The sequence below is a fragment of the Panicum hallii genome, chromosome 5 (genome assembly GCF_002211085.1).
Source record: "Panicum hallii strain FIL2 chromosome 5, PHallii_v3.1, whole genome shotgun sequence".
Taxonomy (NCBI): Eukaryota; Viridiplantae; Streptophyta; class Magnoliopsida; order Poales; family Poaceae; genus Panicum; species Panicum hallii.
The window spans coordinates 12400278-12467307 of record NC_038046.1 but is presented as its reverse complement, the minus strand read 5'-3'; the positions used below and the strand labels follow the sequence as shown (position 1 = coordinate 12467307).

General features: G+C 44.3%; 9 protein-coding genes, 1 long non-coding RNA gene, 1 other non-coding gene and 2 pseudogenes across 24 annotated transcripts in view; 7 read left to right on the top strand and 6 right to left on the bottom strand.

Annotated features, from left to right (window-relative positions):
* LOC112895594 (splicing factor SF3a60 homolog) overlaps window positions 1–6813 on the top strand; it is a 7568-nt gene extending 755 nt beyond the window's left edge. The window contains exons 2-12 of the mRNA XM_025963562.1: window positions 210–320; window positions 826–930; window positions 1587–1729; window positions 2189–2285; window positions 2539–2700; window positions 2793–2864; window positions 2957–3121; window positions 4175–4252; window positions 5280–5408; window positions 6042–6188; window positions 6406–6813. Coding sequence (XP_025819347.1) covers window positions 210–320; window positions 826–930; window positions 1587–1729; window positions 2189–2285; window positions 2539–2700; window positions 2793–2864; window positions 2957–3121; window positions 4175–4252; window positions 5280–5408; window positions 6042–6188; window positions 6406–6552 — 1356 coding nt within the window. The 3' untranslated portion in view covers window positions 6553–6813. The remainder of the gene's footprint in view (window positions 1–209; window positions 321–825; window positions 931–1586; window positions 1730–2188; window positions 2286–2538; window positions 2701–2792; window positions 2865–2956; window positions 3122–4174; window positions 4253–5279; window positions 5409–6041; window positions 6189–6405) is intronic.
* Window positions 6814–6980: 167 nt separating this feature from the next.
* Window positions 6981–14087, bottom strand: LOC112895589 (glycosylphosphatidylinositol anchor attachment 1 protein-like). 5 transcript variants are annotated; one of them, XM_025963551.1, is made up of 8 exons: window positions 14071–14087; window positions 13218–13266; window positions 12130–12275; window positions 11951–12042; window positions 10822–10918; window positions 9593–10445; window positions 9368–9501; window positions 6981–8136 (listed from the first exon to the last, which is right to left on the bottom strand). In XM_025963551.1, the coding sequence occupies exons 3-8, from the start codon at window positions 12219–12221 to the stop codon at window positions 7251–7253; spliced, it is 2154 nt and encodes a 717-aa protein (XP_025819336.1). In that variant the 5' UTR covers window positions 12222–12275; window positions 13218–13266; window positions 14071–14087; the 3' UTR covers window positions 6981–7250. The 5 variants fall into 5 exon arrangements, with proteins under 5 accessions (XP_025819336.1, XP_025819335.1, XP_025819333.1 ...); XM_025963550.1 differs by lacking the exon at window positions 14071–14087 and adding an exon at window positions 13798–14039; XM_025963548.1 differs by lacking the exon at window positions 14071–14087 and having other exon boundaries at window positions 13089–14039.
* Window positions 14088–15672: 1585 nt separating this feature from the next.
* On the bottom strand, window positions 15673–16634 carry LOC112895598. Of its 2 annotated transcripts, none has more exons than XM_025963566.1 (2): window positions 16278–16634; window positions 15673–16209 (listed from the first exon to the last, which is right to left on the bottom strand). In XM_025963566.1, the coding sequence occupies exons 1-2, from the start codon at window positions 16552–16554 to the stop codon at window positions 15764–15766; spliced, it is 723 nt and encodes a 240-aa protein (XP_025819351.1). In that variant the 5' UTR covers window positions 16555–16634; the 3' UTR covers window positions 15673–15763. The 2 variants fall into 2 exon arrangements, with proteins under 2 accessions (XP_025819351.1, XP_025819352.1); XM_025963567.1 differs by having other exon boundaries at window positions 16299–16634.
* A 2701-nt stretch (window positions 16635–19335) lies between these two features.
* LOC112892433 lies at window positions 19336–25785 on the top strand (annotated as a pseudogene).
* Window positions 25786–25981: 196 nt separating this feature from the next.
* On the bottom strand, window positions 25982–33090 carry LOC112895590 (glycosylphosphatidylinositol anchor attachment 1 protein-like). Of its 5 annotated transcripts, none has more exons than XM_025963556.1 (8): window positions 33073–33090; window positions 32190–32238; window positions 31102–31247; window positions 30923–31014; window positions 29794–29890; window positions 28565–29417; window positions 28340–28473; window positions 25982–27108 (listed from the first exon to the last, which is right to left on the bottom strand). In XM_025963556.1, the coding sequence occupies exons 3-8, from the start codon at window positions 31191–31193 to the stop codon at window positions 26223–26225; spliced, it is 2154 nt and encodes a 717-aa protein (XP_025819341.1). In that variant the 5' UTR covers window positions 31194–31247; window positions 32190–32238; window positions 33073–33090; the 3' UTR covers window positions 25982–26222. The 5 variants fall into 5 exon arrangements, with proteins under 5 accessions (XP_025819341.1, XP_025819340.1, XP_025819338.1 ...); XM_025963555.1 differs by lacking the exon at window positions 33073–33090 and adding an exon at window positions 32800–33039; XM_025963553.1 differs by lacking the exon at window positions 33073–33090 and having other exon boundaries at window positions 32061–33039.
* Window positions 33091–33745: 655 nt separating this feature from the next.
* On the top strand, window positions 33746–41922 carry LOC112892432 (annotated as a pseudogene).
* Window positions 36389–41051, top strand: LOC112892431 (zinc finger MYM-type protein 1-like). The gene is made up of 4 exons (XM_025959600.1): window positions 36389–36418; window positions 37487–37564; window positions 38445–38461; window positions 39305–41051. Exons 1-4 carry the CDS (start codon window positions 36389–36391, stop codon window positions 41049–41051), a joined length of 1872 nt encoding a protein of 623 aa, XP_025815385.1.
* A 904-nt stretch (window positions 41923–42826) lies between the features above and the next one.
* On the bottom strand, window positions 42827–44215 carry LOC112895599. Of its 2 annotated transcripts, none has more exons than XR_003229208.1 (3): window positions 43927–44215; window positions 42968–43113; window positions 42827–42880 (listed from the first exon to the last, which is right to left on the bottom strand). It is a non-coding gene; the product is annotated as an uncharacterized LOC112895599 (long non-coding RNA). The 2 variants fall into 2 exon arrangements; XR_003229209.1 differs by having other exon boundaries at window positions 44056–44215.
* A 999-nt stretch (window positions 44216–45214) lies between these two features.
* On the top strand, window positions 45215–51606 carry LOC112895592 (glycosylphosphatidylinositol anchor attachment 1 protein-like). 3 transcript variants are annotated; one of them, XM_025963559.1, is made up of 7 exons: window positions 45215–45369; window positions 46312–46457; window positions 46545–46636; window positions 47669–47765; window positions 48142–48994; window positions 49086–49219; window positions 50451–51606. In XM_025963559.1, the coding sequence occupies exons 2-7, from the start codon at window positions 46366–46368 to the stop codon at window positions 51334–51336; spliced, it is 2154 nt and encodes a 717-aa protein (XP_025819344.1). In that variant the 5' UTR covers window positions 45215–45369; window positions 46312–46365; the 3' UTR covers window positions 51337–51606. The 3 variants fall into 3 exon arrangements, with proteins under 3 accessions (XP_025819344.1, XP_025819343.1, XP_025819345.1); XM_025963558.1 differs by having other exon boundaries at window positions 45228–45498; XM_025963560.1 differs by lacking the exons at window positions 45215–45369; window positions 46312–46457 and adding an exon at window positions 47280–47390 and having other exon boundaries at window positions 46572–46636.
* A 167-nt stretch (window positions 51607–51773) lies between these two features.
* LOC112895593 (nuclear intron maturase 1, mitochondrial-like) lies at window positions 51774–56912 on the bottom strand. Its single transcript, XM_025963561.1, has 5 exons — window positions 54480–56912; window positions 54325–54402; window positions 53169–53297; window positions 52389–52535; window positions 51774–52171 (listed from the first exon to the last, which is right to left on the bottom strand). The coding sequence occupies exon 1, from the start codon at window positions 56811–56813 to the stop codon at window positions 54690–54692; it is 2124 nt and encodes a 707-aa protein (XP_025819346.1). The 5' UTR covers window positions 56814–56912; the 3' UTR covers window positions 51774–52171; window positions 52389–52535; window positions 53169–53297; window positions 54325–54402; window positions 54480–54689.
* Window positions 56913–57310: 398 nt separating this feature from the next.
* Window positions 57311–61015, top strand: LOC112895596 (D-glycerate 3-kinase, chloroplastic). Of its 2 annotated transcripts, none has more exons than XM_025963564.1 (12): window positions 57311–57571; window positions 58165–58520; window positions 58937–59016; window positions 59097–59148; window positions 59248–59289; window positions 59393–59471; window positions 59634–59665; window positions 59746–59814; window positions 59897–59971; window positions 60065–60181; window positions 60274–60324; window positions 60650–61015. In XM_025963564.1, exons 1-12 carry the CDS (start codon window positions 57406–57408, stop codon window positions 60791–60793), a joined length of 1263 nt encoding a protein of 420 aa, XP_025819349.1. In that variant the 5' UTR covers window positions 57311–57405; the 3' UTR covers window positions 60794–61015. The 2 variants fall into 2 exon arrangements, with proteins under 2 accessions (XP_025819349.1, XP_025819350.1); XM_025963565.1 differs by lacking the exon at window positions 57311–57571 and adding an exon at window positions 57590–58005.
* Window positions 61016–61098: 83 nt separating this feature from the next.
* TRNAE-CUC lies at window positions 61099–61171 on the top strand. The gene has a single exon. It is a non-coding gene; the product is annotated as a tRNA-Glu (tRNA).
* A 454-nt stretch (window positions 61172–61625) lies between these two features.
* Window positions 61626–64838, bottom strand: LOC112895595 (serine/threonine protein phosphatase 2A 57 kDa regulatory subunit B' kappa isoform-like). Its single transcript, XM_025963563.1, has 2 exons — window positions 63106–64838; window positions 61626–62186 (listed from the first exon to the last, which is right to left on the bottom strand). Exons 1-2 carry the CDS (start codon window positions 64270–64272, stop codon window positions 61851–61853), a joined length of 1503 nt encoding a protein of 500 aa, XP_025819348.1. The 5' UTR covers window positions 64273–64838; the 3' UTR covers window positions 61626–61850.
* Between the last annotated feature and the right edge of the window lie 2192 nt (window positions 64839–67030).

Here is a 67030-nt window from a genome sequence, read left to right as displayed (position 1 = left end):
CCACGACCAAAATTTGGCTGGGCGGATGCTGTCATCCATCCAAACGTGCCCTTAGTTAGGCTCTTGCTTTATTGGTGCAACTGTGCAAGTGTTGTTGTGTTGGAGGTTTTGTGTGGGTTATTTCTGTGCTGCTCCCCCCCTCCCTTTCCTTTCGTTTCGAGTGAAGAAGATGGTCTCATTTTCGCTAATGCTGCTTATGTCTTGTTTAGGTGGAAATCTATGAGGACAAGGACAATGCAAGGAAGGATGAGATCAACACACATCTTACTGCACCCACGCAAACTTTACTGTTTAGCAAGTACTATGAAAGGCTCAAAGAGGTAAATATCCTAGCATAGCTGCTTGCCTGTTTGTGACAAAAGTCAAATAAGCACATGATGGTGTATACGTATCAATAGAAGAAAATGGTACTGATTTTGAATGATGGTTCCTTTTAACTAATTGACTCACATGAATACCCGAATATACAATTGGAAAACAAAATGATTCGCAGCAAGTGGATTTCTTGCATGCATCTGATTAAAAAGAATAAAAATATCTGGGGACAGGCAGCCTTTTCTGCTGTCCCAAAGTAAGCCTCAGGAATGAAACTGACCGCATGCTGCTCAGTTTCCTTGTTACTGTGAGATTTGCACTGTGTTGGTGCTTTATTTGCTCTGTGGTAGACATGTCATGCACAAAAAAAACTATGTTATTGTTGAAGAAGCTGTGCTATTCCATCAGCAAATTATTCATTATCAGCAAATATCTAGTCTCCGCTAACTCTATATTTTTTATTATTTTTTGTGAATTTTCTCTTAAGCAGATTTTATTGCTTGCTTGCAGATCCGTGATTATCATAGGCGGAACCCTTCAGCCCGTTTCATCAGTACAACTGATGATTACGAAGAGCTTCTGAAGGAGGAACCAGTTATTGAATTCACCGGCGAGGTATTGTCACTTTCTTTTTAGCTTGTAGCTTTGCTTGAAATTTGTGTAACCTTTTATTATAAAGCATACAATGTTTCATCTGAATAACTTGTTACTTGATTCGTTTGCGCTGACGATTTATACTTTGTATCCCTCCAATGCTATTCTCTGCTATTCCAGCCTTTAAAATTGTGGCAATTTATCTGGATACTTATTTTTAGAATAATTTTAAAACAAAGTTGAACTGATGGTAATAGAGCTGCATTCAGTCTTTGTGTTAACCTATGCAAGTTAGGTCACTCATCGATATAGTTCTGATGAAAATCTTTGAGTCCGTTAGTGCCTTTCCTTTCCTTTCACTACAGTAGTAGTCTTGAAGTTGAGGGTATCTGCGTTGTGATATGTGTACTTTAATTTCTGCAGGCTTGTTTGATTCCTCTTGTAGGATCTCGGTGGTGTGGATGGTAAGATTTAGGAAATGGTTTAAACTGCGGTGGAGCATGATCAATAGCTTAACAATTATTCTGAGCACTGTTCCTGTTATGGCCTGCACTTCCTTGTAGTTCTATTCCTGCTAGATCTTGTTGCATGATCACCGCATTGTTGGTGTCAATGTTTACTGTTCTCAGAATAGTTATATTTACATTTGCTAATGGTCTGGCTCTTCAATTTGACAGGAAGCTTTTGGCCGTTATCTAGATTTGCATGAGCTTTATAATGAGTTCATAAATTCCAAGTTCGGATCACCAATGGAATACTCGGCTTATGTTGGCAGTTTCTCCCAGATTGAGAAGATCCCGCAGAGCCATAAAACTACAAGGTATGTCATATGGGTTTTCTCTATGATAAAAAACATATTATCTCCTGGCATGGGCTTCTCTAGTATGTGTATGGCATATGCACCTTCAGTTGATTTCTCTTTTCTTTTCTTTTGGTGGTAGTCTGTGGTGAGGGATACTGCCGGTGAATTACCTAGGGCCTTGTTTGGTTAATCCCCTAGTGAAGGGGACTGATGGGGTATTGGAGGGGATTGAGGGGGATTTTAACTTGTAGAGGATTTGGTCCCTCCCAACCCCATCCAATCCTCTTCAATCCCCTTCAAACCGAGCAAGCCTAGAATGGTGGGATCATACGGTGATATGCGTTCCATATATGTGATTAGTAAAATAGTTTCTCAGTATTTTGACTGTCTAAAATTCATCATGCTTTTGTTTTTCTTTTGTACAAGTGGGATGTGGATAATGAATACTGTTTATCTTTCATTTCTTTAACTTGACAGACAATACAGAGAATACTTGGAACACATTCTGGAATATCTGACGTCATTTTTGTATCGAATAGAACCATTGCAGGATATTGAGAAGATTTTTTCTAAGGTCAGTCATATGTTGCATTTTTACTATCTTATCTTCCCTTTGTGTTCCACACAGGCTTATGTGATGATATACTGTTTCACTTTGAGAAATTATCCTTTACTTTCATACCGCTTTTCACTATGATGTTGCCCTGTTAAATTCATTTTGGAATTGCTTATTGTGAGTTTTAGTCGTTTGTTGAATAGCGTAGCATCGTCACATTCACATAATTTACTATGTGCAAATAACACACAATATGTGTGCACTTGTCCAGTTGGAAAGTGAATTTGAGGAACGATGGATGAACGAAGAAGTACCTGGTTGGGGAAATAAAAGCACAGAAAAAGAGTCTGAGGCAGAAGATCCTGAAATAGACCTTGATTATTACAGCACAGTGGAAGAACTTGTTGAGCTTGGTCCAGAAAAGTTGAAACAGGTTATTCTTGCAACATTATACTTTTACTGAGCATTCTTTTGGTATCTGTTCTTGTAGATTATTTCATCATTGATCTATTTACATTTTGTTAGGCTTTAGCTGCTCGTGGTTTGAAGAGCGGTGGTACTGTCCAACAGCGTGCGGAGCGGCTTTTCTTGTTGAAGGTGATTTGAGAAATGCTTGTGCTACTGTATATTCAGCTGATCTTTTGACGATTTATCATTTCTTTTGACCTATTATTGATTATGTTTTGCAGCATACACCTTTGGAACAGCTGGACCGGAAGCATTTTGCCAAAGTTCCACGTACTAAAGATGTCTCAAACACAGCTTCCGATGGCAACAATGTCAAGGATGATTTGAAGAAGGAAATCGCACTGATGGAAGTAAAGATGAGGCGCCTTTGTGAGCTCCTAGATGAGGTCAGCTCTTCCCTGCTCTTTGCATGCAAACTTTTGTGTCGTTCTTGATGCAATGGTATATTTCGCACTAATACAAATGCAGTCAATTCTAAATCCTTCAACCCATTTTGTTATTTTATAAGCTGAACATGTGATGATAAAACAAACAGAAGTCTGGGATCTGTATGTGTGTGGTGTGCTGTCATTTCCCTGTTCCTCATGCATGTGCTGTGTAGGTTTCCGCTGCATTCATGTTGTCATCTATTCGTCTCATGCATGTGAACTCTCTACCACTATAACTTGTCCCGAGAGCTCCATTGATATTAGCATAACTGAAAACAATGTGCTGGAAGTGGGTACGATAATGGGCTGGGTTGAAAATACTTGGGCTGCTTGACTGCCTGAAAGTTCGGGTTTTTTTTGGAGTTCGGGTACCGGGGTTCTAAACCCGATTTACCCGTAATAATTTCGGGTTTTTCGGGCTTGGGTTTTTCGGGTTCGGAGTTTGGGTTTCGGGTAATATGCCCAGCCATAGCTGGAATGGTTTGTATTTTGTAAAAAGTTAACAGTGATTAGTACATCGCAATACACAACATGGAACAGAGTATCCTGCTCAACTGTGCTTTTTAGTTACAACAAGCTAATTTGTTTGTTCTATTCCAGTAAAACCTACTATTTGTGAGGTTTTTCATAAAATTAAGCAACCCGTTCGTAAATCCAAACAAACTTCAGATACCAACTCACAAACTTCAAACAACGCGGAGCACCTTGTGAAGTGAAAAGATGAGCTGTGATGACATGGTTTCTCTAAAAGCGCTCTGTGCTATTGTCGCGTACCTACCAAGAACAGTAGAAATTAACACCGTGTATGTGCAGCTCACCGACACCATCACATGGGAGTAAAATGTGGTACATATGAATATCTTTATTTGTAAACCAAAGCACATACTGTACAATGACTAGCTTACAATTTGGTTCAGCATGACCCACTTTCTTGGTACATGAAGCCTCCTTATTGCAAGGACTACGATTGTTCTTTCAAAGTTAACCTGCTTAACAATCTTCTTCATGTAGGTTTTTGTGCGGACAAAGGAAAATGCTGAGAAGAAACTCACTTTGACATATGAAGAGATGGAAGCAGAACGGGAAGAGGTACTTATACTTATCTCTTATCAGCATCTTCACTATTGTGTTTGCATTTTTCTGGAATTCATTGTATGGATATGTCCCTAATGGGTCATATTTGTCCATAGTCCAGAACTTGCTATTCCTTCTTTGTTTTCTGCTGCTGATTCAGTGATTGTTGATTTGGCATATTGCGGTTTGCGGCCCTGAAAACAGCAACAGGGAGCAGTTTTAATGATTTAGAAATATAAATATTAATATGTGTGAGTGCAATATGCATTATTAAGAAAATCACACAGCAAAACTATTGAGTTCCAAATATATCATATATTATTTGAAATGCACAAAAGTTTTTGAAGAAGCAAGTCACAAAAAGCTCCTTTCAAAGGATGAAAAAAGTTCACAAGGGGCATGTAAAACACCATTTCTTTTTTCTTTGGTCCGCTGTAAAGACCTTTGCAACTTTTCAAAGTCCGCTAAACTGCTAAACTTCAAAATTTTACCCACTATGCATGTATATTCAAGGTATTACTGCTAACACACTTGTAGCGGCCTACATCAAGGTCATCAAGGCTGTGCATTTCAGAGCGGTGATAGGAACAATTATGATAGCTTTCATCTGTCCTGTTTTTGAATTCAATCAAATATGCTATTGGCTGCTCTTTGATTGGTTATTGTTAGTTACTGAAGATATACAAAATTCATTGGCTGCTCTCTGTTTCATGGTGTTTCATGTTTTGTTTTGAAACATTCCATACAGTGTGTAGTGAATAATTTTTTAGATTATTACTATTACTCCATAATGATTTGCTGATTGATGTTATCTAATTTAATTCTAATTACTGATTAAACTGCATATAGTTACAAGTCCGTTATGTTATATCTATGTGAGTTCTGGTTGTAGCATGTTATAATAGTGATTGGATGTTTTTCTTGTTAGAATATAGTTTTTTATGAGCTCATGACTTGGTTGAACTTTTTATTGTCTTTCTCTTTGCTTTAACAGAAGGAAAATACTCAGTTTATTAACTACTGGCTTATATATTTTTTATAGGAGGAGGTACAGGCTGACACTGAGAGTGATGATGAAGAGCAACAAATCTACAACCCTCTCAAATTGCCGATGGGTTGGGATGGCAAGCCTATCCCCTATTGGTTATACAAGCTACATGGCCTTGGGCAGGTAAACTAGTCTTGTTAGTGAATATTTGGTAACCTTCTTTTTCGAGTTATTATTTTTTATAGTAGCCTTTTTCCTCTAGTAGCCACCAGTGCTCGCTTATGGAACTTTTGATCGAGTATTCACATGCCATATGAATAAAGATGTTCATCCTATATGAATGAATCAGTCATCACTTCACAACTACGAAGCCAAACATGCCATTTTTGTTGCAACAGTAATTTTCTGATCACCCTGTCAATGACTAACACTAACTTGTCAATTAGTATATTACTGTATGTTATAGGATGATTATTAAATATTTATTAAGTTTTCAGCATAATATTAATATTTGCCAGTAATCTTTGTACTGTTATTTATAAATATTTTCAACCTAATTATGTGTTTTTATACTTGCCCCAGTCTAGAGCTGCAAAATGTTCTGTTTCTAAACAAACAGGATACGAGTTTATAATGTGATACATCTAAATCATATTTTTGTGTAATCACATGCTAATGTTTGCTAGTTCATATTTCCACTTTCAAGAATGCCTTGCACTTGAACATCAAGGCATCCTTGTCTCTTTATGCAGAGCTATCTTCATTAAATTCGGTACTGTACCATTGGCATGCTTTTAACTGTTATGCTTTGATCAGGAATTTAAGTGTGAGATATGTGGAAACCACAGTTATTGGGGACGAAGGGCCTATGAGCGTCATTTCAAAGAATGGCGTCATCAGCATGGGATGCGATGCCTTGGTATCCCTAATACTAAGAATTTCAATGAAATCACATCGATCCAGGTACATCATCTCATCTTGTTGATACGATTTTCTTCCTTGGAATAATTGTTGATGCATAAACCGTAGTTTCTTCTCATGAATAATTGTTGGCTTTTGCTTTTATACTCTCCATTGTGCTGATTTATGTGCTGTTGGCATGCATAGTACAAACCTGAGTTGTTGAACGATGGCTGTTCTGTTTATATGTATTCTTAACATTTCTAACTTCGGCTGTCAGGAGGCAAAAGGGCTCTGGGAAAAAATACAAGCGCGTCAAGGGCTGAACAAGTGGCGGCCAGACCTGGAAGAAGAGTACGAAGATCAAGAGGGCAACATCTACAACAAGAAGACCTACACTGACCTGCAGCGGCAAGGCCTGATCTAGAATTCTAGTTCAAGGGGCCCCTGCTACTCAAATGTTCTGGCTTTGTTTGGAACAACTTTTACCAGGATAGTTGCTGTGTCTTCGGATGCATTAGGCTATTAGCCGTTTGGCATACACTTCATGGAGTAAGATGGTACGACGGGGCATGTGTGCTTTTCCTGGTTGACATGGTAGTTCGTACAACACCCCCTTGTCTTGAGCAGTTCTTATGATAATGTATCCAATATTGTGTCGTGGATTAAATTACGGTTACGTCTCTTACTCCTAGTTTGCCCGACCAGTTGTCAGATTAGACTTACCATAAGAAAAACTGTTAGCATATTTAACATGCGCGTGCAGTAAAAAACTTATGTTCGGTTCTACAAAGACGTGCACGTGTCAAATATGGCATTTGCATTTGAACTGAGATGCAGTACAGGTTCACGAGCTGATAAAAACCAGCAGCTCGCAAAAAATCTGGCATCAAACTGTCCCAGCCAGTGCTCTTACGAAAGGTACATCGTGATCTTTTTTTACATGTTACAAGCCTTCACGGAAAGTGTCCATTGCTCTTACAAAAGGTAGTATACATCGTGAATAAGTTCCGAATAATGCCAACCAAGTAAATGGTCGGGTGATCGAAAGTACTTAAAGTCAGAAATATCCTCTACACTGTTGTCTACAATTCCAAAATGAAAAAAGATTCTAGAGACCATACGCTACTCCTGCTTCATCTTCGATTCCGATTGGCTGCATGGGTGCAGCAATACATGGATGCACAGCAGCCAGCAGGGAAGATGGACAAGAAACAGGTACAGATATGTCGCGCTGCTCCATTCCCACAAGAACTCCATCCAAACCCAGAACTCTCCAATGTCTACCGTCCAGGACCCCTTGGACAGCCCTTTCATAATCAACAATGCAGCTGGAGGAAAACCCACCACGGCAAGAGTTATGTTTGAAGCCAACAATACAGCACGAGGAAGGAAATTCATCCCAGAGCGTGCCTTCAGAGGCCGAGAAAACAGACACATCGGGATCATTATCAGAGCCCCAAGCTGCGCTGTGGCAAAATTTATGATCGACATGAGCCCAAGTCCTATGGAGATGGAAGTGATCATCGTAGCTTTCAGAAGTTTCCATTCAACACCAGCTGAGTACGGCGAGCCGGACATGACATAAAGGGCAATCAGTATGACGATGGAAAGCATAGCCCAGATCACTGAGCTTTGTATCGGTGTGGCATCAGGGATCTGAGTAATGTAATATGGAAGTAGTGAAACAAGAACTGCCCAAAGTTGGATAACAAGCAAGACTTTTGCAGCTTGAAGCCATTTCCATGATCCACCCTTACTTTGCAGAAAATCAGCGCTGCCATTTGTTTTACTGTCACCTATAGACTTCTCTGCCAATTTTTTCATGGTTTTACTGCCATCAGCAAGAGCAGCAGCAACTATTGGGAGGGGTGCCAAAAGCAGTGCAAACGGAATCATATACACACCAACAGAAATGAACTTGCTTGGAGCCGTAAGGAAGTAGAGGAAAAAGGACTGATGGAACTTCTCAAGCAGATTATTTACTGAACGCACCACTCCTTCAACTAACCTGAATCAAAGGAATTTCCAAACATGTTAAAAACCTCTGCCATGGCCATGACAAACTATATGCTCTGTAGAATGCAAATCGAGCAAATTTTGCAGAAAATGAAAGCAAAGCTGTTAACATGCAAAGATTTTCACGCAGTGGCAACACAGAAGTTAAGACAGTGTTCCTGTGCTCAATTCAGTGCAACAAACACCAATCCATCCATGCACACATTTTTCATTGGGTTTAGTCATGAAAGAAACTGTGGCCAATACCAATATGTTCGGTGTTCCTCCAAGTTTACCAGTTCATGTTAACACTTTCATTCCTCCCACTTATTCTTGATATACGTAACTTCTATTGTGCCGTCATCGATAAGGCCACATATGCTAAAACTCTTATGAAATATTGCAGCTGCAAATGGTCTGGAGGCACGTATAATACCTAAATCTAAGTATTTTTTTTTTCTGTAAGAACTTGCAAGCTCATGTTGGAAACAAAACAATTTTCTGTTATGCGATATGTTCTTTGGAGATTATACAACTCCGGAAGTTGCTGTACGCACATTAACAACAAACTTGTGCAGATAATACTCATTGCTGTGAAGTTCTGGCACAAACAGTTGCATGCTCCAAATGCATGGCAAAGTTCAATGGCCTTAGTTATCCGATAAGACTAAGGCCCTGTTTGGATCCTCTAGCTAATGGTTAGCTAGCTAAATTTAGCTATTATGGATCCAAACAGGTCAGCTAATGGACTAGCTAATGATGTTCCAGCTAATTGAAATAGTATTATCTCATTAGCTGGTTGAACCCAGCTAATCCCAGTTAAAAACATCAAAAGACCGTATTATCCTTGACCCTTCTGTTAAATTTTCCAACACAGGGGTAGCATGGTCTATTAATGTTAATAATTAGCAACTAGTTGGTGGATCCAAACACACCCAGTTAATAGCTAGTTAGCTAATCTTTAGTAGCTAAAAGAGACTATTATCAATTACCTAGCTAATCATTAGTTGAGGAGGATCCAAACAGAGCCTTAACAAGAATGGCAAGCCTAGGAGTAGTTATAACCTGCCAACCCTCACAAAATGTTTTGTTATGATTTGTGAGGATAGCGAACACACACAACGGCACTTGTGCAAAGTTGTCTAGTCAACTATTCATCACAACTCAACAATCACAAGACACCTCTTATGTTCTAACAACAATGCAGCTCCGAACAAGAAAATTGAAACACAGCAGGAACATACCTCCCCCCCCTTAGAAGAAATAAAGATTTAGCATTCTCATTCCTGACATTGAATGTTGGTGTAAATTCTAACGAAACCGCGTCAACTTGATAATCACGGAAAGCGCCATGGGATCCTGTGGGCACTCCAATAGCCTGCATCACAGAAACCACATTAAGAAGGGATTCTAGAGTTACAAAGGAAAGTGTTGTTTAAGGCGAAATAGGAATGATTAATTCCAGTTACCTGTTTGTATATAGAGCTAGCTAGGTTTGCAGTCCCCTCCACATAATCAGGGACTGCAATATCAAGCTTCCAGTCAGGATTTATTTTTCTTAACACAGTCCCAAGAGTATGAAAAAAATCAGCAATAACCCTAAGCCATGCAGAGCTCAGCAAAGAACTAAATGCCGCGATGTTCACACGGAAACCTTGTCTATGAACAGCTAAATAGTGTACGACATTCAGAAGGTCCAGGTTTGGCATTTGTCCATTAGATGCCTCTGCATACATCGTAACACTATCTCTGTCACCATATCTCCTGGTCTCACCAACTTTAAATATGAGAGCAGCAGCCATCGTTCCAGCACGTTTGAAAGCCTCAAATTCTGCCTTTTCTGCATTGCCATCATATATATGGTCTGCACCATGTATCTTGGTATCTAGTATCACAGAATGACTCGGGAATACTGGATTATGATACAGGTTTAACCATGCAGAGACTGCAGCATACTCTCCAAACTGTGAGTCTGCGGATAGCCACACAATATCCTTGGACAGCCATGCTGCTCGGCTTAAGAGGGAGAACACAGAGAAACCAAGGGCCAGGGATAATAATTCATTTGAGTGAACTCTCTGAGAATTATAAGGAGTAACCAGCACTATTGCTTCTTTCCCATCGCCTCGAGGAGCTCGTATAATGCCAACAGTGTTTATCCCAAAATTGGTGTCAGTGCCATTAGGTTGAATTGCCATGTCATTTGACATGGAGGTGAAGAACTTCAGAGGATGAAAATGCTTGCTATGAGGGAGGAACTTATGGTAACATACTTCTGCACCCAGTTCTTCTATTTGTTTGGCAATGAATTTTGCCATATCTCTGTAACATAGAACGAAACATATGGTTGAAGGAAAATCAGATAAATCCATTTACTCTTCAATATCTAGGATTGTACTAATTAACTCCTTGACTTGACTTGTTGTCACATGTTTCAAGTGTGCACTTTCATTTACATGTGACTTTAATTAGTCAACTTAACTCAGAACAAACTTGTACTCTTGTTTTGTTTCTTATGAAAACTAAAAATCAGATCTCTGGCTATTAAGACAGTTGGAATGCAGCAGCAGGCTTGAAATTTTGAACTAATAAAACAATAGAACTATATGACTTCTGTATACAAACATTGATGCAGATGAATGTTAACGCGTGAGGGAAGCTACACATGAAAAAAATAATTCTATACAGAGTAACATACATGCCACCTATCGAATCCCCATCCGCAGCTTCAATTCCTTTCATAAATCTGTTTGCTTCGATGGCATCTTCAGTAGAAAATAGTGGAGTGGCAGAGCCTACATACAAAGCTTTATTTTTAGAGATCATTTATGCACAGAAGTCCCAAAGGGGAGTTCCAAATGAAAAGCATGCCATTATTATTTATTTAAAAACGAAAACTCAACCAAGGCAGGAGACTCCCGCCCCCAGGCTTCATTCTAAGAAGATGCGATTATTATTTATCGAGATTTGTTCACCTTGTGTGGTTATAAGAAATACACCATGCTAGCTTGCTATAGTAGCTTATTAAAATGCATAAATTTTCCTGCAAACCTAACTGATGTGAATAATTTACCTTCACAATTTAATACTCATTTCATCCATGGACGCAAGACCTATGCTTTTAGGAGAAAGTCTCAAAACTGAATTCTGATCCATAATATCTCTTTCAATATACTGTCAATTGCTACAAAATCAACATACTTCAAAATTCCTTCAAAAATGAATCTATATTGATGCAACTTTTGTACATTAAACACACAAATTAATAGACCGAGGGGATAATAAACATCAAAACCCACTATGATACAGCATATTCAATGAGCCCAAAAGCTATGCCGAACACCCAATGACCAGGATATTGAGCAATACTGATATGTTTCTTCAATCAAAGTATTCGGCAAAGCATGCCGAGAACATTTCAATGCACATTATCTACCATATCTAGAATGTGACATCATGGCCCAATTCAAATTAAGCAAGGACGAAGCTTAAGCTGGTTGGTGGGAGTGTGTGATACACCCAGCATGTGAGTGGATCTGAGTCGTTTGGTCTCTGGGGCGTTACATACAACGTGTAATATGAAGATCAGCACGGAACACCATGAGACAGGTGCACCCTTCATGGTGACAAACAACAGCAGGCATACATGCATTTGTAGGAGCAACAAACAACAAAGCCATTAGTTCCAAACAAGTTGGGGTAGCCTACAGATGAAACCCACCAAGAGCCTCAGAAAAGAGCATAAAAAAGAGATAGCAGTGGTAGCAATAACAGATATGCATTCATAGGATCACAGTTGAAAGAAAATAGATTAGAGGGTCACTTACCAGGTATAAGAGCATTCTCCGAGAGGTATGTATTTTTGGCAAGTGAAGGGAGGAGGAGGAGCGCAATAATGCCCGCAGAGCAGCAAATAACACTGACCCGAAAATGGTGAAGAGTGAGATAGGGAAGAAGAACGGACTAAAGGAAGCAACTGCAACAAGAGGGAGAAATGAGGGAGAACCTGAAGAGAATGTGGTGAGATGCAAGAAATACGCCAAGGCGGACAATGAGCCGCGGCTTCGGTTGTGTCTCTTGCTTGACTAACGACTCCATGCTGTAATAGAATTCTTAAGGACTATCTTTAAATCAGATCAATTATGCATTTCTCTGCAAAATTAAATGATTATGATTAGCAGTTTGAACAGAAATGTAAAGTCAATTCTAAACTATTATCAAGCTTCCATATTGTCATACTAGAGTCCATGTGATGCCACTGGCATTCCTGGGTGAGTAGCTCTACTTCACCACGTTTTTATTAATGAAACCCAACATCCCTCTCTAGGAAACAGGGAAATGCCACAATGAAATAAATTACACGATTGGAGCTGTTTTTGTCCTGAACTATATTAGTTGAAACAGATGGAAGGTTTAGTAATATTTTCACAGCTAAACAACTTTTAATTCTGGACTAACAACAAAGCAAGTGCACAAAATGATATGCACTAACTTATCTTTCCTCAACTTTATCCATGGAAAATGCGATAATTCATGGCCAATACTCTTCAAATGTCAACAAAGGATCAATTGTAATCAAAACAAAAGAAACAATTGCTAGTAGTTGGATCCGGTGGCGGACCCAGGGTTTGAAGTTTTGAACCTATGGCATGCCTAGCCAAAAAACTCTAATATGCAATATGATGCAAATCTAATACATTATTTGGTAACACAACTACAAAACTCTCTAACAATTTGGTATACAAGTACAAAATAACCAAAGTACAATAATATAACTAAAAGTTCTAAAAAATACCTTAACTCCAACAAATAAGTTTGAAGCTTGCATAAATTATAATATTAAAAGTCGAACATAGATAATGCCTGTTGCCTATACATGAATAGAAGACCACCATACTAGTCCAGGTCTTTAACATTAAGTTTTCTCATGGCCATGAAAGTGTCAGCAATGTCATTCTAACTTACATCGAAGAAAACATCACGCTCATGCCTCAATTTTCCGAAAATGCTAACCACTAGAACTTTAACTAGTGGTTGATCTTTTAACAGAGAGGATCTCGGGGGCAAAAAGGAAATTGAGGAAATTGGGGCCACCTTCTCTGGCAAGCTCCGACCTTCTCCCAGAGAGCTCCGACGGCGGGATCTGCGGCGAGGATTTAGTTTGGGGTTAGGGGTTGGAGATTTCAGGGCTACCAGTTTAGAGGGATGGCCAGGGCGGCGGCCAGCCCGGCGGTGGCACAGCTAAGTTACACAGATACGGATATAACATTTTCCAAAAATCTCCGATACGTGCATACGTTTCAGAATTTTTTAAAAAATAAATAAGAAAAAAAAAGCATAGCCACTAGCGCTTGCGCTAGCACCAGCACCAGCAGTAGCACTAGCGCTGCTCGATGTAGCCTGTAGCCATATACAGAAGAAAGCAAGAAGCCAGGCAGTGGCGGAGGACGCGACAAAATCAAGGTATTGCCGAGACAACGAGCTAAAAAAATGCATGCCGCAATTTAAACGTTTTTCACAACAAGCAAATGTAAAATGAGACTGAAATGAGAGCGAATGTTCAAGATAACCTATAAATTACTAGACATTGCTAGAGGCCTAGAGTCTAGACACTGGACAATGTAAAAATATACTATTTTGGTTAATTTTTTTTCTTCCCCTTGCTATTTCCAACCATGGTTAGGATGGCGGCGGGGCGCTGGCACTCAGCAAGACGGCAAGGACGGCGGCGGAGCGGCGCCAATGTGCGGAGGCGGGCTGGAGCCTGGAGCCGGACTTGCAGGCAAACTGGCGAAGGCGCGGACGCTCCTGGCTCCTGGCAGTGCAGCTCCTGCCGCAGCCACAGCCACAGCTCCCAAATTCCCAAATCCCAAATCTCTGTGACCGGACACTCTTAGGCTCTTAGCAGTGCCCTGAAAAGTAAAAACCAAAGAGCAAACCAACTAACCAAGTCACCAAGAACTTGACAGAAGGCAAAGGCGGGCGGCGGGCGGCGGCAGGCGAGCGGGCGGCGGCGGCCGGGCGGCGGACGGCGGCGTGCGGGGCTGCGGGCGGCGGGCGGGCGGGGGCGGGGGCGCGGGGCTGCGGGCGGCGGCGTGCGGGGGGCCGGGGGCGGGGGCGCGGGCGCGGGGCTGCGGGCGGCGGCGCGCGGGCGGGGCTGCGGGCGGCGGCGGGCGAGCGGGCGGCGGCGCGCGGGGCTGCGGGGGGCGGGCGGCGGCGCGCGGCGTGCGGGCGGGCGGCGGGCGGGAGCCTGGAGCAGAGCGGGCGGTGTGTGGATAGGGTTAGATTTTTTTTAGTTGGGCTGGGCCGAGCCGAGGTATTGCCCGAGCAATACCGGGCAATACCAGGCCCTCCGCCACTGAAGCCAGGAACAGGTCACTGGATCAGAAAGATAGAATCGTGGATCGGGGAGAAGGAAATCATATAGGAAAAGAAACGGAAGGAAGAAATCAATCCAGAGGACGATCAGAACGGGAAACTCACGGCAGATTGCAGCCGGCGCTCCTCCTTGCCGGTGGGCGGCGGCTCGTCGCCGGCGACGGCAAGTGGCGGCGCTCGGGCGGGCGCCTGGTCGGGCGGCGCCTGCGTGCGTGCGTCCGAGTGCGAGCGTGCTGTGGTCAGGAGGGGCATGGGAATTGGGATAGGAGGGCTGGAGTGCTATGTGGGCTATGCCGTGTCCAGAAAATGTACAGATGCGTATCCGGCCCACGTATCGAATTACTCGCGATTTATTTTTTTTCGTCACAGGCTCAGGATCTGAACGCGAGCTCCCGGAGCCCTCCTCGCCCGCGCCGGCGCTCCCGGTTCCACTGCACCCGCCGGCTGCAGCGTCGCCGTGGGGGGTTGCTTGCCTTCCGGCTTCCGCCCTGTGCTGGCCCGACTGCCGTCGTTGGAATTTTTTTTAAAAAGGGGATAAAAAAAATTAAAATTCCAAAAAGGGGTGCCAGCTCGAAAAAATTTGGGAAATGGGTGCTTCCCGCCCGTTGAACGGGCGGCAAGCCACATCCCGCCCAATGGTTGGGCGGGAGGTTATGAAAAAAATTTCCAGGGGCCTCTTCGCGAATAAGAAAAGTTTCTTATTCGCGAAGAGGCCCCTGAAGCAGGCATCCCGCCCGGCCAGTGGGCGGGAGGCCTCCCGCCCGGCCAGTGGGCGGGATGCGCCATTTTTGTCAAATCTTTTTCGAATTTATATTTCACAAACTATTTGGAATTAAAACTTTTTCCAAATACAAGATTTTTCCGCCATACTCTTATGTATGCATATAAAATTTTAATTCAATTTTTCGAAGAAGATTATGGTATCTAAAACTCGTACGAAGATAGTTAAACGATAACGTTTTGCGGGATGCGCCATTTTTGTTATATCTTCTTCGAATTTATATTTCACAAATTATTTGGAATTAAAACTTTTTCCAAATACAAGATTTTTCCGCCATACTCTTATGTATGCATATAAAATTTTAATTCAATTTTTCGAAGAAGATTATGGTATCTAAAACTCGTACGAAGATAGTTAAACGATAACGTTTTGGAACGTAGAATCCAAATATTACGACAGTACGATAGATCAACCGATTAAAAAGAAAATCGTATCATACAAAAACAGTTCAAATATAAAAAGTCCACAAAATCAGGAGTATCTACTCCGCATGTCCCGGATCTCGCGCTCTCTTGGCCCTCCCCCCTCTAGTCCTAGGCCGTCGGCGTATGTGGTCCTCCGAGTACGTAAATGCATCTGGAGCCCGGTGAGGACGAGGCGGAGGAGGTGCTGGCGTGAACGGGTCATCCTGAGACTGTGCACCTGGAGCGTCATACGTCTGGGATGGACCAATGATGTCAGGGCCGGCGTCGCCGCCCACCAGCTCCGACCAAGTGGCGGAGCCGCCCTCCCAGTCGTCCCAGTCCGCCACACCGAATGGACCACCGTATGCAGGAGCTCCCGTCGACCATGCATGCTGAGCGTAGCCCTGAGAGTACGGTGCAGGTGGCCTCGAGCCTGACGGGAGAGACGTTCCTGGAGCATAGGCGCCAAACGTCTGAGACTCCATTCTTGCGGGAGGAGGTCCCATTGCCGTGGAGTGCATGACTACAAAAAGAAACGAAATTAGTCGTGAAAATCAAAGGTGATCGAAATGGCAAATATGAAGGACTTACAGCTTGAACTAGCGGCAGTACCGCTGGACGCTGCGTGGGGTGCTGCAGAGGTCGACGGGCCAGCTGTGTACACGTGCGCGGACGTATGAGATGAACTAGAGGTCCCCACGTCGTCTCTGCCGCGACACGTCAGTGCACGTAACGCTCGCGTCAAGCTGTCTTGAATCTTACGGAAGCTGTCCTTGTACTGTGCCTCCGGTACGCGCACTCCACGTTCAAGCAACGTGATCTGAGATGTAGCTTCGACCTCCGCGAAGTTGATCAGATCGATCTGCATACGTAATGGGATGCAGATTACTATTGGTATCGATCTTTTAGAAAAAAGATTTAATAATTCAAGTTGCGAAAGACGTACCGCGCCACGGTGGTCCTGATCACGGTACGAGGGATACGTGTCCGAAATGGTCGGCTGGTGCTGATCCTCCGCGTCATGAATACGTGAAAGAGTGACGTACGGACGCGTGCGAAGGAGGTACCAGCGGAGGTATGCGCCGTATGACGCGTCCGTGTGTGGGTGCCCCTCGTCCCACACATCGTCACGTGCGTATTGCCACCCTTGCACGTACGGCTGCATCTTGACGACCCAGTTGACCTCGTTGGCATGATATCCCCTGCGCGAATATCTGTTGCAAACATTTGAAATTCAAAATTGCTTTATGATAACGAATATATAAGTAATACAAAACGAGTTATCACAAACTTACTCGTGTACGTTGCGCGGCACGGCCTGGAACGATCGAGGAGGGAGAGGAAAGTGCTGTCGTCGCCCGAACTGCCTCATCACACGCTCGACGCAGTACGGCTCGACGAGAATATCGAACACTAGGTTCGCCTTTGTCAGCCAGTACTCCTCGTCGCGCGTGCAGAGGGAAGACAACCCATGCGGCGCACGTGTCTGGATAGCCGCAGCGGTGTACGGTGTCCAGATGACATCCTGTGGCCGCATCCGATCAAATTCGGACACGAACTGAGGGTATGCTTTTCGGACCTGCCGATGTGCCCAGCTCATCTGCAAAAATTACACAAATGCATCAGTACTCCTCAAATACAGAAAGGTACAATAGTAAATTAAAGAGCTTAAAAGAACTTACCCGTCGATCGGTCCAAAGCGAACCCATCGTGGGGCTATCCTCGTCCCACATGCCATACATCTCGGGCGGATAAGGCTCCTCGCTGATTAGGGGACGTGCTATGGCGAATCGCTCGTACGACCATAGCTGCAGCAGAAGTGGGCAGCCTGTGATGACGGCGGTCCTCTCCGTCTTCAAACAGGCCTGGCACAGACCTCGGTACGTCGCAGCAAGCACTGCCGATCCCCAGCTCCACCTAGGTACCTGGCCCGGCTCCGCATCCGCAATCGCGCGCGCGTATTGCATCAGCACCTTGTCCACGTAATTGCCGGTAGAGTTGCAAAAAAGCGTCCAGCCGAACAACCACAACAGATACGCCTCCAGGTATCGTGACACCTGGTACTGCCCAGCCAGAGGGTGCAGATTCTGAGCCTGTAATATATTTGTTCAAAATTTAGAGAAACTCACATATGATTCAATTAAATTAAATAAAAAATAACTGAACGTACCCTAAATTGTATTACCCAACCCTTGGCGGGGCCGGGCAAATCAGGTACGTTCGCAACAAGTGGCGGGTTCGCTGGACCAAACCGCTCCTGCAGCTCCGCCCTCCAGAAAGGTGGCACGGCAACCGGGCCAACAGCATCACCCGCAATGGGAAGCCCGAGCAGGTACGACACGTCCTGCAACGTGGGGGCCATCTCCCCACACGGCAAGTGGAACGTGTGCGTCTCCGGACGCCACCTGTCCGCCAACACTGCAAGTAGAGAGCGGTCCAGCTGCATCCGCTTCTTCGCGCCACCGTCTTGGCCGTCGCCGGCCTGAAGCATACGTGCGAGTGGCAGCAAACCAGCCTCACGTAACCTGTATATTTTGCATTGTGGTTACAATTATCTTACACGCTATATATTAGTTTCGTAAAAAAATAAATTAAGTATCACCTGTCAAGCCAGCGGTCGTCCAGGTGCAACAACTCCTTTGCTACACGAGGGCGCAACTCGTGAAGCTCCTGGCCCTCCACCGCAGCCAGGTACGACCTGTGCCGCTCGTCGATGTGCGCGTCAAGGAGCTCTGGTGTCTGCGCCATATCTGCATAAAAAAATAAGAACCGTAAGACATATTAGTACAAACAATTGAAATATAACTACTGCAATTATAAAAACTATTCAAAATACATGTACCCTAAGAAATATATCTAAAAACAATTGAAAATACTAAAAACTATTTGTAACAGAACTACCCTAAGAAATATTTCTAAAAACTATTCAAAATATAACTACCGTAAGAAATATATCTAAAAACAATTGAAAATAGTAAAAACTATTTATAATAGAACTACCCTAAGAAATATTTCTAAAAGCTATTCAAAATACTGAAACCTATTCGAAATATAACTATCCTAAGAAATATATCTAAAAACTACTGCAATTATAAAAACTATTCAAAATATAACTACCGTAAGAAATATATCTATAAACAATTGAAAATAGTAAAAACTATTTATAATAGAACTACCCTAACAAATATTTCTAAAAGCTATTCAAAATACTGAAACCTATTCGAAATATAACTACACTAAAAAATATATCTAAAACTAGTGCAATTATAAAAACTATTTAAAATATAACTACCCTAAAAAATATATCTAAAAACTATTAAAATACTTCAAACTATTTAAAATAGAACTATCCTAACAAATATTTCTAAAACTATTAAAATTACTGAATTCTACGTATAACTACCCTAACAAATATTCGTATAAAATATTTAATAATTATACGATTATAATACCTCCAAACCGACGTGTCGACAGGGCTTCGCCGCTTCCTCTCCTCTCCTCTCCTCTCCTCTCCTTTTTTCTGATTTTTGATGAATTTTATGACAATTAGGGGGTGGGGGGGGGCTTTTGTAGCTGGTGGGGAGGCATCCCGCCCTTCCAACGGGCGGGATGCCCCTCCCGGCCACCTCCCGCCCGTTGGGTGGGCGGGATGCCCCTCGCACCAGCGTTCCGCCCGTCCAACGGGCGGAATGTCCTCGGGACACCTCCCGCCCGTTGGAACGCAACAACGTCCCGCCCTTTGGGCGGGCGGGATGTCCCCCGCCCGTTGGAACGGCGGGATGTTTGCGTTTTTTCGCGAAAAGGCCCCTGCGAAGACTGTTTCCTCCCCCCGGCGACCCCCCGCCCGTTGGGTGGGCGGCCTGTCTCATCCCGCCCGTTCATTGGGCGGGAAGCTCCCATTTTCCAAAATATTCCAAACCGGCACCCTTTTTTCGAATTTTATTTTATTTTTAACCCTTTTTTAAAAAAAATTCACGTCGTTGCGCCTTCCGGAGCCGGACAGAAGCAGCTAGGAAGGGCTGTGTAGTGTGGGCCTTTGGTGGGCTTTTTCTACACCGCCGAACTTCTTCTTTGACCATTTACCTTGCCAGACCGCGATCCAAAAAGAGAAAAAAGAAAGAAAAAAAAGAAAAGAAAGAAGGAACACTCTGAAGCGAGAACCACAAACAGAGGGTGGGGGCAGAGCGTCGAGTTCTTTGACTCAAATCCCCTTCGCAAAAAGACAAAGAGGGTGCACAGGTAAAGAGAAACCACCAAGGCACCAGCTAGGGCCCGTGAGAGGGCTCCATTCACACCCACAGCCTGCTCGACCAAAAACCCCAACGCCGCCTCCTCCCCACTCACCTCCACCAACCCGCCACTCGCCCCGCCCCGCGTCGGCCGCCTCCTCCGCCCCAACCGGCCGACAAGGGCCCGTTCCCCGACCCCTACGCCCTCCTCGTCCACGACCCCATCGACCTCCTCTCCTCCCTGTGGCGCCGCGCGCTCGCGCACCCGCTCGCGTCCCCGTTCCCCAACCTCTCCGGCTACGCCTCCCGCCTCGACCTCTGGCTCCTCTCCTACCAGCGCGCATGCGCCCACGCCACGGGCACCTTCCCGCCGCGCCACGCCGTCCACCCTCCACTGCCTCCTCCGCCTCCGCGCCGCCGCGCTCCGCCGCCACCCCGCCTTCCCCTGGGGCGCCTCCACGCACCTCCTCCTCCGCTCCCCCGCCGACCCGCCCTCCACCGTCCCGATCTCCCGCCGCAAGCTCGAGGCCCGATTCGCGGACGCGCCGCCGCCGTTCCAGGACCGCGTCGTTCAGGAGCTCCTCCTCCTCCTCCTCGAGCCCGTCTTCGAGCCGCGCTTCTCCCCAAAGTCTCACGCATTCCGTCCCGGACGCGGGCCCCACTCCGCCATCCGCTCCGTCCGCACCCGCTTCGCTGCTTACCTCTGGTTCGTCTCGGCCGACCTCACCGCGGTGGTCGACGGCCTCTCGCCGGAAACCATCCTTTCATGCGTTCAGAAGGCTGTCTCCGACCGCAAGGTGCTCTCGTTGCTCAAGTCTGCCCTCAATGGCCCCGTCCGGCCAGGGTCTGTGCCGCCACCGGAGAAGGACCTCGACGGGCTGGCCAAGAAGAGGCTGAAAAGGAAGGTGCTCAGGAAGAGCAGGAAGAAGAAGGTGCTTAACGAGAATGAGCCAAAGCCTGACCCTTACTGGTTGAGGCTATTCTTTGGGTTTGCTCCTGAACAGGCGTGCCATGTGCCCAATTATGGGCATTGTGGGATCATTAGTCCTTTGCTTGCTAATGTGTGCCTTAACGAGCTGGATTGGTGGATGGAGGAGAAGATTAATGAGTACTTTTGCCCGTCCAAGCATGATTCGATTTGGAAGGAGGCGGGTGATGAGGGGTGCCACAATCCCGCTTGGCCTGAGTTTGTTCCATCAGCTGGGAAGGAGAAGACAAGGAAGATGGATTTCCTTCGATTTGGTTCTCATGTCTTGATTGGGATCAGGGGGCCGAGGGAGGATGCAGTTGAGATAAGGAGACAACTGATGGAATTTTGTGAGAGAACATTTGGTTTAAGGCCAGAGAATTCGATGGTGGAAATCGAGCACATTACAAGGGGGATTGAATTCTTGGATCATGTGATCACGCGCAGGGTCATCTACCCGACTTTGCGATATACTGCCAGTGGAGGGAACATTGTCAGTGAGAAGGGTGTCGGAACATTGTTGTCTGTAACAGCGAGCCTGCAGAGGTGCATAAGGCATTTTAGGAAGCTTGAGCTTGTAAAGGGGGACAGGGATCCTGAGCCATTGCCATGTTCACCAATGCTCTATTCTGGGCAGGCACACACTAATTCCCAGATGAACAAGTTTCTCGAGACCATGGCTGATTGGTACAGGTATGCAGATAACCGGAAGAAGATTGTAGGGTTTTGTGCTTATGTCATAAGGAGCTCACTGGCAAAGCTCTACGCAGCAAGGTATAGACTGAAGTCCCGAGCTAAGGTCTACAAGATCGCTTCACGGGATCTTAGCCGCCCTTTGAGAGAAAGCACAAGGAATGATGCGCCAGAATACTCTGATCTTTTGAGGATGGGACTAGTTGATGTTATTGAGGGTGTACAGTTTGCACGCATGTCATCAATTCCATCGTGCGACTACACACCTTTCCCTAGAAACTGGGTACGCACCATGAACTTCTATTGCAAGAGTATATTAAGCTGCAAGATCCAAAGTTCTTTTGTGAACTTCACAAGACTATCAAACGTCAGGAAATAAGTTCACCACAGGATGATGTATCAAAGATGGTGTGGTATTATAAAGTTCATGGTGTTTATGATGACAATAGATCTTTGATGAAAGCCAAGTAAAGATGAGGCGCCTTTGTGAGCTCCTAGATGAGGTCAGCTCTTCCCTGCTCTTTGCATGCAAACTTTTGTGTCGTTCTTGATGCAATGGTATATTTCGCACTAATACAAATGCAGTCAATTCTAAATCCTTCAACCCATTTTGTTATTTTATAAGCTGAACATGTGATGATAAAACAAACAAGATGGTCTTGTCTAGAAGTCTGGGATCTGTATGTGTGTGGTGTGCTGTCATTTCCCTGTTCCTCATGCATGTGCTGTGTAGGTTTCCGCTGCATTCATGTTGTCATCTATTCGTCTCATGCATGTGAACTCTCTACCACTATAACTTGTCCCGAGAGCTCCATTGATATTAGCATAACTGAAAACAATGTGCTGGAAGTGGGTACGATAATGGGCTGGGTTGAAAATACTTGGGCTGCTTGACTGCCTGAAAGTTCGGGTTTTTTTTGGAGTTCGGGTACCGGGGTTCTAAACCCGATTTACCCGTAATAATTTCGGGTTTTTCGGGCTTGGGTTTTTCGGGTTCGGAGTTTGGGTTTCGGGTAATATGCCCAGCCATAGCTGGAATGGTTTGTATTTTGTAAAAAGTTAACAGTGATTAGTACATCGCAATACACAACATGGAACAGAGTATCCTGCTCAACTGTGCTTTTTAGTTACAACAAGCTAATTTGTTTGTTCTATTCCAGTAAAACCTACTATTTGTGAGGTTTTTCATAAAATTAAGCAACCCGTTCGTAAATCCAAACAAACTTCAGATACCAACTCACAAACTTCAAACAACGCGGAGCACCTTGTGAAGTGAAAAGATGAGCTGTGATGACATGGTTTCTCTAAAAGCGCTCTGTGCTATTGTCGCGTACCTACCAAGAACAGTAGAAATTAACACCGTGTATGTGCAGCTCACCGACACCTTCACATGGGAGTAAAATGTGGTACATATGAATATCTTTATTTGTAAACCAAAGCACATACTGTACAATGACTAGCTTACAATTTGGTTCAGCATGACCCACTTTCTTGGTACATGAAGCCTCCTTATTGCAAGGACTACGATTGTTCTTTCAAAGTTAACCTGCTTAACAATCTTCTTCATGTAGGTTTTTGTGCGGACAAAGGAAAATGCTGAGAAGAAACTCACTTTGACATATGAAGAGATGGAAGCAGAACGGGAAGAGGTACTTATACTTATCTCTTATCAGCATCTTCACTATTGTGTTTGCATTTTTCTGGAATTCATTGTATGGATATGTCCCTAATGGGTCATATTTGTCCATAGTCCAGAACTTGCTATTCCTTCTTTGTTTTCTGCTGCTGATTCAGTGATTGTTGATTTGGCATATTGCGGTTTGCGGCCCTGAAAACAGCAACAGGGAGCAGTTTTAATGATTTAGAAATATAAATATTAATATGTGTGAGTGCAATATGCATTATTAAGAAAATCACACAGCAAAACTATTGAGTTCCAAATATATCATATATTATTTGAAATGCACAAAAGTTTTTGAAGAAGCAAGTCACAAAAAGCTCCTTTCAAAGGATGAAAAAAGTTCACAAGGGGCATGTAAAACACCATTTCTTTTTTCTTTGGTCCGCTGTAAAGACCTTTGCAACTTTTCAAAGTCCGCTAAACTGCTAAACTTCAAAATTTTACCCACTATGCATGTATATTCAAGGTATTACTGCTAACACACTTGTAGCGGCCTACATCAAGGTCATCAAGGCTGTGCATTTCAGAGCGGTGATAGGAACAATTATGATAGCTTTCATCTGTCCTGTTTTTGAATTCAATCAAATATGCTATTGGCTGCTCTTTGATTGGTTATTGTTAGTTACTGAAGATATACAAAATTCATTGGCTGCTCTCTGTTTCATGGTGTTTCATGTTTTGTTTTGAAACATTCCATACAGTGTGTAGTGAATAATTTTTTAGATTATTACTATTACTCCATAATGATTTGCTGATTGATGTTATCTAATTTAATTCTAATTACTGATTAAACTGCATATAGTTACAAGTCCGTTATGTTATATCTATGTGAGTTCTGGTTGTAGCATGTTATAATAGTGATTGGATGTTTTTCTTGTTAGAATATAGTTTTTTATGAGCTCATGACTTGGTTGAACTTTTTATTGTCTTTCTCTTTGCTTTAACAGAAGGAAAATACTCAGTTTATTAACTACTGGCTTATATATTTTTTATAGGAGGAGGTACAGGCTGACACTGAGAGTGATGATGAAGAGCAACAAATCTACAACCCTCTCAAATTGCCGATGGGTTGGGATGGCAAGCCTATCCCCTATTGGTTATACAAGCTACATGGCCTTGGGCAGGTAAACTAGTCTTGTTAGTGAATATTTGGTAACCTTCTTTTTCGAGTTATTATTTTTTATAGTAGCCTTTTTCCTCTAGTAGCCACCAGTGCTCGCTTATGGAACTTTTGATCGAGTATTCACATGCCATATGAATAAAGATGTTCATCCTATATGAATGAATCAGTCATCACTTCACAACTACGAAGCCAAACATGCCATTTTTGTTGCAACAGTAATTTTCTGATCACCCTGTCAATGACTAACACTAACTTGTCAATTAGTATATTACTGTATGTTATAGGATGATTATTAAATATTTATTAAGTTTTCAGCATAATATTAATATTTGCCAGTAATCTTTGTACTGTTATTTATAAATATTTTCAACCTAATTATGTGTTTTTATACTTGCCCCAGTCTAGAGCTGCAAAATGTTCTGTTTCTAAACAAACAGGATACGAGTTTATAATGTGATACATCTAAATCATATTTTTGTGTAATCACATGCTAATGTTTGCTAGTTCATATTTCCACTTTCAAGAATGCCTTGCACTTGAACATCAAGGCATCCTTGTCTCTTTATGCAGAGCTATCTTCATTAAATTCGGTACTGTACCATTGGCATGTTTTTAACTGTTATGCTTTGATCAGGAATTTAAGTGTGAGATATGTGGAAACCACAGTTATTGGGGACGAAGGGCCTATGAGCGTCATTTCAAAGAATGGCGTCATCAGCATGGGATGCGATGCCTTGGTATCCCTAATACTAAGAATTTCAATGAAATCACATCGATCCAGGTACATCATCTCATCTTGTTGATACGATTTTCTTGCTTGGAATAATTGTTGATGCATAAACCGTAGTTTCTTCTCATGAATAATTGTTGGCTTTTGCTTTTATACTCTCCATTGTGCTGATTTATGTGCTGTTGGCATGCATAGTACAAACCTGAGTTGTTGAACGATGGCTGTTCTGTTTATATGTATTCTTAACATTTCTAACTTCGGCTGTCAGGAGGCAAAAGGGCTCTGGGAAAAAATACAAGCGCGTCAAGGGCTAAACAAGTGGCGGCCAGACCTGGAAGAAGAGTACGAAGATCAAGAGGGCAACATCTACAACAAGAAGACCTACACTGACCTGCAGCGGCAAGGCCTGATCTAGAATTCTAGTTCAAGGGGCCCCTGCTACTCAAATGTTCTGGCTTTGTTTGGAACAACTTTTACCAGGATAGTTGCTGTGTCTTCGGATGCATTAGGCTATTAGCCGTTTGGCATACACTTCATGGAGTAAGATGGTACGACGGGGCATGTGTGCTTTTCCTGGTTGACATGGTAGTTCGTACAACACCCCCTTGTCTTGAGCAGTTCTTATGATAATGTATCCAATATTGTGTCGTGGATTAAATTACGGTTACGTCTCTTACTCCTAGTTTGCCCGACCAGTTGTCAGATTAGACTTACCATAAGAAAAACTGTTAGCATATTTAACATGCGCGTGCAGTAAAAAACTTATGTTCGGTTCTACAAAGACGTGCACGTGTCAAATATGGCATTTGCATTTGAACTGAGATGCAGTACAGGTTCACGAGCTGATAAAAACCAGCAGCTCGCAAAAAATCTGGCATCAAACTGTCCCAGCCAGTGCTCTTACGAAAGGTACATCGTGATCTTTTTTTACATGTTTCAAGCCTTCACGGAAAGTGTCCATTGCTCTTACAAAAGGTAGTATACATCGTGAATAAGTTCCGAATAATGCCAACCAAGTAAATGGTCGGGTGATCGAAAGTACTTAAAGTCAGAAATATCCTCTACACTGTTGTCTACAATTCCAAAATGAAAAAAGATTCTAGAGACCATACGCTACTCCTGCTTCATCTTCGATTCCGATTGGCTGCATGGGTGCAGCAATACATGGATGCACAGCAGCCAGCAGGGAAGATGGACAAGAAACAGGTACAGATATGTCGCGCTGCTCCATTCCCACAAGAACTCCATCCAAACCCAGAACTCTCCAATGTCTACCGTCCAGGACCCCTTGGACAGCCCTTTCATAATCAACAATGCAGCTGGAGGAAAACCCACCACGGCAAGAGTTATGTTTGAAGCCAACAATACAGCACGAGGAAGGAAATTCATCCCAGAGCGTGCCTTCAGAGGCCGAGAAAACAGACACATCGGGATCATTATCAGAGCCCCAAGCTGCGCTGTGGCAAAATTTATGATCGACATGAGCCCAAGTCCTATGGAGATGGAAGTGATCATCGTAGCTTTCAGAAGTTTCCATTCAACACCAGCTGAGTACGGCGAGCCGGACATGACATAAAGGGCAATCAGTATGACGATGGAAAGCATAGCCCAGATCACTGAGCTTTGTATCGGTGTGGCATCAGGGATCTGAGTAATGTAATATGGAAGTAGTGAAACAAGAACTGCCCAAAGTTGGATAACAAGCAAGACTTTTGCAGCTTGAAGCCATTTCCATGATCCACCCTTACTTTGCAGAAAATCAGCGCTGCCATTTGTTTTACTGTCACCTATAGACTTCTCTGCCAATTTTTTCATGGTTTTACTGCCATCAGCAAGAGCAGCAGCAACTATTGGGAGGGGTGCCAAAAGCAGTGCAAACGGAATCATATACACACCAACAGAAATGAACTTGCTTGGAGCCGTAAGGAAGTAGAGGAAAAAAGACTGATGGAACTTCTCAAGCAGATTATTTACTGAACGCACCACTCCTTCAACTAACCTGAATCAAAGGAATTTCCAAACATGTTAAAAACCTCTGCCATGGCCATGACAAACTATATGCTCTGTAGAATGCAAATCGAGCAAATTTTGCAGAAAATGAAAGCAAAGCTGTTAACATGCAAAGATTTTCACGCAGTGGCAACACAGAAGTTAAGACAGTGTTCCTGTGCTCAATTCAGTGCAACAAACACCAATCCATCCATGCACACATTTTTCATTGGGTTTAGTCATGAAAGAAACTGTGGCCAATACCAATATGTTCGGTGTTCCTCCAAGTTTACCAGTTCATGTTAACACTTTCATTCCTCCCACTTATTCTTGATATACGTAACTTCTATTGTGCCGTCATCGATAAGGCCACATATGCTAAAACTCTTATGAAATATTGCAGCTGCAAATGGTCTGGAGGCACGTATAATACCTAAATCTAAGTATTTTTTTTTTCTGTAAGAACTTGCAAGCTCATGTTGGAAACAAAACAATTTTCTGTTATGCGATATGTTCTTTGGAGATTATACAACTCCGGAAGTTGCTGTACGCACATTAACAACAAACTTGTGCAGATAATACTCATTGCTGTGAAGTTCTGGCACAAACAGTTGCATGCTCCAAATGCATGGCAAAGTTCAATGGCCTTAGTTATCCGATAAGACTAAGGCCCTGTTTGGATCCTCTAGCTAATGGTTAGCTAGCTAAATTTAGCTATTATGGATCCAAACAGGTCAGCTAATGGACTAGCTAATGATGTTCCAGCTAATTGAAATAGTATTATCTCATTAGCTGGTTGAACCCAGCTAATCCCAGTTAAAAACATCAAAAGACCGTATTATCCTTGACCCTTCTGTTAAATTTTCCAACACAGGGGTAGCATGGTCTATTAATGTTAATAATTAGCAACTAGTTGGTGGATCCAAACACACCCAGTTAATAGCTAGTTAGCTAATCTTTAGTAGCTAAAAGAGACTATTATCAATTACCTAGCTAATCATTAGTTGAGGAGGATCCAAACAGAGCCTTAACAAGAATGGCAAGCCTAGGAGTAGTTATAACCTGCCAACCCTCACAAAATGTTTTGTTATGATTTGTGAGGATAGCGAACACACACAACGGCACTTGTGCAAAGTTGTCTAGTCAACTATTCATCACAACTCAACAATCACAAGACACCTCTTATGTTCTAACAACAATGCAGCTCCGAACAAGAAAATTGAAACACAGCAGGAACATACCTCCCCCCCCTTAGAAGAAATAAAGATTTAGCATTCTCATTCCTGACATTGAATGTTGGTGTAAATTCTAACGAAACCGCGTCAACTTGATAATCACGGAAAGCGCCATGGGATCCTGTGGGCACTCCAATAGCCTGCATCACAGAAACCACATTAAGAAGGGATTCTAGAGTTACAAAGGAAAGTGTTGTTTAAGGCGAAATAGGAATGATTAATTCCAGTTACCTGTTTGTATATAGAGCTAGCTAGGTTTGCAGTCCCCTCCACATAATCAGGGACTGCAATATCAAGCTTCCAGTCAGGATTTATTTTTCTTAACACAGTCCCAAGAGTATGAAAAAAATCAGCAATAACCCTAAGCCATGCAGAGCTCAGCAAAGAACTAAATGCCGCGATGTTCACACGGAAACCTTGTCTATGAACAGCTAAATAGTGTACGACATTCAGAAGGTCCAGGTTTGGCATTTGTCCATTAGATGCCTCTGCATACATCGTAACACTATCTCTGTCACCATATCTCCTGGTCTCACCAACTTTAAATATGAGAGCAGCAGCCATCGTTCCAGCACGTTTGAAAGCCTCAAATTCTGCCTTTTCTGCATTGCCATCATATATATGGTCTGCACCATGTATCTTGGTATCTAGTATCACAGAATGACTCGGGAATACTGGATTATGATACAGGTTTAACCATGCAGAGACTGCAGCATACTCTCCAAACTGTGAGTCTGCGGATAGCCACACAATATCCTTGGACAGCCATGCTGCTCGGCTTAAGAGGGAGAACACAGAGAAACCAAGGGCCAGGGATAATAATTCATTTGAGTGAACTCTCTGAGAATTATAAGGAGTAACCAGCACTATTGCTTCTTTCCCATCGCCTCGAGGAGCTCGTATAATGCCAACAGTGTTTATCCCAAAATTGGTGTCAGTGCCATTAGGTTGAATTGCCATGTCATTTGACATGGAGGTGAAGAACTTCAGAGGATGAAAATGCTTGCTATGAGGGAGGAACTTATGGTAACATACTTCTGCACCCAGTTCTTCTATTTGTTTGGCAATGAATTTTGCCATATCTCTGTAACATAGAACGAAACATATGGTTGAAGGAAAATCAGATAAATCCATTTACTCTTCAATATCTAGGATTGTACTAATTAACTCCTTGACTTGACTTGTTGTCACATGTTTCAAGTGTGCACTTTCATTTACATGTGACTTTAATTAGTCAACTTAACTCAGAACAAACTTGTACTCTTGTTTTGTTTCTTATGAAAACTAAAAATCAGATCTCTGGCTATTAAGACAGTTGGAATGCAGCAGCAGGCTTGAAATTTTGAACTAATAAAACAATAGAACTATATGACTTCTGTATACAAACATTGATGCAGATGAATGTTAACGCGTGAGGGAAGCTACACATGAAAAAAATAATTCTATACAGAGTAACATACATGCCACCTATCGAATCCCCATCCGCAGCTTCAATTCCTTTCATAAATCTGTTTGCTTCGATGGCATCTTCAGTAGAAAATAGTGGAGTGGCAGAGCCTACATACAAAGCTTTATTTTTAGAGATCATTTATGCACAGAAGTCCCAAAGGGGAGTTCCAAATGAAAAGCATGCCATTATTATTTATTTAAAAACGAAAACTCAACCAAGGCAGGAGACTCCCGCCCCCAGGCTTCATTCTAAGAAGATGCGATTATTATTTATCGAGATTTGTTCACCTTGTGTGGTTATAAGAAATACACCATGCTAGCTTGCTATAGTAGCTTATTAAAATGCATAAATTTTCCTGCAAACCTAACTGATGTGAATAATTTACCTTCACAATTTAATACTCATTTCATCCATGGACGCAAGACCTATGCTTTTAGGAGAAAGTCTCAAAACTGAATTCTGATCCATAATATCTCTTTCAATATACTGTCAATTGCTACAAAATCAACATACTTCAAAATTCCTTCAAAAATGAATCTATATTGATGCAACTTTTGTACATTAAACACACAAATTAATAGACCGAGGGGATAATAAACATCAAAACCCACTATGATACAGCATATTCAATGAGCCCAAAAGCTATGCCGAACACCCAATGACCAGGATATTGAGCAATACTGATATGTTTCTTCAATCAAAGTATTCGGCAAAGCATGCCGAGAACATTTCAATGCACATTATCTACCATATCTAGAATGTGACATCATGGCCCAATTCAAATTAAGCAAGGACGAAGCTTAAGCTGGTTGGTGGGAGTGTGTGATACACCCAGCATGTGAGTGGATCTGAGTCGTTTGGTCTCTGGGGCGTTACATACAACGTGTAATATGAAGATCAGCACGGAACACCATGAGACAGGTGCACCCTTCATGGTGACAAACAACAGCAGGCATACATGCATTTGTAGGAGCAACAAACAACAAAGCCATTAGTTCCAAACAAGTTGGGGTAGCCTACAGATGAAACCCACCAAGAGCCTCAGAAAAGAGCATAAAAAAGAGATAGCAGTGGTAGCAATAACAGATATGCATTCATAGGATCACAGTTGAAAGAAAATAGATTAGAGGGTCACTTACCAGGTATAAGAGCATTCTCCGAGAGGTATGTATTTTTGGCAAGTGAAGGGAGGAGGAGGAGCGCAATAATGCCCGCAGAGCAGCAAATAACACTGACCCGAAAATGGTGAAGAGTGAGATAGGGAAGAAGAACGGACTAAAGGAAGCAACTGCAACAAGAGGGAGAAATGAGGGAGAACCTGAAGAGAATGTGGTGAGATGCAAGAAATACGCCAAGGCGGACAATGAGCCGCGGCTTCGGTTGTGTCTCTTGCTTGACTAACGACTCCATGCTGTAATAGAATTCTTAAGGACTATCTTTAAATCAGATCAATTATGCATTTCTCTGCAAAATTAAATGATTATGATTAGCAGTTTGAACAGAAATGTAAAGTCAATTCTAAACTATTATCAAGCTTCCATATTGTCATACTAGAGTCCATGTGATGCCACTGGCATTCCTGGGTGAGTAGCTCTACTTCACCACGTTTTTATTAATGAAACCCAACATCCCTCTCTAGGAAACAGGGAAATGCCACAATGAAATAAATTACACGATTGGAGCTGTTTTTGTCCTGAACTATATTAGTTGAAACAGATGGAAGGTTTAGTAATATTTTCACAGCTAAACAACTTTTAATTCTGGACTAACAACAAAGCAAGTGCACAAAATGATATGCACTAACTTATCTTTCCTCAACTTTATCCATGGAAAATGCGATAATTCATGGCCAATACTCTTCAAATGTCAACAAAGGATCAATTGTAATCAAAACAAAAGAAACAATTGCTAGTAGTTGGATCCGGTGGCGGACCCAGGGTTTGAAGTTTTGAACCTATGGCATGCCTAGCCAAAAAACTCTAATATGCAATATGATGCAAATCTAATACATTATTTGGTAACACAACTACAAAACTCTCTAACAATTTGGTATACAAGTACAAAATAACCAAAGTACAATAATATAACTAAAAGTTCTAAAAAATACCTTAACTCCAACAAATAAGTTTGAAGCTTGCATAAATTATAATATTAAAAGTCGAACATAGATAATGCCTGTTGCCTATACATGAATAGAAGACCACCATACTAGTCCAGGTCTTTAACATTAAGTTTTCTCATGGCCATGAAAGTGTCAGCAATGTCATTCTAACTTACATCGAAGAAAACATCACGCTCATGCCTCAATTTTCCGAAAATGCTAACCACTAGAACTTTAACTAGTGGTTGATCTTTTAACAGAGAGGATCTCGGGGGCAAAAAGGAAATTGAGGAAATTGGGGCCACCTTCTCTGGCAAGCTCCGACCTTCTCCCAGAGAGCTCCGACGGCGGGATCTGCGGCGAGGATTTAGTTTGGGGTTAGGGGTTGGAGATTTCAGGGCTACCAGTTTAGAGGGATGGCCAGGGCGGCGGCCAGCCCGGCGGTGGCACAGCTAAGTTACACAGATACGGATACGTGTATCAGTATCGAGGCCGATACGGATATAACATTTTCCAAAAATCTCCGATACGTGCATACGTTTCAGAATTTTTTAAAAAATAAATAAGAAAAAAAAAGCATAGCCACTAGCGCTTGCGCTAGCACCAGCACCAGCAGTAGCACTAGCGCTGCTCGATGTAGCCTGTAGCCATATACAGAAGAAAGCAAGAAGCCAGGCAGTGGCGGAGGACGCGACAAAATCAAGGTATTGCCGAGACAACGAGCTAAAAAAATGCATGCCGCAATTTAAACGTTTTTCACAACAAGCAAATGTAAAATGAGACTGAAATGAGAGCGAATGTTCAAGATAACCTATAAATTACTAGACATTGCTAGAGGCCTAGAGTCTAGACACTGGACAATGTAAAAATATACTATTTTGGTTAATTTTTTTTCTTCCCCTTGCTATTTCCAACCATGGTTAGGATGGCGGCGGGGCGCTGGCACTCAGCAAGACGGCAAGGACGGCGGCGGAGCGGCGCCAATGTGCGGAGGCGGGCTGGAGCCTGGAGCCGGACTTGCAGGCAAACTGGCGAAGGCGCGGACGCTCCTGGCTCCTGGCAGTGCAGCTCCTGCCGCAGCCACAGCCACAGCTCCCAAATTCCCAAATCCCAAATCTCTGTGACCGGACACTCTTAGGCTCTTAGCAGTGCCCTGAAAAGTAAAAACCAAAGAGGAAACCAACTAACCAAGTCACCAAGAACTTGACAGAAGGCAAAGGCGGGCGGCGGCAGGCGAGCGGGCGGCGGCGGCCGGGCGGCGGACGGCGGCGTGCGGGGCTGCGGGCGGCGGGCGGGCGGGGGCGGGGGCGCGGGGCTGCGGGCGGCGGCGTGCGGGGGGCCGGGGGCGGGGGCGCGGGCGCGGGGCTGCGGGCGGCGGCGCGCGGGCGGGGCTGCGGGCGGCGGCGGGCGAGCGGGCGGCGGCGCGCGGGGCTGCGGGGGGCGGGCGGCGGCGCGCGGCGTGCGGGCGGGCGGCGGGCGGGAGCCTGGAGCAGAGCGGGCGGTGTGTGGATAGGGTTAGATTTTTTTTAGTTGGGCTGGCCGAGCCGAGGTATTGCCCGAGCAATACCGGACAATACCAGGCCCTCCGCCACTGAAGCCAGGAACAGGTCACTGGATCAGAAAGATAGAATCGTGGATCGGGGAGAAGGAAATCATATAGGAAAAGAAACGGAAGGAAGAAATCAATCCAGAGGACGATCAGAACGGGAAACTCACGGCAGATTGCAGCCGGCGCTCCTCCTTGCCGGTGGGCGGCGGCTCGTCGCCGGCGACGGCAAGTGGCGGCGCTCGGGCGGGCGCCTGGTCGGGCGGCGCCTGCGTGCGTGCGTCCGAGTGCGAGCGTGCTGTGGTCAGGAGGGGCATGGGAATTGGGATAGGAGGGCTGGAGTGCTATGTGGGCTATGCCGTGTCCAGAAAATGTACAGATGCGTATCCGGCCCACGTATCGAATTACTCGCGATTTATTTTTTTTCGTCACAGGCTCAGGATCTGAACGCGAGCTCCCGGAGCCCTCCTCGCCCGCGCCGGCGCTCCCGGTTCCACTGCACCCGCCGGCTGCAGCGTCGCCGTGGGGGGTTGCTTGCCTTCCGGCTTCCGCCCTGTGCTGGCCCGACTGCCGTCGTTGCGCCTTCCGGAGCCGGACAGAAGCAGCTAGGAAGGGCTGTGTAGTGTGGGCCTTTGGTGGGCTTTTTCTACACCGCCGAACTTCTTCTTTGACCATTTACCTTGCCAGACCGCGATCCAAAAAGAGAAAAAAGAAAGAAAAAAAAGAAAAGAAAGAAGGAACACTCTGAAGCGAGAACCACAAACAGAGGGTGGGGGCAGAGCGTCGAGTTCTTTGACTCAAATCCCCTTCGCAAAAAGACAAAGAGGGTGCACAGGTAAAGAGAAACCACCAAGGCACCAGCTAGGGCCCGTGAGAGGGCTCCATTCACACCCACAGCCTGCTCGACCAAAAACCCCAACGCCGCCTCCTCCCCACTCACCTCCACCAACCCGCCACTCGCCCCGCCCCGCGTCGGCCGCCTCCTCCGCCCCAACCGGCCGACAAGGGCCCGTTCCCCGACCCCTACGCCCTCCTCGTCCACGACCCCATCGACCTCCTCTCCTCCCTGTGGCGCCGCGCGCTCGCGCACCCGCTCGCGTCCCCGTTCCCCAACCTCTCCGGCTACGCCTCCCGCCTCGACCTCTGGCTCCTCTCCTACCAGCGCGCATGCGCCCACGCCACGGGCACCTTCCCGCCGCGCCACGCCGTCCACCCTCCACTGCCTCCTCCGCCTCCGCGCCGCCGCGCTCCGCCGCCACCCCGCCTTCCCCTGGGGCGCCTCCACGCACCTCCTCCTCCGCTCCCCCGCCGACCCGCCCTCCACCGTCCCGATCTCCCGCCGCAAGCTCGAGGCCCGATTCGCGGACGCGCCGCCGCCGTTCCAGGACCGCGTCGTTCAGGAGCTCCTCCTCCTCCTCCTCGAGCCCGTCTTCGAGCCGCGCTTCTCCCCAAAGTCTCACGCATTCCGTCCCGGACGCGGGCCCCACTCCGCCATCCGCTCCGTCCGCACCCGCTTCGCTGCTTACCTCTGGTTCGTCTCGGCCGACCTCACCGCGGTGGTCGACGGCCTCTCGCCGGAAACCATCCTTTCATGCGTTCAGAAGGCTGTCTCCGACCGCAAGGTGCTCTCGTTGCTCAAGTCTGCCCTCAATGGCCCCGTCCGGCCAGGGTCTGTGCCGCCACCGGAGAAGGACCTCGACGGGCTGGCCAAGAAGAGGCTGAAAAGGAAGGTGCTCAGGAAGAGCAGGAAGAAGAAGGTGCTTAACGAGAATGAGCCAAAGCCTGACCCTTACTGGTTGAGGCTATTCTTTGGGTTTGCTCCTGAACAGGCGTGCCATGTGCCCAATTATGGGCATTGTGGGATCATTAGTCCTTTGCTTGCTAATGTGTGCCTTAACGAGCTGGATTGGTGGATGGAGGAGAAGATTAATGAGTACTTTTGCCCGTCCAAGCATGATTCGATTTGGAAGGAGGCGGGTGATGAGGGGTGCCACAATCCCGCTTGGCCTGAGTTTGTTCCATCAGCTGGGAAGGAGAAGACAAGGAAGATGGATTTCCTTCGATTTGGTTCTCATGTCTTGATTGGGATCAGGGGGCCGAGGGAGGATGCAGTTGAGATAAGGAGACAACTGATGGAATTTTGTGAGAGAACATTTGGTTTAAGGCCAGAGAATTCGATGGTGGAAATCGAGCACATTACAAGGGGGATTGAATTCTTGGATCATGTGATCACGCGCAGGGTCATCTACCCGACTTTGCGATATACTGCCAGTGGAGGGAACATTGTCAGTGAGAAGGGTGTCGGAACATTGTTGTCTGTAACAGCGAGCCTGCAGAGGTGCATAAGGCATTTTAGGAAGCTTGAGCTTGTAAAGGGGGACAGGGATCCTGAGCCATTGCCATGTTCACCAATGCTCTATTCTGGGCAGGCACACACTAATTCCCAGATGAACAAGTTTCTCGAGACCATGGCTGATTGGTACAGGTATGCAGATAACCGGAAGAAGATTGTAGGGTTTTGTGCTTATGTCATAAGGAGCTCACTGGCAAAGCTCTACGCAGCAAGGTATAGACTGAAGTCCCGAGCTAAGGTCTACAAGATCGCTTCACGGGATCTTAGCCGCCCTTTGAGAGAAAGCACAAGGAATGATGCGCCAGAATACTCTGATCTTTTGAGGATGGGACTAGTTGATGTTATTGAGGGTGTACAGTTTGCACGCATGTCATCAATTCCATCGTGCGACTACACACCTTTCCCTAGAAACTGGGTACGCACCATGAACTTCTATTGCAAGAGTATATTAAGCTGCAAGATCCAAAGTTCTTTTGTGAACTTCACAAGACTATCAAACGTCAGGAAATAAGTTCACCACAGGATGATGTATCAAAGATGGTGTGGTATTATAAAGTTCATGGTGTTTATGATGACAATAGATCTTTGATGAAAGCCAAGTAAAGATGAGGCGCCTTTGTGAGCTCCTAGATGAGGTCAGCTCTTCCCTGCTCTTTGCATGCAAACTTTTGTGTCGTTCTTGATGCAATGGTATATTTCGCACTAATACAAATGCAGTCAATTCTAAATCCTTCAACCCATTTTGTTATTTTATAAGCTGAACATGTGATGATAAAACAAACAAGATGGTCTTGTCTAGAAGTCTGGGATCTGTATGTGTGTGGTGTGCTGTCATTTCCCTGTTCCTCATGCATGTGCTGTGTAGGTTTCCGCTGCATTCATGTTGTCATCTATTCGTCTCATGCATGTGAACTCTCTACCACTATAACTTGTCCCGAGAGCTCCATTGATATTAGCATAACTGAAAACAATGTGCTGGAAGTGGGTACGATAATGGGCTGGGTTGAAAATACTTGGGCTGCTTGACTGCCTGAAAGTTCGGGTTTTTTTTGGAGTTCGGGTACCGGGGTTCTAAACCCGATTTACCCGTAATAATTTCGGGTTTTTCGGGCTTGGGTTTTTCGGGTTCGGAGTTTGGGTTTCGGGTAATATGCCCAGCCATAGCTGGAATGGTTTGTATTTTGTAAAAAGTTAACAGTGATTAGTACATCGCAATACACAACATGGAACAGAGTATCCTGCTCAACTGTGCTTTTTAGTTACAACAAGCTAATTTGTTTGTTCTATTCCAGTAAAACCTACTATTTGTGAGGTTTTTCATAAAATTAAGCAACCCGTTCGTAAATCCAAACAAACTTCAGATACCAACTCACAAACTTCAAACAACGCGGAGCACCTTGTGAAGTGAAAAGATGAGCTGTGATGACATGGTTTCTCTAAAAGCGCTCTGTGCTATTGTCGCGTACCTACCAAGAACAGTAGAAATTAACACCGTGTATGTGCAGCTCACCGACACCTTCACATGGGAGTAAAATGTGGTACATATGAATATCTTTATTTGTAAACCAAAGCACATACTGTACAATGACTAGCTTACAATTTGGTTCAGCATGACCCACTTTCTTGGTACATGAAGCCTCCTTATTGCAAGGACTACGATTGTTCTTTCAAAGTTAACCTGCTTAACAATCTTCTTCATGTAGGTTTTTGTGCGGACAAAGGAAAATGCTGAGAAGAAACTCACTTTGACATATGAAGAGATGGAAGCAGAACGGGAAGAGGTACTTATACTTATCTCTTATCAGCATCTTCACTATTGTGTTTGCATTTTTCTGGAATTCATTGTATGGATATGTCCCTAATGGGTCATATTTGTCCATAGTCCAGAACTTGCTATTCCTTCTTTGTTTTCTGCTGCTGATTCAGTGATTGTTGATTTGGCATATTGCGGTTTGCGGCCCTGAAAACAGCAACAGGGAGCAGTTTTAATGATTTAGAAATATAAATATTAATATGTGTGAGTGCAATATGCATTATTAAGAAAATCACACAGCAAAACTATTGAGTTCCAAATATATCATATATTATTTGAAATGCACAAAAGTTTTTGAAGAAGCAAGTCACAAAAAGCTCCTTTCAAAGGATGAAAAAAGTTCACAAGGGGCATGTAAAACACTGGCGGAGCCAGTCATCGGCCAGCCTGGGCCGCGGCCCCCCCTTGCCCTTTGCAAATTTCTATAGATATAATAAGTATGAGCAGATTTAGCCCACAAACACACACACGTAGGACGTAGCAGCAGGGGACTGCACCAGATCGTGTCCAGATCGGCCCATGAAGTAAATAAGCAGCAGCAGGCCAGCAGGCCAAGTATCACGAGATCAGCCCATGAAGCAGATAACAAGCAAGCCAGGAAACAATAGCACCCACGCGGCGGGAGTCCAGAGAGGCAGAGACGTTTTGCCTTCCATTGCAAGCTTCGCTCTGGTCGGTTCCCAAAACGCAAGCAGCACGAGCGGCGAGGGCATACGCGGAGACGCCGCCAGAGAGGCCGAAGCGGCCAGGCGCAGACCGGATTTGGCAGCTTCACTCCATCCTCGGCTGAGTCGGCTCCTTCTTCATCGCATTTGGCAGCTGTATTCTGAATTGCTGATCTAATCCAGAGGCCAGAGCTACGAAGGTACAGATAGCAGTTTAATCTAAATTTTTCTCTACTCCATTTAGATTTTTAGGGTGCCTTGTTCAGTTCCCCTGTTTCAAATTAGTATGTTTTTCTGTAGATAACAATGCATATACAACAGAAAGGAATTAATTCATTTTTCAAAAGGAAAAGGGATGAATCAAACATTGAGAATGAGCAAGTGCAAGTCCAAGTGGAAGAGCCACCTCGTGATGCTGATCAATCTCCCCTTCCCCTGATTGAGGCCGAACATCATCATAGGCAAGAGGAACAGCAGCCTATTCCTGTTTTATTTCGCGGAATTGAGTTCTTAGAGAGGGACCCTGCATTGCGTCCACAAATATGGGAGTATCCAAGCAATCAACAGAATGAAGTTCAGCGAGCATATTTGAAGTTAGGTCCGATGCAACCAAAATTGAAGAATTATAAAGCTTTTGGTCCTCAGGGACATCAACGCCGTTTCCAATACCATTGGTTCAGTGAGTTTCCATCTTGGTTAGAATATTCAGAGAGTAGTGGCAAGGCATATTGTCTTCTTTGTTTTCTCTGCAGCAAAAATATAAAGAAAAGGGGTGGTTTTGATGCCTTCACAATACAGGGATTCAACAATTGGAAAAAAGTTCATGATAGAAAAAATTGTGCATTCTTGGTTCATATAGGATCTGATCCTTGCTCGGAACACAACAACTCAGCTAAGGAATGCCAAGCTTTGTTGAATAATCTGAATCATATAGATAATATTATGGAGGTAGCAAGTAATCAAGAGAGGGAAAAAAATCGTCTACGTTTGAGAACATCAATTGCTGTTGTTAAGTGGTTGACCTTTCAAGCTTGTTCTCTTAGAGCTCATGATGAGAAACTTGAATCAAAAAATAGAGGAAATTTTATTGAATTGATTAAACTTCTTGCAGAATTTAATCCTGAAATTGCTGCCGTTGTCTTGGAAAATGCTCCTCAATGTGCCAAGTACACGTCACCTGATATTCAAAAGGAAATTTTAAGTATTTTTGCATTGAAAATCAGGAAGCATATTCGTGAAGAAATTGGTGATCAAAAGTTCTCTATTATTGTAGATGAGACATGTGACATTTCAAAGCGAGAACAAATGGCAATTGTTTTGAGATTTGTTGATATTGATGGTGTTTTACAAGAAAGATTCTTTGACTTGGTACATGTGAGGAACACAAAAGCTCTAACGCTGAAAGCGGAGATATGCTATGTATTGTCTACCTATGGTTTTGATGTGCAGAACCTTCGAGGTCAAGGTTATGATGGTGCTAGTAATATGAGGGGGGAGTTGAATGGACTGCAAGCACTTGTTCTTAAAGAATGCCCTTATGCTTATTATGTCCATTGCTATGCACATCGTTTACAACTTGCTTTGGTTGCTGCAGCAAAGGATGTTGTTCCTGTTACTCAGTTTTTTCAGAAGTTACTCTTTATTGTGAACACAGTTGACTCGTCAGCAAAGCGGCATGATGAGCTTCATGATGCCCAAGTGGTTGAACTTGCACGGTTGTTGGCTGTTGATGAGCTTGAGACAGGTCAAGGGGCAAATCAAATCCGCTCACTAAAACGTCCAGGAGACACTAGGTGGGGTTCACACTTAGGTTCAATTTCGAGCCTTATGGACATGTTTAATCCAGTAAGTACAGTTTTGCAAAATTTAGCTGCTGACTCAACAGCTGGTACAAATCGTGCTGATGGGGATACTTCTTTCAACTACATGATATCTTTTGAGTTTGTATTTATTCTATGTCTCATGAGAGAAATATTGGAGATCACCGAACAACTTGGTCAAGCTCTCCAAAAGAAATCACAGGACATAGTAAATGCTATCCGTCTTGTGCAAACAACAAAAATTCTTCTTGAGAAAATGAGATCAGATGATGGTTGGGAAACTTTTATTTGCAAGGTTATGGAGTTCTGTGTGGACCATGATATTGATATCCCGAACATGGATGAAACATACATTTTACGTGGTGGCCGTGCTCGTCGTCAACCTAATCATTTTACCACAGATCATTTCTTTAGAGTGGAGGTATTTCGGGCAACACTTGATACTCAGTTGGCTGAACTAAATCTGAAGTTTAATGAGAAGGTGATTGGTCTTTTATCCATTTGTGTCACATTGGTTCCAAAAAATGGTTTTGCATCTTTCCAATCTAGTGAGATTTGTAAGATGGTTGAGAAGTACTATCCAGCTGATTTTAACCAACAAGAAATAATTGGATTGGAGTACCAATTAAACCATTTTGTTGTGGAGGCTTCTAGAAGTGATGACCTCAAAAGAATTGCAACTTTAGCCGAGCTTTGCAAATGTCTTGTTAACACAGGACGTCATAGAGTCTTCAACTTGGTTGATCGGTTACTTCGGTTGCTTGTCACTCTTCCGGTTTCAACTGCTACTGCTGAGCGTGCTTTTTCTACCTTGAAGATCATTAAAACAAGGCTACGCAACAGAATGGAAGATGACTTTCTCGCTAATAGCATGCTAGTGAATATAGAAGCTGAAATTCTTGGGGACTACAATTATGAAGACATAATTCATGATTTTATTGATGTGAAGAAACGAAAAGTACACTTTTGAAGTTTATGTACTGCCAACTTAAAGTAAGTTCGATCTTTTGAACACTCTTTATGTATTGCTGAACAATAGTAAGCTTAATTAATATAGTGATTGTGGTTCTTGTAGCTCTATTTCTTTGCGAACTTTCTCTGTGCTCATTGTCATTGGCCCCTGCTGTTGTTTGTGTCTGGCTCCGCCACTGATGTAAAACACCATTTCTTTTTTCTTTGGTCCGCTGTAAAGACCTTTGCAACTTTTCAAAGTCTGCTAAACTGCTAAACTTCAAAATTTTACCCACTATGCATGTATATTCAAGGTATTACTGCTAACACACTTGTAGCGGCCTACATCAAGGTCATCAAGGCTGTGCATTTCAGAGCGGTGATAGGAACAATTATGATAGCTTTCATCTGTCCTGTTTTTGAATTCAATCAAATATGCTATTGGCTGCTCTTTGATTGGTTATTGTTAGTTACTGAAGATATACAAAATTCATTGGCTGCTCTCTGTTTCATGGTGTTTCATGTTTTGTTTTGAAACATTCCATACAGTGTGTAGTGAATAATTTTTTAGATTATTACTATTACTCCATAATGATTTGCTGATTGATGTTATCTAATTTAATTCTAATTACTGATTAAACTGCATATAGTTACAAGTCCGTTATGTTATATCTATGTGAGTTCTGGTTGTAGCATGTTATAATAGTGATTGGATGTTTTTCTTGTTAGAATATAGTTTTTTATGAGCTCATGACTTGGTTGAACTTTTTATTGTCTTTCTCTTTGCTTTAACAGAAGGAAAATACTCAGTTTATTAACTACTGGCTTATATATTTTTTATAGGAGGAGGTACAGGCTGACACTGAGAGTGATGATGAAGAGCAACAAATCTACAACCCTCTCAAATTGCCGATGGGTTGGGATGGCAAGCCTATCCCTATTGGTTATACAAGCTACATGGCCTTGGGCAGGTAAACTAGTCTTGTTAGTGAATATTTGGTAACCTTCTTTTTCGAGTTATTATTTTTTATAGTAGCCTTTTTCCTCTAGTAGCCACCAGTGCTCGCTTATGGAACTTTTGATCGAGTATTCACATGCCATATAAATAAAGATGTTCATCCTATATGAATGAATCAGTCATCACTTCACAACTACGAAGCCAAACATGCCATTTTTGTTGCAACAGTAATTTTCTGATCACCCTGTCAATGACTAACACTAACTTGTCAATTAGTATATTACTGTATGTTATAGGATGATTATTAAATATTTATTAAGTTTTCAGCATAATATTAATATTTGCCAGTAATCTTTGTACTGTTATTTATAAATATTTTCAACCTAATTATGTGTTTTTATACTTGCCCCAGTCTAGAGCTGCAAAATGTTCTGTTTCTAAACAAACAGGATACGAGTTTATAATGTGATACATCTAAATCATATTTTTGTGTAATCACATGCTAATGTTTGCTAGTTCATATTTCCACTTTCAAGAATGCCTTGCACTTGAACATCAAGGCATCCTTGTCTCTTTATGCAGAGCTATCTTCATTAAATTCGGTACTGTACCATTGGCATGCTTTTAACTGTTATGCTTTGATCAGGAATTGAAGTGTGAGATATGTGGAAACCACAGTTATTGGGGACGAAGGGCCTATGAGCGTCATTTCAAAGAATGGCGTTATCAGCATGGGATGCGATGCCTTGGTATCCCTAATACTAAGAATTTCAATGAAATCACATCGATCCAGGTACATCATCTCATCTTGTTGATACGAGAGGTATGTATTTTTGGCAAGTGAAGGGAGGAGGAGGAGCGCAATAATGCCCGCAGAGCAGCAAATAACACTGACCCGAAAATGGTGAAGAGTGAGATAGGGAAGAAGAACGGACTAAAGGAAGCAACTGCAACAAGAGGGAGAAATGAGGGAGAACCTGAAGAGAATGTGGTGAGATGCAAGAAATACGCCAAGGCGGACAATGAGCCGCGGCTTCGGTTGTGTCTCTTGCTTGACTAACGACTCCATGCTGTAATAGAATTCTTAAGGACTATCTTTAAATCAGATCAATTATGCATTTCTCTGCAAAATTAAATGATTATGATTAGCAGTTTGAACAGAAATGTAAAGTCAATTCTAAACTATTATCAAGCTTCCATATTGTCATACTAGAGTCCATGTGATGCCACTGGCATTCCTGGGTGAGTAGCTCTACTTCACCACGTTTTTATTAATGAAACCCAACATCCCTCTCTAGGAAACAGGGAAATGCCACAATGAAATAAATTACACGATTGGAGCTGTTTTTGTCCTGAACTATATTAGTTGAAACAGATGGAAGGTTTAGTAATATTTTCACAGCTAAACAACTTTTAATTCTGGACTAACAACAAAGCAAGTGCACAAAATGATATGCACTAACTTATCTTTCCTCAACTTTATCCATGGAAAATGCGATAATTCATGGCCAATACTCTTCAAATGTCAACAAAGGATCAATTGTAATCAAAACAAAAGAAACAATTGCTAGTAGTTGGATCCGGTGGCGGACCCAGGGTTTGAAGTTTTGAACCTATGGCATGCCTAGCCAAAAAACTCTAATATGCAATATGATGCAAATCTAATACATTATTTGGTAACACAACTACAAAACTCTCTAACAATTTGGTATACAAGTACAAAATAACCAAAGTACAATAATATAACTAAAAGTTCTAAAAAATACCTTAACTCCAACAAATAAGTTTGAAGCTTGCATAAATTATAATATTAAAAGTCGAACATAGATAATGCCTGTTGCCTATACATGAATAGAAGACCACCATACTAGTCCAGGTCTTTAACATTAAGCTTTCTCATGGCCATGAAAGTGTCAGCAATGTCATTCTAACTTACATCGAAGAAAACATCACGCTCATGCCTCAATTTTCCGAAAATGCTAACCACTAGAACTTTAACTAGTGGTTGATCTTTTAACAGAGAGGATCTCGGGGGCAAAAAGGAAATTGAGGAAATTGGGGCCACCTTCTCTGGCAAGCTCCGACCTTCTCCCAGAGAGCTCCGACGGCGGGATCTGCGGCGAGGATTTAGTTTGGGGTTAGGGGTTGGAGATTTCAGGGCTACCAGTTTAGAGGGATGGCCAGGGCGGCGGCCAGCCCGGCGGTGGCACAGCTAAGTTACACAGATACGGTCCGGCGGCGGGCGAGCGGGCGGCGGCGTGCGGCGGTGCGGGGCTGCGGGCGGCGGGCGGGCGGGGCCGCGGGGGCGGGGCTGCGGGCGGCGGGCGGCGGCGCGCGGGCGGCGCCGCGGCGGGCGGGGCTGCGGGCGGCGTGCGGGGCGCCGGGGCTGCGGGCGGCGGCCGGGCGGCGCCGCGGCGGGCGGGCGGCGGGTGGGGCTGCGGGCGGCGGCGGGCGAGCGGGCGGCGGCGGGCGGGCGGCGGCGGGCGAGCGGGCGGCGGCGGGCGAGCGGGCGGCGGCGGGCGGGCGGCGGGCGGGCGGCGGACGGTGGGGTCGTGGACTCGTGGGGAGAGTCACGGTGGGGAGCAGTCGAGCAGACTAGGGTTAGATTTTTTTTTTAATTGGGCTGGGCAGAGCCGAGGTATTGCCCGGGCAATACCGGGCAATAACGGCCCTCCGCCACTGGATACGGATACGTGTATCAGTATCGAGGCCGATACGGATACGTGTATCAGTATCGAGGCCGATACTGATACACGTATTCGTATCCAGTGGCGGAGGGCCCGTTATTGCCCGGTATTGCCCGGGCAATACCTCGGCTCTGCCCAGCCCAATTAAAAAAAAATCTAACCCTAGTCTGCTCGACTGCTCCCCACCGTGACTCTGCTCCCCACGAGTCCACGACCCCACCGTCCGCCGCCCGCCCGCCGCCCGCCCGCCGCCGCCGGCTCGCCCGCCGCCGCCCGCTCGCCCGCCGCCGCCCGCCCGCCGCCGCCCGCTCGCCCGCCGCCGCCCGCAGCCCCACCCGCCGCCCGCCCGCCGCGGCGCCGCCCGGCCGCCGCCCGCAGCCCCGGCGCCCCGCACGCCGCCCGCAGCCCCGCCCGCCGCGGCGCCGCCCGCGCGCCGCCGCCCGCAGCCCCGCCCCCGCGGCCCCGCCCGCCCGCCGCCCGCAGCCCCGCACCGCCGCACGCCGCCGCCCGCTCGCCCGCCGCCGGACCGTATCTGTGTAACATAGCTGTGCCACCGCCGGGCTGGCCGCCGCCCTGGCCATCCCTCTAAACTGGTAGCCCTGAAATCTCCAACCCCTAACCCCAAACTAAATCCTCGCCGCAGATCCCGCCGTCGGAGCTCTCTGGGAGAAGGTCGGAGCTTGCCAGAGAAGGTGGCCCCAATTTCCTCAATTTCCTTTTTGCCCCCGAGATCCTCTCTGTTAAAAGATCAACCACTAGTTAAAGTTCTAGTGGTTAGCATTTTCGGAAAATTGAGGCATGAGCGTGATGTTTTCTTCGATGTAAGTTAGAATGACATTGCTGACACTTTCATGGCCATGAGAAAGCTTAATGTTAAAGACCTGGACTAGTATGGTGGTCTTCTATTCATGTATAGGCAACAGGCATTATCTATGTTCGACTTTTAATATTATAATTTATGCAAGCTTCAAACTTATTTGTTGGAGTTAAGGTATTTTTTAGAACTTTTAGTTATATTATTGTACTTTGGTTATTTTGTACTTGTATACCAAATTGTTAGAGAGTTTTGTAGTTGTGTTACCAAATAATGTATTAGATTTGCATCATATTGCATATTAGAGTTTTTTGGCTAGGCATGCCATAGGTTCAAAACTTCAAACCCTGGGTCCGCCACCGGATCCAACTACTAGCAATTGTTTCTTTTGTTTTGATTACAATTGATCCTTTGTTGACATTTGAAGAGTATTGGCCATGAATTATCGCATTTTCCATGGATAAAGTTGAGGAAAGATAAGTTAGTGCATATCATTTTGTGCACTTGCTTTGTTGTTAGTCCAGAATTAAAAGTTGTTTAGCTGTGAAAATATTACTAAACCTTCCATCTGTTTCAACTAATATAGTTCAGGACAAAAACAGCTCCAATCGTGTAATTTATTTCATTGTGGCATTTCCCTGTTTCCTAGAGAGGGATGTTGGGTTTCATTAATAAAAACGTGGTGAAGTAGAGCTACTCACCCAGGAATGCCAGTGGCATCACATGGACTCTAGTATGACAATATGGAAGCTTGATAATAGTTTAGAATTGACTTTACATTTCTGTTCAAACTGCTAATCATAATCATTTAATTTTGCAGAGAAATGCATAATTGATCTGATTTAAAGATAGTCCTTAAGAATTCTATTACAGCATGGAGTCGTTAGTCAAGCAAGAGACACAACCGAAGCCGCGGCTCATTGTCCGCCTTGGCGTATTTCTTGCATCTCACCACATTCTCTTCAGGTTCTCCCTCATTTCTCCCTCTTGTTGCAGTTGCTTCCTTTAGTCCGTTCTTATTCCCTATCTCACTCTTCACCATTTTCGGGTCAGTGTTATTTGCTGCTCTGCGGGCATTATTGCGCTCCTCCTCCTCCCTTCACTTGCCAAAAATACATACCTCTCGGAGAATGCTCTTATACCTGGTAAGTGACCCTCTAATCTATTTTCTTTCAACTGTGATCCTATGAATGCATATCTGTTATTGCTACCACTGCTATCTCTTTTTTATGCTCTTTTCTGAGGCTCTTGGTGGGTTTCATCTGTAGGCTACCCCAACTTGTTTGGAACTAATGGCTTTGTTGTTTGTTGCTCCTACAAATGCATGTATGCCTGCTGTTGTTTGTCACCATGAAGGGTGCACCTGTCTCATGGTGTTCCGTGCTGATCTTCATATTACACGTTGTATGTAACGCCCCAGAGACCAAACGACTCAGATCCACTCACATGCTGGGTGTATCACACACTCCCACCAACCAGCTTAAGCTTCGTCCTTGCTTAATTTGAATTGGGCCATGATGTCACATTCTAGATATGGTAGATAATGTGCATTGAAATGTTCTCGGCATGCTTTGCCGAATACTTTGATTGAAGAAACATATCAGTATTGCTCAATATCCTGGTCATTGGTTGTTCGGCATAGCTTTTGGGCTCATTGAATATGCTGTATCATAGTGGGTTTTGATGTTTATTATCCCCTCGGTCTATTAATTTGTGTGTCTAATGTACAAAAGTTGCATCAATATAGATTCATTTTTGAAGGAATTTTGAAGTATGTTGATTTTGTAGCAATTGACAGTATATTGAAAGAGATATTATGGATCAGAATTCAGTTTTGAGACTTTCTCCTAAAAGCATAGGTCTTGCGTCCATGGATGAAATGAGTATTAAATTGTGAAGGTAAATTATTCACATCAGTTAGGTTTGCAGGAAAATTTATGCATTTTAATAAGCTACTATAGCAAGCTAGCATGGTGTATTTCTTATAACCACACAAGGTGAACAAATCTCGATAAATAATAATCGCATCTTCTTAGAATGAAGCCTGGGGGCGGGAGTCTCCTGCCTTGGTTGAGTTTTCGTTTTTAAATAAATAATAATGGCATGCTTTTCATTTGGAACTCCCCTTTGGGACTTCTGTGCATAAATGATCTCTAAAAATAAAGCTTTGTATGTAGGCTCTGCCACTCCACTATTTTCTACTGAAGATGCCATCGAAGCAAACAGATTTATGAAAGGAATTGAAGCTGCGGATGGGGATTCGATAGGTGGCATGTATGTTACTCTGTATAGAATTATTTTTTTCATGTGTAGCTTCCCTCACGCGTTAACATTCATCTGCATCAATGTTTGTATACAGAAGTCATATAGTTCTATTGTTTTATTAGTTCAAAATTTCAAGCCTGCTGCTGCATTCCAACTGTCTTAATAGCCAGAGATCTGATTTTTAGTTTTCATAAGAAACAAAACAAGAGTACAAGTTTGTTCTGAGTTAAGTTGACTAATTAAAGTCACATGTAAATGAAAGTGCACACTTGAAACATGTGACAACAAGTCAAGTCAAGGAGTTAATTAGTACAATCCTAGATATTGAAGAGTAAATGGATTTATCTGATTTTCCTTCAACCATATGTTTCGTTCTATGTTACAGAGATATGGCAAAATTCATTGCCAAACAAATAGAAGAACTGGGTGCAGAAGTATGTTACCATAAGTTCCTCCCTCATAGCAAGCATTTTCATCCTCTGAAGTTCTTCACCTCCATGTCAAATGACATGGCAATTCAACCTAATGGCACTGACACCAATTTTGGGATAAACACTGTTGGCATTATACGAGCTCCTCGAGGCGATGGGAAAGAAGCAATAGTGCTGGTTACTCCTTATAATTCTCAGAGAGTTCACTCAAATGAATTATTATCCCTGGCCCTTGGTTTCTCTGTGTTCTCCCTCTTAAGCCGAGCAGCATGGCTGTCCAAGGATATTGTGTGGCTATCCGCAGACTCACAGTTTGGAGAGTATGCTGCAGTCTCTGCATGGTTAAACCTGTATCATAATCCAGTATTCCCGAGTCATTCTGTGATACTAGATACCAAGATACATGGTGCAGACCATATATATGATGGCAATGCAGAAAAGGCAGAATTTGAGGCTTTCAAACGTGCTGGAACGATGGCTGCTGCTCTCATATTTAAAGTTGGTGAGACCAGGAGATATGGTGACAGAGATAGTGTTACGATGTATGCAGAGGCATCTAATGGACAAATGCCAAACCTGGACCTTCTGAATGCCGTACACTATTTAGCTGTTCATAGACAAGGTTTCCGTGTGAACATCGCGGCATTTAGTTCTTTGCTGAGCTCTGCATGGCTTAGGGTTATTGCTGATTTTTTTCATACTCTTGGGACTGTGTTAAGAAAAATAAATCCTGACTGGAAGCTTGATATTGCAGTCCCTGATTATGTGGAGGGGACTGCAAACCTAGCTAGCTCTATATACAAACAGGTAACTGGAATTAATCATTCCTATTTCGCCTTAAACAACACTTTCCTTTGTAACTCTAGAATCCCTTCTTAATGTGGTTTCTGTGATGCAGGCTATTGGAGTGCCCACAGGATCCCATGGCGCTTTCCGTGATTATCAAGTTGACGCGGTTTCGTTAGAATTTACACCAACATTCAATGTCAGGAATGAGAATGCTAAATCTTTATTTCTTCTAAGGGGGGGGAGGTATGTTCCTGCTGTGTTTCAATTTTCTTGTTCGGAGCTGCATTGTTGTTAGAACATAAGAGGTGTCTTGTGATTGTTGAGTTGTGATGAATAGTTGACTAGACAACTTTGCACAAGTGCCGTTGTGTGTGTTCGCTATCCTCACAAATCATAACAAAACATTTTGTGAGGGTTGGCAGGTTATAACTACTCCTAGGCTTGCCATTCTTGTTAAGGCTCTGTTTGGATCCTCCTCAACTAATGATTAGCTAGGTAATTGATAATAGTCTCTTTTAGCTACTAAAGATTAGCTAACTAGCTATTAACTGGGTGTGTTTGGATCCACCAACTAGTTGCTAATTATTAACATTAATAGACCATGCTACCCCTGTGTTGGAAAATTTAACAGAAGGGTCAAGGGTAATACGGTCTTTTGATGTTTTTAACTGGGATTAGCTGGGTTCAACCAGCTAATGAGATAATACTATTTCAATTAGCTGGAACATCATTAGCTAGTCCATTAGCTGACCTGTTTGGATCCATAATAGCTAAATTTAGCTAGCTAACCATTAGCTAGAGGATCCAAACAGGGCCTTAGTCTTATCGGATAACTAAGGCCATTGAACTTTGCCATGCATTTGGAGCATGCAACTGTTTGTGCCAGAACTTCACAGCAATGAGTATTATCTGCACAAGTTTGTTGTTAATGTGCGTACAGCAACTTCCGGAGTTGTATAATCTCCAAAGAACATATCGCATAACAGAAAATTGTTTTGTTTCCAACATGAGCTTGCAAGTTCTTACAGAAAAAAAAAATACTTAGATTTAGGTATTATACGTGCCTCCAGACCATTTGCAGCTGCAATATTTCATAAGAGTTTTAGCATATGTGGCCTTATCGATGACGGCACAATAGAAGTTACGTATATCAAGAATAAGTGGGAGGAATGAAAGTGTTAACATGAACTGGTAAACTTGGAGGAACACCGAACATATTGGTATTGGCCACAGTTTCTTTCATGACTAAACCCAATGAAAAATGTGTGCATGGATGGATTGGTGTTTGTTGCACTGAATTGAGCACAGGAACACTGTCTTAACTTCTGTGTTGCCACTGCGTGAAAATCTTTGCATGTTAACAGCTTTGCTTTCATTTTCTGCAAAATTTGCTCGATTTGCATTCTACAGAGCATATAGTTTGTCATGGCCATGGCAGAGGTTTTTAACATGTTTGGAAATTCCTTTGATTCAGGTTAGTTGAAGGAGTGGTGCGTTCAGTAAATAATCTGCTTGAGAAGTTCCATCAGTCCTTTTTCCTCTACTTCCTTACGGCTCCAAGCAAGTTCATTTCTGTTGGTGTGTATATGATTCCGTTTGCACTGCTTTTGGCACCCCTCCCAATAGTTGCTGCTGCTCTTGCTGATGGCAGTAAAACCATGAAAAAATTGGCAGAGAAGTCTATAGGTGACAGTAAAACAAATGGCAGCGCTGATTTTCTGCAAAGTAAGGGTGGATCATGGAAATGGCTTCAAGCTGCAAAAGTCTTGCTTGTTATCCAACTTTGGGCAGTTCTTGTTTCACTACTTCCATATTACATTACTCAGATCCCTGATGCCACACCGATACAAAGCTCAGTGATCTGGGCTATGCTTTCCATCGTCATACTGATTGCCCTTTATGTCATGTCCGGCTCGCCGTACTCAGCTGGTGTTGAATGGAAACTTCTGAAAGCTACGATGATCACTTCCATCTCCATAGGACTTGGGCTCATGTCGATCATAAATTTTGCCACAGCGCAGCTTGGGGCTCTGATAATGATCCCGATGTGTCTGTTTTCTCGGCCTCTGAAGGCACGCTCTGGGATGAATTTCCTTCCTCGTGCTGTATTGTTGGCTTCAAACATAACTCTTGCCGTGGTGGGTTTTCCTCCAGCTGCATTGTTGATTATGAAAGGGCTGTCCAAGGGGTCCTGGACGGTAGACATTGGAGAGTTCTGGGTTTGGATGGAGTTCTTGTGGGAATGGAGCAGCGCGACATATCTGTACCTGTTTCTTGTCCATCTTCCCTGCTGGCTGCTGTGCATCCATGTATTGCTGCACCCATGCAGCCAATCGGAATCGAAGATGAAGCAGGAGTAGCGTATGGTCTCTAGAATCTTTTTTCATTTTGGAATTGTAGACAACAGTGTAGAGGATATTTCTGACTTTAAGTACTTTCGATCACCCGACCATTTACTTGGTTGGCATTATTCGGAACTTATTCACGATGTATACTACCTTTTGTAAGAGCAATGGACACTTTCCGTGAAGGCTTGTAACATGTAAAAAAAGATCACGATGTACCTTTCGTAAGAGCACTGGCTGGGACAGTTTGATGCCAGATTTTTTGCGAGCTGCTGGTTTTTATCAGCTCGTGAACCTGTACTGCATCTCAGTTCAAATGCAAATGCCATATTTGACACGTGCACGTCTTTGTAGAACCGAACATAAGTTTTTTACTGCACGCGCATGTTAAATATGCTAACAGTTTTTCTTATGGTAAGTCTAATCTGACAACTGGTCGGGCAAACTAGGAGTAAGAGACGTAACCGTAATTTAATCCACGACACAATATTGGATACATTATCATAAGAACTGCTCAAGACAGTACGAACTACCATGTCAACCAGGAAAAGCACACATGCCCCGTCGTACCATCTTACTCCATGAAGTGTATGCCAAACGGCTAATAGCCTAATGCATCCGAAGACACAGCAACTATCCTGGTAAAAGTTGTTCCAAACAAAGCCAGAACATTTGAGTAGCAGGGGCCCCTTGAACTAGAATTCTAGATCAGGCCTTGCCGCTGCAGGTCAGTGTAGGTCTTCTTGTTGTAGATGTTGCCCTCTTGATCTTCGTACTCTTCTTCCAGGTCTGGCCGCCACTTGTTCAGCCCTTGACGCGCTTGTATTTTTTCCCAGAGCCCTTTTGCCTCCTGACAGCCGAAGTTAGAAATGTTAAGAATACATATAAACAGAACAGCCATCGTTCAACAACTCAGGTTTGTACTATGCATGCCAACAGCACATAAATCAGCACAATGGAGAGTATAAAAGCAAAAGCCAACAATTATTCATGAGAAGAAACTACGGTTTATGCATCAACAATTATTCCAAGGAAGAAAATCGTATCAACAAGATGAGATGATGTACCTGGATCGATGTGATTTCATTGAAATTCTTAGTATTAGGGATACCAAGGCATCGCATCCCATGCTGATGACGCCATTCTTTGAAATGACGCTCATAGGCCCTTCGTCCCCAATAACTGTGGTTTCCACATATCTCACACTTAAATTCCTGATCAAAGCATAACAGTTAAAAGCATGCCAATGGTACAGTACCGAATTTAATGAAGATAGCTCTGCATAAAGAGACAAGGATGCCTTGATGTTCAAGTGCAAGGCATTCTTGAAAGTGGAAATATGAACTAGCAAACATTAGCATGTGATTACACAAAAATATGATTTAGATGTATCACATTATAAACTCGTATCCTGTTTGTTTAGAAACAGAACATTTTGCAGCTCTAGACTGGGGCAAGTATAAAAACACATAATTAGGTTGAAAATATTTATAAATAACAGTACAAAGATTACTGGCAAATATTAATATTATGCTGAAAACTTAATAAATATTTAATAATCATCCTATAACATACAGTAATATACTAATTGACAAGTTAGTGTTAGTCATTGACAGGGTGATCAGAAAATTACTGTTGCAACAAAAATGGCATGTTTGGCTTCGTAGTTGTGAAGTGATGACTGATTCATTCATATAGGATGAACATCTTTATTCATATGGCATGTGAATACTCGATCAAAAGTTCCATAAGCGAGCACTGGTGGCTACTAGAGGAAAAAGGCTACTATAAAAAATAATAACTCGAAAAAGAAGGTTACCAAATATTCACTAACAAGACTAGTTTACCTGCCCAAGGCCATGTAGCTTGTATAACCAATAGGGGATAGGCTTGCCATCCCAACCCATCGGCAATTTGAGAGGGTTGTAGATTTGTTGCTCTTCATCATCACTCTCAGTGTCAGCCTGTACCTCCTCCTATAAAAAATATATAAGCCAGTAGTTAATAAACTGAGTATTTTCCTTCTGTTAAAGCAAAGAGAAAGACAATAAAAAGTTCAACCAAGTCATGAGCTCATAAAAAACTATATTCTAACAAGAAAAACATCCAATCACTATTATAACATGCTACAACCAGAACTCACATAGATATAACATAACGGACTTGTAACTATATGCAGTTTAATCAGTAATTAGAATTAAATTAGATAACATCAATCAGCAAATCATTATGGAGTAATAGTAATAATCTAAAAAATTATTCACTACACACTGTATGGAATGTTTCAAAACAAAACATGAAACACCATGAAACAGAGAGCAGCCAATGAATTTTGTATATCTTCAGTAACTAACAATAACCAATCAAAGAGCAGCCAATAGCATATTTGATTGAATTCAAAAACAGGACAGATGAAAGCTATCATAATTGTTCCTATCACCGCTCTGAAATGCACAGCCTTGATGACCTTGATGTAGGCCGCTACAAGTGTGTTAGCAGTAATACCTTGAATATACATGCATAGTGGGTAAAATTTTGAAGTTTAGCAGTTTAGCAGACTTTGAAAAGTTGCAAAGGTCTTTACAGCGGACCAAAGAAAAAAGAAATGGTGTTTTACATGCCCCTTGTGAACTTTTTTCATCCTTTGAAAGGAGCTTTTTGTGACTTGCTTCTTCAAAAACTTTTGTGCATTTCAAATAATATATGATATATTTGGAACTCAATAGTTTTGCTGTGTGATTTTCTTAATAATGCATATTGCACTCACACATGTTAATATTTATATTTCTAAATCATTAAAACTGCTCCCTGTTGCTGTTTTCAGGGCCGCAAACCGCAATATGCCAAATCAACAATCACTGAATCAGCAGCAGAAAACAAAGAAGGAATAGCAAGTTCTGGACTATGGACAAATATGACCCATTAGGGACATATCCATACAATGAATTCCAGAAAAATGCAAACACAATAGTGAAGATGCTGATAAGAGATAAGTATAAGTACCTCTTCCCGTTCTGCTTCCATCTCTTCATATGTCAAAGTGAGTTTCTTCTCAGCATTTTCCTTTGTCCGCACAAAAACCTACATGAAGAAGATTGTTAAGCAGGTTAACTTTGAAAGAACAATCGTAGTCCTTGCAATAAGGAGGCTTCATGTACCAAGAAAGTGGGTCATGCTGAACCAAATTGTAAGCTAGTCATTCCTTGTGATATGTTTGTTCATAGATACGCATCATTCTTCTTTACAAATAATGAGAATAGGGTCATTCATACAACAAGAAACCGATTCACAACTGAAGGAGATCTGCCTGATGCTTAATTGGATCTCCACCAATATTTCATAAACAATCAGGAACATAAGAGTCAGGGCTATGTATCTAATAGAAGTTGCTTGTCCCCATTGACAACTTCCTCGTTTCTCAATTCCTTGGCTTTCATCAAAGATCTATTGTCATCATAAACACCATGAACTTTATAATACCACACCATCTTTGATACATCATCCTGTGGTGAACTTATTTCCTGACGTTTGATAGTCTTGTGAAGTTCACAAAAGAACTTTGGATCTTGCAGCTTAATATACTCTTGCAATAGAAGTTCATGGTGCGGTACCCAGTTTCTAGGGAAAGGTGTGTAGTCGCACGATGGAATTGATGACATGCGTGCAAACTGTACACCCTCAATAACATCAACTAGTCCCATCCTCAAAAGATCAGAGTATTCTGGCGCATCATTCCTTGTGCTTTCTCTCAAAGGGCGGCTAAGATCCCGTGAAGCGATCTTGTAGACCTTAGCTCGGGACTTCAGTCTATACCTTGCTGCGTAGAGCTTTGCCAGTGAGCTCCTTATGACATAAGCACAAAACCCTACAATCTTCTTCCGGTTATCTGCATACCTGTACCAATCAGCCATGGTCTCGAGAAACTTGTTCATCTGGGAATTAGTGTGTGCCTGCCCAGAATAGAGCATTGGTGAACATGGCAATGGCTCAGGATCCCTGTCCCCCTTTACAAGCTCAAGCTTCCTAAAATGCCTTATGCACCTCTGCAGGCTCGCTGTTACAGACAACAATGTTCCGACACCCTTCTCGCTGACAATGTTCCCTCCACTGGCAGTATATCGCAAAGTCGGGTAGATGACCCTGCGCGTGATCACATGATCCAAGAATTCAATCCCCCTTGTAATGTGCTCGATTTCCACCATCGAATTCTCTGGCCTTAAACCAAATGTTCTCTCACAAAATTCCATCAGTTGTCTCCTTATCTCAACTGCATCCTCCCTCGGCCCCCTGATCCCAATCAAGACATGAGAACCAAATCGAAGGAAATCCATCTTCCTTGTCTTCTCCTTCCCAGCTGATGGAACAAACTCAGGCCAAGCGGGATTGTGGCACCCCTCATCACCCGCCTCCTTCCAAATCGAATCATGCTTGGACGGGCAAAAGTACTCATTAATCTTCTCCTCCATCCACCAATCCAGCTCGTTAAGGCACACATTAGCAAGCAAAGGACTAATGATCCCACAATGCCCATAATTGGGCACATGGCACGCCTGTTCAGGAGCAAACCCAAAGAATAGCCTCAACCAGTAAGGGTCAGGCTTTGGCTCATTCTCGTTAAGCACCTTCTTCTTCCTGCTCTTCCTGAGCACCTTCCTTTTCAGCCTCTTCTTGGCCAGCCCGTCAAGGTCCTTCTCCGGTGGCGGCACAGACCCTGGCCGGACGGGGCCATTGAGGGCAGACTTGAGCAACGAGAGCACCTTGCGGTCGGAGACAGCCTTCTGAACGCATGAAAGGATGGTTTCCGGCGAGAGGCCGTCGACCACCGCGGTGAGGTCGGCCGAGACGAACCAGAGGTAAGCAGCGAAGCGGGTGCGGACGGAGCGGATGGCGGAGTGGGGCCCGCGTCCGGGACGGAATGCGTGAGACTTTGGGGAGAAGCGCGGCTCGAAGACGGGCTCGAGGAGGAGGAGGAGGAGCTCCTGAACGACGCGGTCCTGGAACGGCGGCGGCGCGTCCGCGAATCGGGCCTCGAGCTTGCGGCGGGAGATCGGGACGGTGGAGGGCGGGTCGGCGGGGGAGCGGAGGAGGAGGTGCGTGGAGGCGCCCCAGGGGAAGGCGGGGTGGCGGCGGAGCGCGGCGGCGCGGAGGCGGAGGAGGCAGTGGAGGGTGGGGAGCGGGACGGCGTGGCGCGGCGGGAAGGTGCCCGTGGCGTGGGCGCATGCGCGCTGGTAGGAGAGGAGCCAGAGGTCGAGGCGGGAGGCGTAGCCGGAGAGGTTGGGGAACGGGGACGCGAGCGGGTGCGCGAACGCGCGGCGCCACAGGGAGGAGAGGAGGTCGATGGGGTCGTGGACGAGGAGGGCGTAGGGGTCGGGGAGCGGGCCCTTGTCGGCCGGTTGGGGCGGAGGAGGCGGCCGACGCGGGGCGGGGCGAGTGGCGGGTTGGTGGAGGTGAGTGGGGAGGAGGCGGCGGAGCGCCGCCGCTCGCGGCGGCATGGCGCGGGAGAGGCGGCGTTGGGGTTTTTGGTCGAGCAGGCTGTGGGTGTGAATGGAGCCCTCTCACGGGCCCTAGCTGGTGCCTTGGTGGTTTCTCTTTACCTGTGCACATGTGCTAGTTTAATTAAAAAATTAATTACATAGATGATGACTAAATGACGAGACGAATTATTAAACCTAATTAATCTATAATTAGTAAAATTACGGTAGCATTTGCCTTTTACACTTTGCGGCGTTTGGATCCAAAAGTGCAAAAAAAAATGCAAAAGAGCAAAAATTTTATACCTTCTCTTTCTCTTTCCGTTGCATCCAAACAGGCCCGAACTCGACGCGGGAGAGTCTGGAGTCTGGACGCCTTGCTAGGCTCAGCTGGCCCCGGGACCGGGGAGCTCTGGGAGACGCGAGGCGGCGAGAGCGACCGGCCGCAAGGCGCGCGGCAGGAGCCGCATCGAGAGGCTGCCGGCGCCCCGCGCCCAATCCTGGATAATCCCCTCCGCCCCCTTCCAAACCCCACGTCTCCTAGTTCTTAGCGCGGGCGCAAGCGCAACCCCCTCGTTCGCTCGCGCCCGAGAGGAAGAGACAGGCGCGGAGAATGGCGCCGCTACACGCCGCCCCGCCGCCGTCCTCGACCTGCTCATCCTCCTCCGCGGTGGGCCCGGGCTTCCTCGCCAGGCCGCACCACCACCACCACCGCAGGGCGGTGGCGGCCTCCTGTTGCTCCCCCGCAGTGACTGCCGCAGCCGCTCCGTCGAGGAAGGGTTGGCCCCACTGCTCCACCATCAGTTTCGTGCGTACGAGGAAAGATTCCTCCTTAGCTGGGCACTGGGATACGATTCTTTTCGCGGTAGTGTTCTGGGTGTCGTTTACTGTTTTTGCACGGACTTTCCATCCGGTTGCGCAACTGCTGGGAAACGGGTGAGGGCGTCTGGACGGTGCAGGCGCCATCGTTCTGGCTCGGGATGCCAGCACCTGCCTGCGTGGCCGCGTGTGACTTCAGCAACAACTTTTTTATTATTTCTTGATTCTTCCCCAGTGGAGCAATGTTCGATATAAAACTCTTGCGCATCTTGGTCTTCTCTCCCGTCCGGTTTTTTAGTCCTTGCCAGATCGAATTTGGTTTGGGTTCTTATTGGTTCTTGCTGGGCCATCGATTTATCTGGTTCTTGGGCGGACTGCATGGATGGTAATCCGAGTAAGAAATTCTTGCACACTTTGGTTTCTTCCCCCTTTCTTCACCTAGCAAGGAGCAAAGAAAGATCAGCTCAGCCCCGATCGCTCAGTGTCGATTTCTGTAAGATAAGATTAAACACAATTGTTCGTTGATGCAAATTTCTCGGTCTCTTTGCACCAGCGTTCCTGTCATGCCCGGATCACAGCCCCGGGCGGGCACTGGCGCCGCCACGCATCACCCCGTCGTCGTCCCCGGCGCTCGTCGCGTCCGTGAAGGACCTGTACGACTTCATCTGCAGCGGGCCGCTGGTGGACAGGATCGGCTACACCAAGGAGAAGATCGCCGAGTCCATCGACCGGTGGCTGCGCTGCGGAGGTCAGATCGCTCGGCTGTTCCGCCTCAACGAGCTCCAGCTGTCGGAGGCCGAGAAAGTCAGGATATACCACTTCTACATCCCCGTCTTCCTCTGGTGCGAGGACCAGGTCATCGAGCACAGGGCCAAATACAAGGAGGGCGACGACATCCCACCATTGGTGGTAAGCACGCATAAGCATTTCCCTTTTGCGGTTATTTGCATCATATTTGCTTCGATACTAATTGTTTTCATGCCAAGTAGAACTAGTCAGTCGATTTCTTCAGTAGATCTGTCATCTCACATATAAACCGACGAATCTGTCACAGAACTCTGTCTTGTAGTTTGTATAGAATCCAAAGCTCTCATCATGCCCCCACACCAGCTGTGCAGAAGAGAACAAGTTCTTGTGAATTATACGTCCACCGTACACATAAAAAAAACATACGCTGTCCATGAGGCACACTTAATGGATCGAGAAAATCATTAAAGGAGATATTTCAGCCAGGATGGGGCTTGAATCTGATTCTGAGGTTACAAGAATAAACTACTTACAATTTCAGTTTATAACTGATAACTAGTCCTCTTTATGTAACGCAGATTGGGGTCAGTGCTCCTCAAGGAAGTGGAAAGACGACTCTTGTTTTCGCGCTTAATTACCTTTTTCGTGTTGCTGGTAGGTAAGTTTTTCTTATCGAAACTGATCATAGCACGTCTCGTCACCTGTGTGCATAAAGGGCTAAAATTTTATGTGACACAGGAATTCCACCACCTTGTCTATAGATGACTTCTATTTGACAGCAAAAGAACAGGTGCGAAGCTTCAACTAAATATGGAAAATTCCAATCCTATATTCAGAAATGGTCTCAAAATAGTGAAATAGCTGACCCTTATAATTTTCCTATGTCCAGAATGAACTGAGGGATAGAAACCCTGGAAATGCTCTTTTAGAGGTACAAACTCCCTCCAGTAGGATGCTAGGTTGTCTTTACTTTGAACATTGCATGAACATTGCAAGACATGATGAACTGAGAGTAACTGACCAAAACTTTCCAGCTCCGTGGAAATGCTGGAAGCCACGATCTCCAATTCTCAGCTGAAACACTTGAGTCCCTTACCAAACTAACTAAGGAAGGTACTAGTTCAGAACGAGTATTTGAACTTTCTGCAAACTATTTCTGTTTCTTCTTGATGATGATCTGTGCTTAGGGCTTCTCTTCTTTGCCTGTATGGAAAGGCATGATGAACTGAGTGCTGAACTTTTATGTGAACTGACAATTGTTTTCATAACATTTAGGTATGAAGATGAAGGTTCCACGGTATGACAAGGTAAAAGGTTGCAGTTAACCTTCTTCTAGCTGATGTTTATAGCTGATCATCTTCATGATACATGCCACATGTCCATGTAGTCTGCTTTTGGGGGAAGAGGTGATCGTGCTGATCCTTCAGTGTGGCCAGAGGTTGAAGGACCCTTGGAGGTAATCTCCTATTTAGCTGACGAGCATTAGTTTGAGAAGTCTGTGATTCTCAATTTAGTGTATGTCTTCTTTGATGCCATAGGTTATTCTCTTTGAAGGATGGATGCTTGGATTTAAACCTCTTCCAAATGAAGTTGTGAAAGCTGTGGATCCTCAGGTGATCTTGTCAGATTATTTTGTGATCTGATTTAGCTGTTTTTTTCTTACTTCCACTATAGTTATAGTGTGACACTAATGTTGTCATCATCAGCTCGAGGTGGTTAACAAGAACCTAGAAGCATACTATAATGCTTGGGACAGGTTCATCGGGTCATGGATTGTTATAAAAATACGAGAACCCAGTTGTGTATTCCAGTGGAGGCTGCAGGTCATTACTCGTTTATCTAAACAAGCGGCGTTGCAGAATTCATGACAAACTATGGATTGCAATTTCTGAAGTTCGTACTTGAATTTTTGCAGGCAGAGATAGCTATGAGAGCAGATGGAAAACCTGGAATGTCCAATGAGGAGGTGCGTTCTCTGACATAACTATTCACTCCGCAGAACCCCTTTGGAGTCCTAGTAGCAATATTTGTTGGAGCCTTACTGATGGTAGGGGAAGTTAAAACCGACTGATTGACTGGTCGAGTGATGTAGTTTCTTCATCAAATCATTTTTGTGTTATTCATTTGAAATTGAAGCCCATCTGAACTAGACACACATTTATCCAGTAATTAAATTCCTGATGTGGTTTCTTTCTTTCTTTTTGGACGGCAACGGGGGAGAGTATTCCCCACTCGATTTCATTACCCTGACGTTTTTTACATGGAAATATAATCATTGGAAATTCTTGCAGGTTATGGATTTTGTGTCGCGCTACCTACCGGCATACCATGCGTATTTGCCCACGCTATACAAAGAGGGACCAATTGGTTCAAAACCAGAGCAGCTGCTGGTCATTGACATAGATGAAGAGAGGAACCCTTTATGGGGCAACTGAGGTTGTGAATTCCTAATGTACATGCTGAAAAAGTGAAAATGGATTTTTTTCTGACTCCACGGTGCATCTTGGGATCCCTGCTCTTTACGAGACTTCTTATGTTAAGCAAGCACTGTAGGCATCTTTGTTCCCATGGTTCGAATATATTGTGAACCTGTAAATTCCATGCATAACAAATTTCGTTATCTATCAATGAAATCAGCGTTTTGTTTTCCAGTTTTACCCGATTCAGCGTGTTAAATATTCTGCATCGAGATCATGAATAAACAGTTATGATAGTTCTAGAATTCCTAAAGACCACAATATCCGTTGTAGTCTAGCTGGTTAGGATACTCGGCTCTCACCCGAGAGACCCGGGTTCGAGTCCCGGCAACGGAAATTTTTAATTATTTTTCAAGTGGTCTTTTTCCTTCTTCTCAAGGTCTGCTGGAAACTTGGAGCCATTTCTTACGTTTTCTTTTCCTCAAAGTTTGTTGTGCCATTCTTCCTTTTTATTCTTTAAAATAACTTTCTTCCTTGCCTATGACTCCTAAGATATACGTATGCTACCATATTTGGCTCTAGGCTGAGCAAACTTTGCTCCTCTGCTCGTTTTATGAGCATATAATGCCTGTTTTTATTTTTATTTTTTTGGTAGCATTCAACACTACTCCATGTTTTATTTATTTGACTACATTATGGTAAACTCCATATATCCATAAACTTCACTAGTCTTTATTTGATATCTACTCTGGAAAGCCAGTTGAGAATGTAGCTGAGCAATGCTGTCAAGGTAGCTGACCACTTGCTAAACGGAAGTAGCGAAAAGAACAAAGCTGAATGACGCTGCTCATAACACAGGCACGATGCATGAAACAGGCATGCCTGATGCCTTTTAACAATTTATCATATCAGAGAGACGGAGAGATCCCATCACAAATAGTTACAGCGTGGCATATTTCTACTTCTACGAACTAAACTAAACTAAACAAACCAGGTGCTGTTCTGTTCTGCTAGGACCATTTTCACCAAGCTAACACAGGAGAAAGGAGTTGCTGCGTCCCTCCGACACCTGAGCCTAGCGGCTCACCAGGACGGCTGTGTTGCCAGTCACTGGCTGGAACGCTGCCGCAGACTCTAGCCGCTCCCAGGCCAGCCTTCGCTTCTGTTCCAGCGACGCCTGCCTCTCTCCATCTTCCTTATGCCTGGCAAGGCAGGTGGAGAAGAGTTCCTCGTCCATCTCTGACAGCATCTTCTTCACATTAGCTGTCAGGTTTAGGACTGATACATTCCAGTGGTTCTGGATATTCTCTTCCAATGTTGGGGTGACGATGGGCACGATCGCTTGCCGGTTTTGTGCGACCAAGCTGACGATGTGGTCATTGTTCCACATGAAGAGTGCTCGCTCTGCAACCTGAAACAGTTTGTGTGATCTGAGTTAACCATTTTAAAGGAACAACTAAAAAGTAGCCATAAGCCTAGAAATGCTACCAAGTGCTACAAAGAAGAAAAAAAAAAGTAAAATGGTGAATAGCAATAATAGAAAAGACCACGGGAACAGTACTTGCTATAGCTGTGGACAAGGTTTCATTTCTCCTTTTGCAGGGGAGCTAACTATGACCAGAACGCCATCAGTTATTCCAATTATCCATTGCAGTTCACCTATTCTGGTTTTATTTAACATCAAATTTTCAAATCCCACCAAGACTGGTCATACTATACATCCATACATGACCAGTTACCAATCAGATACATTGCTATATTGCTCATATCTTGCATACAGTTCTGCCGTTTAATTTCTGTAGAAATGGAAAAACGGCGAAATCAACTAAGAATATCTCCCATATGCATTGGTGATGGCACACTGGCCTACAATCTTTTGTCTACATCTTTCTGAAAACAGCAGGTATTTATTACATGTTTGGCTTATCTGCATACACGTCAAGTAACCGAATAGAACCTAGCCATACATGGGCAGCCAGTGGTTATGTAACGATAAGTCCATTTTGTGGTCATGAACGGTTCCAATTGGATGCCTGGTCCTTTGGACTCTACTATGTAGTAGATGACAAAGTAAATCAACGTGTCAGGAATGAATTTGATGCAATCATGAATGAGTGGTTGTTAGCTATTTGGTTGTATGTTCTTCATTTGGTACAATATTTTTTGCATATGTGCATAAAAAAACTCCTTATATAAATAGAGGGCTACAATGCATGCAGGCTACACTATGAATCTGTGGATGTAAATTTAAAATACAGCATACTATTTATTTTCTCAAAGCTAAATAAGGAAGGTAACCAAATTTAGGACAAGATATTGAACAAAAGTACCTGGAAGTGGAAACTATTGATGCAGTGAGCAATTCGTCGGAACAACGGAACCATGCATTTCTGGAATTCGACCATGTTGGTTGCCTCCAGGACCTCTTCAATCTCACTCAGAAACATTACCTCTTTCTGACTATTTGTTATTGGCCAGTATCTGAGCAAGCCAAGTATCACCGAACTTGCAAGCCTTGGCTCCTTCTCTACAAACTGGGTCACACAGTAGGTTAGCTGCTGCAGATACACACCGACTGTTTTTGGCTTGTGTAAAGGAATTAGCACCCTCCAAAGAAAGATTTTGTGTTCCTCCTTCAGAGGCAATGCAAACCCACTAATAACACTGCCAAAAACCTCCAACAGTTCCGCAATACCATTATGGCGATCAGTCTCAAACACAAAATGGTAGAATATATTGCTCACTGCTTTGCGGATGAAAGGACGGTGCACCATGAATTTTCCATAGATCCGATGCAATATTGTTTTCAAGCAGTCCCTTTCCCTTGGGTCCTCAGAATTGAAGAGCTCAAGCAACTTTACGATGAATGTGTGGTCAAAATATTTCTTTCCTACCTTTGCATCCAGAGATGAGGAGCCAATAAATTTCAGTAGGAGATCATACACAAGATGCAGATGGGCCCATGCAGGGTCAAACATTGGCTCCTCCTCTTCACCCTCACCACCGCCAGATGAACTGGACCTGCAATTGGGAGGGAACACCCTGAACAAGTTAATAGCAAACATTCTGCAGCAGGCAATAACCATCGGCTCCGTGAAGCAGGAGCTAGCAGATTCGACATAATCCACGAGATCCACCAATGCCTGTCTTTTGAAATCCTTCTCCGCTGAATTCTTGTTGGGGTCCGAGAAATCAAAGACAACGCAGCACAGGCTCACCATGCTGACAAACAGGTTCGGCTTCTCCCCGTTCGGGACATCCTTGAACGGCACGAGCGGCTCAATGCCAGCCACCACGCTCGACGGGAACACCGCGGACGACATGCGCTTCACGCCGGGCGCAGGACGGGCAGGCCCGGCGCTCGGGCAGCTGCTCGTACGCTGTATCGCGCTCCCGTTCCCGGCAGCATTGCGCCCCGGACTAGAGCCTGCGGCGTGGTCGCCCTTCCCGGAGGCAGAGGACTTCCTAGGCAGCTTGTGCAGGAACTGTTTCCACATCTTTCCCCAAGAGATTTCTCACAGCAAGGCCATGCCCACAGCGACACCAAAGCTCCTGTTCGTCCTTGGCGTCTAGCACGCCAAAAATCGCATGCAAGTGACCACCGACCAGAGACAGTAGAGCAAGCACACGGGGAGTTCGATTCTGATGCTAATGATGCAACGAGGTGACGTCCGGGCAACCGGAGTGAGCACACTCGGACAGTGCGAGCGCGAGTGAATTGACGGGAAGAAGAAACTCAGAACAAACTAATCCTAGAGCATCTGATTGCACAGCCACACACAAATGCAAGCTCCACTATCAACAGAAACGAAGAGCGCGGCCACAGAGCTGCGCCCGGAGGGGGTAGTTCACCGGGAAGGCTGGGATTTGTTCGGATCTGCGGCGCCTCGGCGAGAGATTGCCGGATCCAGGCGCCGAACCGCGGTCCTGGCGGCGAATCGAGCTGCCGAGACTCGAGGGGGGGGGGGGCTACTGGGGTAAGCCGCAGGCGGGGAGGACGGGGAACCGGGTGGAAATCCGGTGGGCTTCGTCTGCTTCTCGGGAAGAGGACAGGAAGGCGAGGTAGAGAGAGAATGCGAGGGGAGTGGGACGTGATAAACGAGGAAGCCAGGCCCAGGGGCGCGTGTGTCTGCTTCCTGGCTGTTTCTTGGCTTGGTTCGCTCGGCGATGGTTCTGGGTACTTGTTTTTTTTTCTTGTTTTGAAAAGGATTCTGGGTACTTGTGTTCGTCGCCTTTTTTAGTAAAAAACCATTTTTCTTGTTAAGAAAATGAAGACAAAAAACTCCTTTGTGTGTTCTTCTCTTTCGGATTCCTCTTATCTTCAATCGTTAAGGTGGTCATAAGGTCATTAGAATGATATCCTTGGCGACTGCTGCAGCTACCATTGGATGTCGCTCGGAACCGGATAGTCATGCCTGCAGCTTCTCCATGTAAATGCTATTTGTGCATCGATCAAGCAGGCCCTTTTAGTCATACTTCCATCCTGCCCACCGTCTGCAAGTCACGTGTCTCTGCTAATAAAAAGGGATTAGCATTGTTCGTTCTGACAAATCTGACCCAAATCGGATCCCGAGAGGCCTTAGGGCATGTTCGTTTCCAAGCCTCTAATTTTTAGACCCATCACATCAAAAAGAATCTTGCTATTTAGAAGTATTAAATAAAATTTTTTTATAAAACTTTTTGCACAGCTGTGTGCTAATTCGCGAGACAAATTTAATGAGCCTAATTAATTCATAATTTGCCACAGTGATGCTACAGTAATTATTCGCTAATCATGGACTAATATACCTCATTAGATTCGTCTCGCGAATTAGCACTAGAGTTCTGCAATTAGTTTTGTAATTAGACTTTATTTAATACTTCTAAATGACAAGATTCTCTTTGATGTGACCCCTCTAAACTTTAGGTACCCGGAAACGAACACACCCTTAATCCTGTTGGATGGTCAGGCATCTAGCACCACATGCTTCCGAGACAGACGCAATACAAAATGGTCACAGCAGATCGCTGTACCCCCCAGGATTTCTTTAAGCGGTATGAAACAGAGGCTGGCATTTTTCTTTAACCCCCGTGATCGTGCCTCGTGTGTACAGCAGCTGTCAATGGCAAACGTGAAACAACCAACGGGTGGGCATTTTTTTGATCGTCGAGGGAGGGAGAGCCTTTTACTCCGGCCCGCTTTAATTCGAAATCCTGGGCGCCCGGGCCGCGACGTACGCAGCGGGGGCGGCCAGCGCCCGCCCGGCCGCCGCTTGCCCTGTGACGATGGCCACCGGGCCGGCGTCCCGGGCTGTCCCCGGCGTTTCGGCTGACGCTTTCCTGAATTTTTTTTAAAAAAGGTTAAAAATAAAATAAAATTCGAAAAAAGGGTGCCGGTTTGGAATATTTTGGAAAATGGGAGCTTCCCGCCCAATGAACGGGCGGGATGACACAGGCCGCCCACCCAACGGGCGGGGGGTCGCCGGAGGGAGGAAACAGTCTTCGCAGGGGCCTTTTCGCGAAAAAACGCAAACATCCCGCCGTTCCAACGGACGGGGGGACATCCCGCCCGCCCAAAGGGCGGGACGTTGTTGCGTTCCAACGGGCGGGAGGTGTCCCGAGGACATTCCGCCCGTTGGACGGGCGGAACGCTGGCGCGAGGGGCATCCCGCCCACCCAACGGGCGGGAGGTGGCCGGGAGGGGCATCCCGCCCGTTGGAAGGGCGGGATGCCTCCCCACCAGCTACATAAGCCCCCCCCCACACCCCCTAATTCTCATAAAATTCATCAAAAATCAGAAAAAAGAAGAGGAGAGGAGAGGAGAGGAGAGGAGGAGAGGAGAGGAAGCGGCGAAGCCCTGTCGACACGTCGGTTTGGAGGTATTATAATCGTATAATTGTTAAATATTTTTTACGAATATTTGTTAGGGTAGTTATACGTAGAATTCAGTAATTTTAATAGTTTTAGAAATATTTGTTAGGATAGTTCTATTTTAAATAGTTTGAAGTATTTTAATAGTTTTTAGATATATTTTTTAGGGTAGTTATATTTTAAATAGTTTTTATAATTGCACTAGTTTTAGATATATTTTTTAGTGTAGTTATATTTCGAATAGGTTTCAGTATTTTGAATAGCTTTTAGAAATATTTCTTAGGGTAGTTCTATTATAAATAGTTTTTACTATTTTCAATTGTTTATAGATATATTTCTTACGGTAGTTACATTTTGAATAGTTTTTATAATTGCAGTAGTTTTTAGATATATTTCTTAGGATAG

What these genes read in the sequence shown, in the direction of transcription:
- LOC112895598 (XM_025963566.1), bottom strand. Translation starts at nt 16,554, where the DNA reads ATGCAGATCGATCTGATCAACTTCGCGGAGGTCGAAGCTACATCTCAG. An exon ending in TACTGCCGCTAGTTCAAGCT is followed by an intron (nt 16,210 to 16,277) that starts GTAAGTCCTTCA and finishes TTCTTTTTGTAG; the next exon opens with TCATGCACTCCACGGCAATG.
- LOC112895595 (XM_025963563.1), bottom strand. Translation starts at nt 64,272, where the DNA reads ATGTGGAAACAGTTCCTGCACAAGCTGCCTAGGAAGTCCTCTGCCTCC. An exon ending in TCAATAGTTTCCACTTCCAG is followed by an intron (nt 62,187 to 63,105) that starts GTACTTTTGTTC and finishes AAACTGTTTCAG; the next exon opens with GTTGCAGAGCGAGCACTCTT.
- LOC112895589 (XM_025963551.1), bottom strand. Translation starts at nt 12,221, where the DNA reads ATGGAGTCGTTAGTCAAGCAAGAGACACAACCGAAGCCGCGGCTCATT. An exon ending in GGAGAATGCTCTTATACCTG is followed by an intron (nt 10,919 to 11,950) that starts GTAAGTGACCCT and finishes CTTTGTATGTAG; the next exon opens with GCTCTGCCACTCCACTATTT. An exon ending in CTAGCTCTATATACAAACAG is followed by an intron (nt 9,502 to 9,592) that starts GTAACTGGAATT and finishes TCTGTGATGCAG; the next exon opens with GCTATTGGAGTGCCCACAGG.
- LOC112895592 (XM_025963559.1), top strand. Translation starts at nt 46,366, where the DNA reads ATGGAGTCGTTAGTCAAGCAAGAGACACAACCGAAGCCGCGGCTCATT. An exon ending in TCTCACCACATTCTCTTCAG is followed by an intron (nt 46,458 to 46,544) that starts GTTCTCCCTCAT and finishes TTTTCGGGTCAG; the next exon opens with TGTTATTTGCTGCTCTGCGG. An exon ending in CTAGCTCTATATACAAACAG is followed by an intron (nt 48,995 to 49,085) that starts GTAACTGGAATT and finishes TCTGTGATGCAG; the next exon opens with GCTATTGGAGTGCCCACAGG.
- LOC112895590 (XM_025963556.1), bottom strand. Translation starts at nt 31,193, where the DNA reads ATGGAGTCGTTAGTCAAGCAAGAGACACAACCGAAGCCGCGGCTCATT. An exon ending in GGGGATTCGATAGGTGGCAT is followed by an intron (nt 29,418 to 29,793) that starts GTATGTTACTCT and finishes TCTATGTTACAG; the next exon opens with AGATATGGCAAAATTCATTG. An exon ending in CTAGCTCTATATACAAACAG is followed by an intron (nt 28,474 to 28,564) that starts GTAACTGGAATT and finishes TCTGTGATGCAG; the next exon opens with GCTATTGGAGTGCCCACAGG.
- LOC112895593 (XM_025963561.1), bottom strand. Translation starts at nt 56,813, where the DNA reads ATGCCGCCGCGAGCGGCGGCGCTCCGCCGCCTCCTCCCCACTCACCTC.
- LOC112895596 (XM_025963564.1), top strand. Translation starts at nt 57,406, where the DNA reads ATGGCGCCGCTACACGCCGCCCCGCCGCCGTCCTCGACCTGCTCATCC. An exon ending in TACCAAACTAACTAAGGAAG is followed by an intron (nt 59,472 to 59,633) that starts GTACTAGTTCAG and finishes CATAACATTTAG; the next exon opens with GTATGAAGATGAAGGTTCCA. An exon ending in AGGTTCCACGGTATGACAAG is followed by an intron (nt 59,666 to 59,745) that starts GTAAAAGGTTGC and finishes ATGTCCATGTAG; the next exon opens with TCTGCTTTTGGGGGAAGAGG.
- LOC112892431 (XM_025959600.1), top strand. Translation starts at nt 36,389, where the DNA reads ATGAGGCGCCTTTGTGAGCTCCTAGATGAG. An exon ending in TTTGTGAGCTCCTAGATGAG is followed by an intron (nt 36,419 to 37,486) that starts GTCAGCTCTTCC and finishes TTCTTCATGTAG; the next exon opens with GTTTTTGTGCGGACAAAGGA.